This window comes from Apium graveolens, chromosome 4 (assembly GCF_009905375.1).
Source record: "Apium graveolens cultivar Ventura chromosome 4, ASM990537v1, whole genome shotgun sequence".
In the NCBI taxonomy this organism is placed as follows: Eukaryota; Viridiplantae; Streptophyta; class Magnoliopsida; order Apiales; family Apiaceae; genus Apium; species Apium graveolens.
In genome coordinates, this window is record NC_133650.1 from 194,340,780 (window position 1) to 194,412,868 (window position 72,089).

Sequence of the window (72,089 nt, forward strand, 5' to 3'; positions counted from 1 at the left end):
ATAAAATTTATAAAAAAATTAGTTAGTACGCGGGCAAGGTCCCTAGTGTTTGAGAACAGATACTCATTCATAAGAGTATAACTAAAAAATTATTGATAATTTAACTTTTGGTATATTCATGCAGATGTCATCTGAAAAATGAAATTCATTTGTTACCCAGTTTCGTATATGAAACAGTCAATTATAGTTAATTTTATTTAAAAATACTTATTTTTACCATTTTTCATCAGGGAGTTGAAATTTGAGGGTGCAGGAAAAATCTAAATACAGGATGTAATCGTGGTTCTAAAATTACCTAATTTTATCGATTAACCCAAGTCATTAATTTGATTTTCAAAATTTGATTCATTTATATATATCCTAAATTATTAGATATAAAATATTATTTTAATTAAAGTTGAATAACTGTAAATTATATAATATGATAAATATATATTAACTTATAAATTATTAATAAAATATAAATATTAAAATAATATATATTTTAAAATATTAAAATGCATTCGATCTTTTCTCCAATTTTTTGATTAATCCGAGATCGATACATTTACCAATTTCTTCCAATTACTAATTTTTATAACAATGAATATAATATAAATTGTATCCTCCATTAATTCATAAAAGTTTTTGAAATAAAAGAGCTGAAAACCCATGTACAACTTAGTTTATTTTTTACATAAAATTAACATTTAAAACTATTTTCTTTTTATCAAATTTGACACTTTAACTTTGGGTATACCCATTGTCAGTGTAGAATATGAAAAGTGAAATCCATTAGTTACCCAATTTTGTAAATAAAATATCCAATTCATTATTAGTGAAATATCGTATATAAATTGAGAAATTTTATAAATGCAATAATCAAATAATTATTATTGAAGTATCATATACAAATTAAGATATTAAATTATTAATGGAGTATTTAAACAATTAAAATTTGTTACTTTTTTAAAATTATTATATTTGTTATTTTTATTTAAAAATAGTGTTTTATCATTTTTTTTGTCAGGTAGTTAAGTCCTTCATCTGATTTTCGAAATCTGATTCATTCATACATATCCTAAATTATAAGATATAAAATATGTATTATTCCGTAACAATACAACAAGAATTACAGAAGGGGGTTGAATGTAATTCTGGTTTCTTTTCAAGATTTAAAAATAGTTCCAACTTAATAGATATAACAGTGTTTGATTTGCTTTAGTTCGGAATAGAAAGATAATTGAAATCAAAATACTAAGTAATAAAATAAAAGCTTTAAAACTTTCTGGTGGATTTGAATGTATCCACCAGATATATATATATATATATATATATATATATATATATATATATATAAGTTTGAGAACTCTATGAAGCTTTGAATAGCTCACAGCTGCTTTACAAGTTGAACAAATAAACTACAGAGAAATACTTACAGAATACAGCTTGATATATTTCTCTGAGAAAATGTATTTGCTTAGTTAATTGTTCTACTTGTTACACTTGGTTTATATATCACCAAGTTTACATGAAAATAAGACAAGATAATAAAATAAAACATATCTAGTCTAACTCCATGCTGCTTCACTACTCTATTCCAGCATCTTTGAATATCTTTACATTTGCATGGAAATGGTAATGCTTCTTTGTTCTCAAAATCCTGCTTAACAGGCTGCCACATTTCTTTTGCAAATACCCAACGCATGTGATTATTTTGTCACTGTCAACAGTTCTTTTGAATTTGATCATCCGTCAGGACTATGTTTATCATCCGTCGGGAGTCTTAATGATTATCCGTAGGGAGCTTTGTTGATCATCTGTCGGGAGTCTTGTAGATCATCCGTTGGGAGTCTATCTGCCACTTGACTCTATTTCACTTATACCGAATTACAAGACATCTCATATTTATGATTAATCAACCTATTCTGCATATCAATCTAGACTTAGAGAACCCTACATAATCTATTAGACCAAAACATGTTGTTTGCAGAAATGTGCTACAATACTTATTTGTTACATAAGCTACATTCTCAATGGATGCCAAATTGTCATCCGTCGGGATTATAAAGTTCATACGTCGGGACTATATTAGATCATCCGTCGAGAGCTACAAATTTCACTAAGTTAAATCTACTAAGGTGTTTTGTTTAACTTATCATCAAGTTCACAACATATTCCTAACAATCTCCCCCAATTTATGTCTACTGGAATTGTAGCCATAAATTAAGAGGAACTTGATAATAACAAAATACCCTAAAAATACAGATTAAAAAGTAGTAGATAAAACTAATAAGTGCTACAATATTCATTAAAAATTGAACAAAGCAAAGTGTTCAAAGAGTTCTCACAATCATTATCAAGGTGCTCCTCTAATCTGAGCAGATGATTTTATTTCCTTGATTGTTTGGATTTCTTCCCAAGCTTCTTGTTATTTTCTTCTATTTGATTCTGGAGTTATCAGTGGAATTCAAGTTCATTAGCTTCAGATAGATCCAGCTTTTCTTGCATTTCCAATAGAGTCTCATTGCTAGATATACTCAATTGGTCATCCAATCTGAAGAATCTTCTAACTCCCTTATCATCCATGAATTCCATCATCCAGAAGGGCCTCAAATGCACTCTTTTTCCTGTGAAGGGAATTGATAGAGTTTTTGGTAGTGCATCTTTGGCTTTATTACTCCTTAGCTCTTCAATCTTCTTTAAAACTAATCTCCTTGCAGTCACATTAAATCTAAAGTTCTTCTTGAAGGATGTGTAGATCTTTATTAGAACAGAACAACTTTCTTCAAGAATCCTGTGAAGAGGCCATGTGATTTCTCTCCCTCCCTTGTACTTGGTGCCTTTCAGGAAGATGTTTATGAGCATCAATCCCTCTTAATTCTTCCAATTCATCCAAGTAGAGGTTTATTTCTGAAAACTCCTTGATGTCACAGATGTATAAGAGATCTCCCTTGTTGACTGAAGATTAAGATTTGGTTAGGGTCTTGGACCTGAAAGTCACAGGCTTCACTTTCTTGGTTGCTTTGATCTTGGTCTTCTTTGGCTTTTTGAAGATAGACAAATTGAGTTTAGAAATTGGCAAGCTTTCCCAGTCTATTGGCTCATCCTTAGGAATTATAGGTTCACCATGAAAGTTCTTTTTTGGATCTACCTTGAATTCGTCATGTACCACTGAGGGCTGGGATGTTTGAGTTGAAGTTGTAGACTGTTTGAGAATGTAGTCCTCCATTTCCTCATCACTAAAGTCCAATTTTCTTTTGGAGTGAAGCTTGTATCTGAATTTTCTTTTCTGTAGAGGTTTATTTTACATTTGTTGATCTTGAGCTTCAGTAATCACATGTGGTTTTTCAGAAATCTCAATTATAGATTTGACAGCTTGAAGTTTGGCCAAGATAGAAGCTTGCTCTTTCTTTTGTTTGAGCTTCTTAGCATCTAAAGTAGCCTGCTTTTTTTCTTGCTTGATCCTTTCCTTTTCTTCCTTCTTAGCTTCTACAAAAAGAGGGTGTCCAGCCACCACACAGATCTCCTTACCATTCCTGTAAATTTTGGCAATTCTCTTCTTTTAAACTGAATTAAATGGATCTTTGTAAAATGCAATTGACCTTGCCAACAGTTTTTTTTTCATCTGGCCTAGGTGTCTCAAACATAAGATCCACAGGGTTTTTGTCTGAGAATTTGAATAGTTTCTTTTAGGATTCAGAATTAGATTGGCTTTTGGAGATTTGATGCATGAAGTTTGGCCTTTTTCCAAGCTACCTATACTCATTTAATTCACTGAGATTTGTTTGACTTGTGAGTGGTGATGAAAAGTCTTGTCTGGTTTCTGTATCTGACCAAATTTCTTTGAATATCTGCATCAATCTTCTTCCATTTATCATCTAGCTCCTTCTCAGCTGCTGCTACATCAATCTTTGTCAGTTTGTCATTTGATTCCAGTTTTTCTGCTGCTAGATTGATGAGATCAATGCTATCCATAGCTGGTGGCTTAGTGAAAGCAATTGCTGGCACAATCACTTTGCTAACTTGAATTTTGAGTATTTTCTCCCCCTCACTCGATGAGCTTATCTCCCCCTTTTTGTTAGCATCAAGTTGTTGAGAAGAAGGGAGTTTTGCATCCACCAATTGTTGGAGCAGAGCAGTCTGAGCTTCCTGATTTGCAAGTATGTTGGCCACTGACTTCTCCACATTAGACAACCTAGAGTCTATGGCCTCAACCTTACTATTTAAATCAGCTTCTTTCCTCAATTTCTGAGCTATCTCAGTCATGGTGGTTCTAGGAAGTCTAGCATCCAACCTTGCTACAAAATCAGCTTCTTTCCTCAATTTCTGAGCTATTAGAAATTTCTTGCTTCATTTCATCCACACTTTGACTGTGTTGGAGAGCTTGAATCTTGTGCAGTTGTAGAGCTTCAAGATGTGCTGTAAGTAACCTTTTAGTGCTGGCACTTGTGGATGCTTGAATGGTTGTTTGGGTGTCATGAATAATCTTGAATAATATGGATTGGAGATGTGAATATGAACAATCTTTGGTTAACATCCAGGAAGGGATGTTTGCATCTCCCCCTTTGCTCATGCTTTCATCCTCATCATCCCCACCATCATCCCCAAAAGAGTCTTCAGCCAGTTCAAACTCACTGCCAGTTGTAGATGGCATAGCAGTGATTACATCCTTTGCCCTTTGTAATAAAGCAATTGTATGTACCAAGTTAAGCATCTTTTCAGCCTCCTCATTGCCCTGTCCAGCTAGAGTTTGATAAGCTGGAACAGGATGAGTAAATGTCTCAGCATCCAGGGAGATAGAATCTATGACAACTTGATATTCTTGCTGAAATAGTCTCTCCCTTTCTGCATCACTGAAATTCATTGACTCACTAGCAATAGTTTCCACCCTTATAACTCCTATACCTGCATTTCTCTCATGATCTCTCTTTTGTTGCATCAAGGGCTCCCCTTGGCTCACCACCCTCACACCCTCACCTTCACCTTCTAAGGTGGAACTCCTCTCACTTTTTTTTCCAGGCTGGAAGAAATAGCCTGTATTTGGCCACTTTTTTCCTCTCCTTTTGCCTGGGAGCAACCCAGCCTCTCACTCATTTCACTCCCTTCCCTCAGTCCTAAGAGTGATTGCACAACTACTAACTCATCTACACTTGTAACAATAGTTGAAATTTCAGTGTGTGTAGAGAGTACTGATAGATGAGGAACATCCATCGGGATAGTAGTTAGGCTAGCCGACGGATGACTGCTGTTAGGAAAATCCGTCGGGATACAATCACTAGCCGACGGATGAAAAATATCCACCGGAATAGAAGAAATGAATGAGTTTGGAGTGGAGACTATTGTAGACTCTGTGCAGATTGATGAAAATTTGGGCACAGATGTCTCAATAGATCTTGAAATAATTGGCAAGTGAGCCAACAAATCATCTAAAAGATGATGCTCACTTGCACTAGATTTTGGCTTCCCCAACAGAGTTAAAGAAGGGGAATCAGGAATTGATGTGTTTATCATATCCACATCCAGAGAAATTGTGGGAGAGTTTGGTGTTTGAGGTGCTTCTATCACTTAAGATTTTGACTGTGACTCCACATTTATTGGAGTCACATCAAGCTGAATTTGAGATGGTGTAATGACTGAGTCTTTTGCTCCAGTTTGCACTATGTGTGTTCCATGTGCCTCCCCAAGGGTTTTAGATCTCTTCTTTCTGGCATAGGTTTGAGGTGAACTTGTGTCCCTTACCCTCTTGGCTTGTGCTCCTAGTTGGGAGCTTGTTTCAATAGCAACATCCTTTTGGGAGGATGAAGCTAGAATTGTGCTAATTTCCTTAAAAACTACCACAATTTGTTGGGAAACTATGGTGTGGCTAGGCTTGGGTACACTTTCCTCACCAACCTTATCCTTAGGGTTTCTTTGATTTTCACCCTGTCCCTCACCCAACTCACTACCCTGTACACTCCCCTCTTTAGGTTTGGTAGATTTTGTAACTGGTTTCTTTTGAGAGAAACCAGAGGGGGCTTTCTTTGTTTTGGATTTTAAAGTTTTTGTTTTGGTAGCTTGGGTAGGCATCTGTTGGGTCATTGACACAGATGCCATAGCTACACTTAAAGGCAAAGAAATTTGTGAGTTTGGATAGTGGAGACGGTGGTGCTTACTTCACTTACCTGAGGGCCCTCCATGATTTGAAAGTAGAAGAGGGGCACCTCTTTGTGGTGACTTGCTCTGTTGAGATTTGCAATGATTCTCCTTTCTTGAACCCAACAATTCAGTTTGTTGGTTGGGTTCTCAATAACAATATTCTCAATAAGATGGTTAGCAAGCATCATAAAGAATCTAGCATAATAGACACTTTTACCTCTCTTATTAACTTCCCCTAACTTATAACCTAACTCAAACATGATCATGTCACTGAAATTAAATTACTTATTAGTAACTAGAATATAAAGCATGGCAGTATTAACATAATCAAAATTACTCACTTTACCAGAAAATACTTTGGTAACTACATCACACAAATAACTCCACTCTTTTCTAAGACCTAGCCTCCTAATCTCACTTAACTTAGAGGTAGGGAGATCATAGCCAATATAATTAAGCATGGTAACTAAATTAGCATCTGTGTGTGGAACAGTAGTAGTGTTTTCAAGAATTTTAAAGCATGCTTGAGTTGTATCACTGTTAATGCAGAACTGCTTACCTTTAAGAGTGAAAGTTATGGTCTTGTTAGTAGACTGGTACACAGCTGTTGTCCATATCTCCTCCACAACTTCATAGTAGATTGTGGGTGATTCCAGCATAGCATAACTGAGTTTGCATCCCTTCATAAAGTTCATCATTTTGTGAAAATCTTCAGATTGTGGAATCTCCTTGTTCACAAGAGCTACGAAGTTGTTCTTTTAATAGATGAATCCAGACTGAGACATGATTTTGACTACTGGTGGCATTGTTAAAGTAAGGAAATTTGCAGAGAGAGTATTTACTTTGAAGAAGAAGAGAGTTAGAGCAATTGATTTGAGAATGATAAAAGAATAGAATAAGAATGAATTTTGCTTTCATACTATCTTAGAAATAAAATGTCAAAAGTAATAAAATGAAATAAAGTAACCAATCAAAATAACCCAAAATAGCAGTTTAAAATAAATAAACTTTCAAAATTCTGTCAATTATCCGTCGTGATATACTTACAGACTATAAGTATAACCGATGGATAATGTTTAGAGTTCCAACGGCTAAGATTTAGACAATTCGATGGATGAGAATAAAGCGATTATCCGTCGGGTATAAAATAATCCAGAAAAGTAATTGATTTTTATTAAGATATTCTATTCTGATGGATGATCAAACTCGATGGTTAATGAGCATCTGTCGGGATGTAAATTTTGACTTAGCCAAAATTTTATCTAAAACATATAAATCAATTAAGTTTCTGGCTGCATTACAACTTGCAAAAATATCTGAAATGATTTAAGAATAATTAAGCATACCTAACTCACTTACCAACCTAGAAAAGGTGGATTCATCAAGTGGCTTAGTAAAGATTTCTGTAAGCTACTTTTCACTTGGAACAAAATGAAGTTCCACAGTACCATTCATCACATGTTCCCTAATGAAGTGGTACTTGATGTCTATGTGCTTTGTTCTTGAATGTTGTACTAGATTTTTAGTGATAGCAATTGCACTTGTGTTATCACAGGACCATAGTCCAGTAATTGGTTCTTCATCCATAAAATCTGTGCACAACAACTACCGGCAACAATATATTCAGCTTCAGCTGTAGAAGTAGAAAATGAATTTTACTTTTTACTGAACCAGGACACAAGCTTGTTCCCTAGAAATTGACAGGGTCCTGTTATTCTTTTCCTATCTATTTTATAGCCTGCATAATATGCATATGAATAACCAGTTAGATTATAACCAGAATCTCTAGGGTACCAAATGCCAAGTTTTGGTGTTCCCTTGAGATATCCGAAAATTCTCTTAATAGCTACTAAGTGAGATTCTCTAGGATTAGCCTGAAATCTAGAACAAAGAAAAGTAGAAAACATTATATCTGGTCTACTAGTTGTCAAGTACAAAAGTGAGGTAACCATGCCCCTATAGCTTGAAATATCCACAGACTTTTCAGTAGTGTTTAATTGAAGTTTAGTTGCAGTGGCCATTGGAGTTTTTGCAGATGTGCAATCCATTAGATCAAACTTCTTTAAAAGATCAAAAATATATTTGGTTTGACTAATGAATATTCCATCACTAACTTGTTTAACTTGTAAACCAAGAAAGTAAGTTAGCTCTCCCATCATGCTCATTTCATACTTACTTTGCATCAATTTGGCAAACTTTTTGCAAAGTTTTTCATTTGTAGAGCCAAATATAATATCATCTACATAAATTTTAACAAGTATGCTAGAGCCACTAACATTTATGAAGAACAGAGTTTTATCAACAATACCTCTTATGAAGTGATTTTCCAAAAGAAACTTTGATAAAGTGTCATACCATGCTCTAGGTGCTTGCTTCAATCCATAAAGTGCTTTCAAAAGATAGTAGACATATTCTGGAAAATTTGGATCTTCAAAACCAGGAGGTTGAATGACATAGACTTCCTCCTCCAAATCTCCACATCCATTTGATAGACCTTGAAATTGGCATGGGCTGCATAGGCTAAGAAAATTCTGATGGCTTCAAGTCTTGCAACAGGAGAAAAAGTTTCATCAAAATATATTCCTTCTTGTTGATAGTATCCTTTAGCAACCAATCTAGCTTTGTTCTTGACCACTATGCCATTTTCATCCATCTTGTTTCTGAATACCCACTTGGTGTCAATTGGATTCTTTCGTTTAGGTTTGGGTACCAGTTTCCATACCTTGTTTCTTTCAAATTGGTTTAGCTCCTCCTGCATAGTTAAGACCCAATCAGGATCCAACAAAGCTTCTTCTACCTTATTTGGTTCTTCCTTGGAAAGAAAGCTACTATATAGACATTCTTCTTGAGTTACTTTCCTTGTTTGAACTCTAGAAGATGCATCACCAATGATGAGCTCAAAAGGGTGATCTCTAGTCCATTTTCTTTGTTGAGGAAGATTAGCTCTAGATGAAAAGGCCTCATTGTTGTCTTGATGTGTGATTGAGTTTTGATTGTGAGAAACTCACCCTGAGTTTATGGATCTTTGACTTAAGGATGGAGTTCTTTCTGTAAGTGATCTGCCTTGACTTTCAGCTTCTCTCATTATTCTGACGGATGATGCACTTTGTATCTCGACGGATGAGGCTGATTGTCTACCGATGGATGAAGCATTCTGTAACTCGACAGATGTTGAGTTATGTGCTTCATTAGTAGTAGCTTTTTCTATATTATCCTTAGCCATTGTTTCTTGATCACTTTCATCATCACTGTCATCACTAACCATCTCAACATTATCAAATTTGAGGCTTCAATGAAAATCTTCATCTTACAGTTCTTTAATCTTTTTATCATCAAACACAACATGTACCGATTCCATTACAATGTTGGTTCTTAGGTTGTAGAATCTAAATGCCTTTCCAACAGCATATCCAACAAAAATTCCTTCATCTGCTTTGGCATCAAACTTCCCATGTTGATCAGTTTGGTTCCTTAAGATATAACATTTGCAGCCAAAGACATGAAGAAAATTTAGGGTTGACTTCCTATTCTTGAACAATTGGTAGGGTCTCATGCATTTTGCTTGATTAACCAAAGAGATATTCTGAGTGTAGCAAGCAGTATTCACAGCTTCAGCCCAAAAATATGTTGGCAACTTTGATTCTTCAAGCATTGTTCTTGCAGCTTCAATAAGAGATATGTTCTTCCTTTCCACTACTCCATTTTGTTGTGGGGTTCTTGCTGCAGAAAACTCATGCATAATCCCACTTTCTTCATAATATGATCTCATCACATAATTCTTAAACTCAGTTCCATTGTCACTCCTGATTCTTCTTACTTTGAAGTCAGGATGATTGTTGACTTCCTTATGTGATTGATGATGATTTCACTAGCTTCATCTTTGGATTTTATAAAATATGTCCAAGAGAACTTTGAGAAATCATCTACAATTACTAGGCAATATCTTTTTCTTGAGATGGACAACACATTGACTGGTCCAAATAAATCCATGTGCAATAGTTGTAAAGGTTCTTCAATTGTTGAGTCAAGCTTCTTTCTGAATGATTCTTTGATCTGCTTTCCTTTCTGGAAGGAATCATACAATCCATCCTTAGTAAACTCCACTTGAGGAATACCTCTAACCAATTCTTTCTTGACAAGCTTATTCATGGTTTTGAAGTTTAGATGAGACAGCTTATTGTGCCATAACCAACTTTCATCTTGACTTGCTTTACTGAGAAGGCAAATGACTAATTCAGCATTAGATGAGTTGAAGTCAGCCAAGTACACATTTCCTCTTCTCACTCCAGTGAGAACCACTTTGTTGCTCTTTTTGTTTGTCACAACACAGGCTTCTGAATTGAAGGTAACTAAGTTGCCCTTATCACAAAGCTGGCTGATACTCAACAAATTGTGCTTGAGACCATCCACTAGGGAAACCTCTTGAATGATGACATTGTCCTTTAAAATTAAGCCATATCCCACAGTATAACCCTTGCTGTCATCTCCAAAAGTAATACTAGGGCCAGCTCTTTCCTTGAACTCAGTGAGCAGGGTAGAATCTCCAGTCATGTGCCTTGAGCAACCACTATCCAGATACCAAAGATTCTTTCTGTTTCCATGCACACATCAAAATCAAATCAAGTTGATTTTGGTACCCAAGTTTCCTTGGGTCCTGCCTTGTTAGCTTTCTTCTTTGGTTTCTTAGATTTAACCTCATTTGACTTGGGGATTTCTGATTCATCCTTAGTCATTTGAGTTGGACCCTTAAAACCAGTCATTAAAACAAAATTATCATGCACATTTTGATTAAAAAAAGGCATGTTGTTTGCAAACATGTTATTCCAGTAAGGCATGCTAAATGGCATTTGAGGCATACTAAATGCAGCATAATAAGGATTAGGTGCAAATGGCATATTAGCAAATTGTGCATTCATATTCTGAGTAGACATAGCATTCATAGGCATGGCAGTCATGTTGGGAAAAGAAAAAGGTGCAGACATGGGAGTGGGTATGGCAAGCTTGCAATTAACAGAAAAATGATTAACACTACCATACTTTACACAGATTTTTCTTGGTGCATACTTATCAGGTGTATAGTTGTTATGTTTGTTAATTCCTACTTTCTCATTTGTATTGTTTTTATTTTTAGCTTCTGTTTTAACTTCAATCTTTTTTAATTTGTCATTCAATTGCTTCATAGATATATGACCAACATTAACTTTCTTTTCTTTTCTGGCTTGACTTGATTCCCCTGGAATAAAGTTCTTAGAAACTGATCCATATTTCTCATTCAACTTAGCTAGCTTAGCTCTGCTAACTGGTTTACTCACAGCCGATGGATGTGGCTCCTTGTCACTCGACGGATAATCTTTTATCCGTCGAGTCCCCATCTATCAACAATCCTTCAACCAAATTGGACTCAAGCTTCTCTTTACTCTTTTTCTAGGCTGCATCACAAAAGGACTCAATACCTTGAACTTTAGTGATTTGAGCATGAACATCTCTAGATGATTTCCATGCCTTAATCACTTCCTGTTCTCATTCAAGCTGCTTCTTTAAAATCTCTTCTTTCTTCAAGGACTCAGTTAATTTATCCTTAGCAATCTTACACTCAATTCTCAATTTCTCAAATTCAATAAACTGAGACTCTAGCACATTATTCATATCACTTATAAATAAATTGTTTTCTTTAATTTTAGCATTTTCCTTAGTGAGGGACTTAAGTACAACACGCAGGTGATATAATTCGGTAGACATGTCATTTATTGCATCATTACACTCATCTATAGATAAATATGCTAGGTTAGTGGTGATTACCTGATTGCTTGAAGAACTTGTTTCTATTTCATCAGATTTGTCCATTAGGGATAGATTGACATAGCTTATTTCTTCATCTTCATCCAATCCATCTGCAGCCCAGTCATTCTCCTATGTGATGAAAGCCCTTTCCTTTTGTTTGAGTAACTCAAAGTATTTTTGTTTATAATCAACAAGCTCAAACTTCATTTTGCTAGAATCAGACTTTCTATATTCACTGGCAAAATGACCCGCCAAGCCACATTTGAAACACTTGAACTTTGACTTATCAACCATGTTTCTGTTTGGCTTGGCTGTTCCAAAATTCTTCTTAAATTTGAGCTTGGAAAATCTTATGGATAAGAATTCTAAATGTTCATCAATATCATCTATGCATCTTGGCTCAACTAATCTTCATTCTCAGCTACCAGCCCTTTTCCCTTGTTCTCACAGACCTTTGATGTAGACTCAACAACTTTCACCTTTATCTTTTTCTCCTTCTCTAACTCAGCAACCAGTGCTATGGACCCTCCTTTCTTCCTTCCTTTCTCCATCCTTTCATCTTGCTCTATTTCAAGCTCATAGGTTTTTAGGATGCCATACAGTCTCTCCAAGGTGAACTCCTTATAATCCTATGAATTTCTCAATGAGACTGTCATTGGCTTCCACTCCTTTGGGAGAGATCTAAGAAACTTGAGGTTGGAGTCTTTTATTTAATAGACTCTTCCATGCAGCTTTAGAGCATTTAGTAGCTTTTAAAATCTACTAAATATATCAGTGAGTGACTCACTATCTTCACAATGGAAATGCTCATATTGCTGAATTAGGAGCTGCATCTTATTCTCTCTCACTTGCTCAGTACCATCACAAATAATCTGGATTGTGTCCCAAAACTCTTTCACTATTTTATAGTTAATGATATTATCAAATATATCACCATCAACTCCATTGAAGAATATGTTCATGGCCTTCTTATCCTTCCTGCCTTGCTTAATGTCAGGATCTGACCATTCATGCCTAGGTTTTGGAACAGATGTTTCATTTCCAGTTGCAGCTCTCATTGGTACATGAGGACCTCTCTCTATGCAGTCCACATAGGTCTCATCTTGAGAAAGAAGATGTAGGTGCATCTTCACCTTCCAGTGGTGATAGTTGTCTTTGTCCAGAAATGGAATTTTGACTCCAACATCCTTTTTGTTCATCTTGTTATTTGTTGTGATCTTTAAACTCTTTGTACTTCAAGAGCTGGCTCTGATACCAATTGTTATTCCCTAACAATACAACAAGAATTACAGAAAGGGGTTGAATATAATTCTGGCTTCTTTTCAAGATTTAAAAATAGTTCTAACTTAATATATATAACAGTGTTTGATTTGCTTTAGTGCGGAATAGAAAGATAATTGAAATCAAAACACTAAGTAATAAAACACAAGTTTTAAAACTTTCTGGTGGATTTGAATGTATCCACCAGATATATATATATATAAGTTTGAGAACTATGTGAAGCTTTGAATAGCTCACAGCTGCTTTACAAGTTGAACAAATAAACTACAGAGAAATACTTACACAATACAGCTTGATATGTTTCTCTGAGAAAATGTATTTGCTTATTTAATTGTTCTACTTGTTACACTTGGTTTATATATAACCAAGTTTACATGATAATAAGACAAGATAATAAAATAAAACATATCTAGTCTAACTCCATGCTGCTTCACTACTCTATTCCAGCATCTTTGAATATCTTCACATTTGCATGGAAATGGTAATGCTTCTTTGTTCTCAAAATCCTGCTTAACAGACACTGTGTTGTCACTGTCAACAGCGCTTTTGAATTTGATCATCCGTCGGGACTCTTGATGATTATCCGTAGGGAGCTTTGTTGATCATTTGTCGGGAGTCTTGTAGATCATCCGTCGGGAGTCTATCTGCCACTTGACTCTATTTCACTTATACCGAATTACAAGACATCTCATATTTATGATTAATCAACCTATTCTGCATATCAATCTAGTAGTCAATATGACTTAGAGAACCCTACATAATCTACTAGACCAAAACATGTTGTTTGCAGAAATGTGCTACAATACTTATTTGTTACATAAGCTACATTCTCGATGGATGTCAAATTGTCATCCATCGAGATTATAAAGTTCATACGTCAGGACTATATTAGATCATCCATCGAGAGCTACAAATTTCACTAAGTTAAATCTACTAAGGTGTTTTGTTTAACTTATCATCAAGTTCACAACATATTCCTAACAATCTCCCCCAATTTATGTCTACTGGAATTGTAGCCATAAATTAAGAGGAACTTGATGATAACAAAATACCCTAAAAATACAGATTAAAAAGTAGTAGATAAAACTAATAAGTGCTACAATATTCATTGAAAATTGAACAAAGCAAAGTGTTCAAAGAGTTCTCACAATCATTATCAAGGTGCTCCTCTAATCTGAGCAGATGATTTTATTTCCTTGATTGTGTGGATTTCTTCCCAAGCTTCCTGTTGTTTTCTTCTATTTGATTCTGGAGTTGTTTGTGGAATTCAAGTTCATTAGCTTCAGATAGATCCAGCTTTTCTTGCATTTCCAATAGAGTCTCATTGCTAGAGATACTCAATTGGTCATCCAATCTGAAGAATCTTCTAACTCCCTTATCATCTATGAATTCCATCATCCAGAAGGGCCTCAAATGCACTCTTTTTCCTGTGAAGGGAATTGATAGAGTTTTTGGTAGTGCATCTTTGGCTTTATTACTCCTTAGCTCTTCAATCTTCTTTAAAACTAATCTTCTTGCAGTCACATTAAATCTAAAGTTCTTCTTGAAGGATGAGTAGATCTTTATTAGAACAGAACATCTTTCTTCAAGAATCCTGTGAAGAGGCCATGTGATTTCTCTCCCTCCCTTGTACTTGAGCACCAGCCTTTCAGGAAGATGTTTATGAGCATAAATCCCTCTTACTTCTTCCAATTCATCTAAGTAGAGGTTTATTTCTGAAAACTCCTTGATGTCACAGATGTATAATAGATCTCCCTTGTTGACTGAAGATTGAGATTCGGTTAGGGTCTTGGACCTGAAAGTCATAGGCTTCACTTTCTTGGTTGTTTTTCCTCCGATTAATTTTTAATTTTACGATTAATCATAAATCGGTACATTCACCTGATTACTGATATCTTTAACAATGAATGTAATATAAATTGCCCCATTCATTAATTCAAGAAAATTTCTGACAGACAAGAGCTGAAAAACCAGCTCATGATTCATTCATTCGAAATACCTTCTCGTAAGAGTCTAAGACGTACAAGTTCAAGAAAGTAAACTTGTCTTTTTAGATCAAAGAGGAAAATATAAATTTTGTAAATTATGACATACATACCCTAAAGAAGCATAAGATAAAGAAAAATGAAACTTACAAAAACCTAACATAAAATTCAAATTAAACCAGAATCTCACCATAAGGTATCATTCATAGATTTTCAATAGTTGCTCTTGCATCACATATTATAAAATATACATGTCACACAGAGTAACGAACCAAATAGTCGTAATTTTAATAGTCAAAGAACTCAAATCGGTAAGAAAACCTCATGAAAATTAGATTAAGTTATGAATATAGGATATTATATGTATGTACGAGTCTTATTCGGGTGAAATCATAAAATAACAATTTTTTAAATAATATTGACGAAAATGAGATTTTTCAAATAAATGGCAGAAAATACAGGATTCAATACGCATATAAAAATAGGGTATCACTTATCATGTATTTCTCAATGGGATATGTTAGATATTGAATGCTATAAAATGTAACACAGATGGGGGTGAATGTGTTTCTTGGATTTTTCTTGGTTTTAAGCTTTATGGATTATGTTTTGAACAAAGCAGTTAAGATATGTAGGTATTATGTTTAACATAATGAACACAAACACAATATATCAAAAACTCACTTAATTGTATTAATCAAGTTTGTCTTACTACAAATCTGCGTTCTTAAGAAAATAAGAACTCAGCTTATATCTTAATAGAACACAAGAAAATCTAGATCTGTTTGTTACTTGTAAACTAAGGACCTGCACATGCTTTTTAGAGTAGCAGCACGAGTTTACAAAACTTGCATTAAAATGTACTAAACCAAATTCTAAAACAACCTTGTCTATTTCCTTTTTTTGGTGTTAGCAAATCTGTGCAGAATCTTGCAGGTATTTGACTACCATTTGTCAAGTTAATCTTGGCCCTTAATCTTGTATTCTTCAAGCAGTTTTTGTAGACTTTCCAATTCAGTGAATGAATTGTTTGTTGACTGATAATCTTGAATCTTGAATCTTGAACTTGTCTCTATTCTAAATTTGAGAAGTATATTGAGATCTCTAATTATTCTATAAAGAAGTGACATATCGATAAGTATAATGACTTATCGATATCTCTGAGATCTTTATAGGTATATTTGACTTGTCGAGGTCTCCAGTTCTTTACATGTGAAATGACTTGTCGATACCTCTGAGATATCTACATGTAGAAGTAATTTTCTGATATCTATGAGATCTTTATATACTCCATTTGACTTATCGATATCTCTAAGATCTCTACATGAGAAGTTGACTTATCGATATCTCCAATTCTTCACATCTTCATTTGACTTGTCGATATCTCTGAGATCTCTACATGCAGAAATGACTTGTCGATGTCTCCAATTCTCTATATCTTTATTTGACTTGTTGATATCTCTGAGACTTCTTTATAAGCCATTTTGGACTTCTCTACAAGTAATTTTAGACTTATCGAATGACTTCCCGATATACCTTGATTTGTGACTTGTCGATATCTTGACTTAGAACATTGTTTCTAGAACAGCACTATTCAACTCCAATTTTCTACATCTTTTGCTTGAGGCATGATAATGACTTGATATTCTTCCAGAGTTTATTCCTTAGCTTGAAACTATTCACGGAAAAATCATCCAGTCTAATCTACTAAACACTTCTACAGACTCAAGGAATACAATTACATAATACAAATTTTGATTATCATACAACTTAAACTTAGGAATGTCAATATGACTTAGTCTTGTTATTATACAGGCATGTTTTGCACAACAATCTTCCCCTATTTGTGAGAAGACTGCTTATCACAAATTCATGCCTGATAGCAAGACTAAGTCCAAGCTAAAATCAAATACAATAAATTGATAGATTTAAATAAGAATTACACTATTTATACATTGATCAATTACATATATTTAACAATTACAAACATCGGGTGAATTTCTCAAAACCTAGTTCTTTCATAATGAGGTCTTTAAGATTTACTAGCACTTGAAGTTCTTCAATAATTTATGTCCCTCTTAAGGCTTCCACCAGTCTGAGACATTCTTCTAATGAGTAATTATTGACGTAATTAACTCTTAATCTTGAAAACATGCCAACATTAATGTTCAGAAAGTGTCCATCTTTTGAGATTCTACTCAAGCCCTTCACATTGAGCTCATTTGATCTTTGTTCAAACATTTCAATCTCCTTGGCATATTGCCTTTCTCTTTCTTCCCTCTCAACCTTAATCCTAGCATGCCTTAAATCCCATTCTCTCAACCTTTCACATCCTTGTGCTTGAATCTTTATCCTTCATCAAACTTATCACTCTTTTCAATTATATGGTTGAAAATATTTCAATTACTTCTCTACTAAGCACAATGAAAGAGCCATCCATGTTTTAGATTCTGACTTCTCCTAGAGAGATAACCCAAACTTTGACTATCTCCTCAGCTAACTATTGGTGATAGTCATCATCTATTATGCTCCCATTTATAGGTAAAAAATTAGCTTGATTGAAGCAGTTCCAGATAGCACCAGCATTAGCTTGAATTTTCTTAGGTTTTCTCCTAACAATTTTGAGGTGAGTTTTTATTGGAGTCTTGAATGTAGGTAGATTTGAGATTTTTTTAAGGAGATATGGCTGGTTGTGATTGGTATTTTGAGTAAGGAATTTGCAGTTTGTTTGTACATGTATTTAGGCTTTGAGGCTTGAGTTTGTTGAGTGTTTGATTTGGTAGGTTTGAGGGTTTGAGTTTGAGTGATTTGGATTTCTTGGACTTTCTATTGTTTTGTTCCTTTTTCTCCATCCTTTCTCCTCCTTTTGTAGTCGTTATTTTCCTTCTTCTCTTCTTTTTATTTCTTCTTCTCCGTCACCTTGCTACCAGCTGCTTTTCTAGATTGACTTGGATTTGAGCCAGAAGGTTTTTGATCATCTTTCTTCTGCTCATCATCATACAAGTCATTTCTAGTGTTGATTTGAGTTTTGGGTAGCATGGTTTCAGTATTTATCAAATATCTTCTCAGAATCTTGATAATTTTTTCATCTTCAACAGTCCTCATCTTCTTTGTCCTCAAGTCAGTCTCCAATGTCATGATCAATCTTAAGTTTCTTATAACACAATATTTAGGGATCATGAATTATTTACATTTTCTGGTTGTAGAACAGATGTAGGCCACCCCTTACTTAGTTGAAGATAGGCTTCAGGAAATGCAGCAATTTGTGCCCTTTTAAGCTCTCCAAGTAATTGAGTGTCCTCTGGAATCACCCTGTTGGCTTTCTCAATGATGACATCCAGCTCAGATGCTCTCTTGGATTGAAGATTTGAGAGAGACACATACAAACACATGTCTACTCCACAGTCATTGACATTGACTACAATTCTCTTTTCTCCGAAATTGCCATTTGTCACTAACACCACTCTTAGAAAGTTTATGTTTTTAACCAAAGCCCTTTTGTATGTGATGTAGTTGTTGTTAAGAGAAACTCTCAGTGCCATAAGCAATACATTGAACTCCTTTTCAATGCAACTTCCTTCTACAGCTATCTGAAGTCTGTCTTTATCAACATCACGAGTGGTTTGGCTTTGGCTTGTTGATTTTGGCTTGGTCACCATCTCCCCCTTAGTCTGGATAGCAGGCATACTGATTGAAGGTAGACGGATTTGGGATCTTACTGATGAAAGGAATATGTCCTAAGTCCAATCATGTATTAGGATTTAGGAATAACTTTTATGTAATCTGTTTTGATTTCATTGATATTAATAAAGACTTGTTTTGTTTTTATTACGGGCTTTATCTATTTAAGTGTTTAAATAAGATATACCATAGTTTAGAGTAAAACTTTTTATGGATTATGATGAGATCATAATAGTGAGACCTAAAGAGATGATAACTCTAAACTTAAATAGTTCCTGGTCATAGGATTACTAACTGGTAATTAATAATCCGCAAAGATCGGTATATATTATGCTTGCTTCATTATGAAGGATGTCTGTTCTCATAGACATTTGTGTGGTGACACTATAGCTAGTATGTAGGTGCTTATTATAGAATAAGTTCACTGAACATGACTCGCACAGCTGAACAACTGATGGAGTTCACTCACGTGTCAGCAGTTGTTCACATAGTGATAGTTGTACAAGTATCCTTAGACTTGAGGTCATCATTGTCATCTTGTGTACACTGAACTATACTTTGGTTTAGTTCTTAGTCTCCAGGGACAATTATTAGGGCTCTTCCGGGTATAGGAATTTGTACACGAAGATAGTGTATGATCAATAAAGGATCTACCCCTTCCAGTGAAGGAAGCGAATGTTCAAGGCTGATCCACTTATGCTAGTTCAGGAATCTCTGGCCAGAGTGAATGAAATTAGAAAGGAGTTTCTAATTTACATAGAACTACGCATAGTAAATGGTAAGCAAGTGATTGAATTAGATAGGCTTGACATGAGATCCATGCCTTGTATTTAATCGGGACATTGTTGGGTAGAAGGAGTTTATTGTACGGTAACTATTCACTGACAGGTTCTTGGTATTCTAAGCAGTGAATTCATATTATCCGGATAGTCGCGATATGTTGAGAAGCATCACTCACGATGTAGAATAAATGTGATTAATTAATTAATCATATTTAATAAATTAGAGAATTTATATAAATAATGATAAAATAGTTTTATTATTATTTATTTCTACTACCGGCTTAATATTGAACCTACAGGGTCACACCATAAAAAGAGAATGATTTAATGGTGGAGAAATTAATTAATAATGGCTAATAATTATTTATTTATGAAATAAATAATTAATTGGCAAATTTAATAATTGATTAAATGAGATTTAATTGATTATAAATTAATTAAGAAAAGTTCTTAATATTATTAATTAAAGGATTTAATTTTTGTAAATTAAATCAAGAGAGAGAATTATTTCTAAAGTGTTTAGAAAAAGGATTAATAATTAAAAGGTGTTTTAATTATTAATGAGATAATAAATGGGATAATAATAATATTATTTATGGGAAAATTTCAGCTAAAAATTTTGCCTATAAATACACTATTATAGACCCTATTTTATTCCAACCCACATCGAACCCGAAAACTCAAAAAGTTTGGAAAACCCAATTCTCTCCACCTCCTTCGTCCTCCTTAACATCGTTTTCTTGGTGGATACCGGTGGAGTGCTTCACACTTGAGGAGCAACTGCTAAGGATCTCTGATTGTTGTCTCCGAAGTATTTTAAAAGGTTAGATTCGATCCCTCGAATTTTTATTCATGATTTATATGCTTTAATTTGGATTTTGTATGTGTAAAAGTGTTTTACCATGACCCCGCTGCGTTAAAAATCCAACAGTGGTATCAGAGCATAGGTTGTATGCATATAGATCTGTGGTAAAAATTTCAGAATTTTATGTGCTTGTATGAATTAATTATGATTTTTACAAGTTATATTATGGATTAATTTTTTCTGATGAGAAATCGTTTCTCAGAATAATTTTGAATGTTGATCTGGATTCTACAAGTGTTGTAGATCGTCTGAGTATTTTTTTCATAATTTTATGATGTATAGATTTTTTATTATGAATTTTTGAAGTTCTAGCAATTAAATTCATAATTAAATAAGTAAATATATGTATATATAGTATATATATATTTTTGTATCATCTGTTGTTTGTATATGTGTGCTGCTGTTTGTCTGCTGTGTGAAGAAAGCAAAGCAAGGTACAAGTCTGTTGATGCACGCTGTTCGAGAGATGCTGTCGGCGGCTGCTGCAGAAAAGAAAAAAAATAGGGGTGTAACGCATTCCGGGAATGCGTTACACACCTGTGGCGCATTCACGGAATGCGTTACACCCTTTAATGGCTTAAAAGGGGTGTAACGCATCACCAGAATGCGTTACAGGGCTGGTAACGCGTTCCTGTAATGCGTTACAGCCCGTCTGTTGATTTTAAAATTGATTTTCTGGGAGTTTCGTAACTCCGTTTTGGGCGTGCAATATACCGTTGGATTCGTTTTTCCGAGACGGATCTAATAGAGTGATCAATTTTAGATTATATAAAAGTTTTGAATTGTTTATATTTCCATGAAGTGTTTTAAAGTTGTTTTTGACTGTTTTAATTGCTTTTAAATGCTTCATGTGATACATAGAGATGTATAATGCTTAGACTAATGTGCTAGATGATTTAACCTGCCTACCTTGATGTTTATTCATGTTGATATATGTGATATATGCTTAGTTTATCATGCGATGATAGATTTAGGTGAACTTAAATAAACATAAGGCGTTTGTTAGACAACCTAGTATAGTGAAATTGTTTCATAACCTTAATAATAATATTATGAATACAATCATGAGATTCATGTGTTTATGAAACACGTAATTGAATATGAATTGTCGATATGAGAGAAAGGATGATTCTGTCAACAACAGATTTCTATCTGTAAGAAAGGGTTATTAAGTGACGCCTCTTGACAATGCTCCACCCGATCTGGGAATCATCTGATTATTGATTATTGATTTGAAATATTTAATTTAAAAGGAATAATCTCTTTATAATATGATTATGATTGTAACGTAATATAATCCCTCTAAAATTAAATAATATCAAGTAGTAATTGGCCAATGATACAACGGGCTTGTGTCGGTCATAGCCTTCCAACATGGTAGAAAGTAGTTCTTATTTTTGAATCATTGTCGTTTCGTGCTACAGCCGAGGGCTTTGATTTCGAAATAAGAAATACTTGTCTATTACATAGAGATGTGTACATTGAATAAGAATCTAAAGGTCGTTACGTGCCACAGCCGTGGGCCTTTGGGGACTGATTCAATTGTACGGAATGTTGGGTTAGACTTGACTTAGAATATTGAATTTGTCGTGCCACAGCCATGACTCAATTATTCAAGAGGCTAAAGTTTGATTAGGGAATAACATTAGATGTAATTGACAAGAGTTGTCTGCCTATTGAACATTACATGGCGTTTTGTGCCACAGCCGGGGTTGTGTAATGGAATGTAGGATCCCTATTCCCACTAGCATTATGAATGCTTAATTTTTCATGTAGGGGGTTAAATAAATTAGGAAAACTAGTGGGAGCCACTTATGAATAAAGACCTGATTTATATAGTGTTTTGAAATGAAATCGAATATTTGCTAAGTGTTGTTATGTGTTTATCATTTACAGATTTATTTTGTACGTTATGTCTTCTGCACTATCACTCAGGAGCATACTAGATGCTCACAAATTGACTGATCCTAATTATGCTGACTGGCTTCGAAACTTGAGAATTGTTCTCAGGATTGAGAAGCTGGAATACGTGATTGACTCACCTAAGCCTACTGAACCTGCTAGTGATGCACATAATGATGAACATGTTGTGTATCATAAGTGGATAGATGATGCAAATGTTGCTCAATGCATCATGCTAGCTTCCATGAACATTGAGCTACAGAAGCAACATGAGCATATGGATGCTCACACTATCCTCATGCATCTACAAGAGTTGTATGATGTGGCAGGGAGGACAGCTCAATATGAGATATCGAAGGAGTTGTTCGGTTGTAGGATGTCTGAGGGATCATCTGTGAATGACCATGTACTTAAGATGATCAATTTGATTGAATGTCTTGGACAACTTGGTTTTGCCATGGATGGGGAGCTGAGCCAAGACTTGGTCTTGCAATCGCTTCCGAGTTCGTTCTCGTAGTTTGTTGTGAACTTTCACATGAATAAGTTGGATGTCAGCCTGCCTGAACTCCACAACATGTTGAAGACTGCGGAATCAAATTTTCTTCCTAAGAAGAGTTCTGTTCTTCTAATTGGTGAAGGTTCCAATCCTAAGAAAAGGAAGAGGAACTCTTCCAAGAAGAAGAAAGTAGGTGAGAAAATGCAGGTTCCACCAAAAGCTGAAGACCCCAAGAGCAAAGTTGTTTGCTTTCACTGTAACAAGGTGGGGCACTGGAAGAGGAACTGCAAGGTTTACCTTGCAGAATTGAAGAAGAAGGGTAGTGAGACTACCGCTTCTGATTCAGGTATGTTCATGATAGAAGTGAATATGTCATTTCTACTTGGGTATTAGATACCGCCTGTGGTTCTCATATCTGCAATTTGTTGCAGGGACCAAGGAGACGTAGGACTCTTGAGGAAGAGGAGGTGATTCTACTGATGGGAAATGGAGCAAGAGTTGCTGCTGTAGATGTAGAATCATTTCATTTACATAGGCCTACGGGCAAGACTATTGTTTGAAATAATTGTTATTTTGTTCCCTCAATTGTGAGGAATATTATTCCCATGTTAGACTTGGCTGGATTTTCATTTATTATTGAGAATAATGAATGTTCTATTCTTAGAGATAATATTCTTTATGGACGTGGTGCTTTAAATAATGGTCTGTATGTATGTGAAATAATTTAATTCAGATTGAACAAACTAATAAAAGAAAAGGGATGATGAAAATCTCACTTCATAGTGGTACTGCAGTCTCCATTTAGTGGACATGGAGAAAGGGCTGCAGATTTGCTAGGAATGGTACACACAGATGTATGTGGACCAATGTCTACGCAAGCCATGGGTGGATTTTCATACTTCATTACTTTCATAGATGATAGATCTGGATTCAGATATGTGTTTGATGAAACACAAGTCTGAGGCCTTTGAAAAGTTCAAAGAATATAAGTATGAAGTGGAGAAACAACCAAACATAGTATTATAACTCTTCGATCAGATCGAGGTGGTGAATACTTTAATGGAGTGTTTCTAGATTATCTCTAAGTAAATGGTATAGTCTCCCACTGGACTCCTCCAGATTGGTATCTGAAAGGAGAAATCGAACTTTGTTAGACATAGTTCGGTCCATGATGAGCTATGAGAATCTTCCAGTATTCCTATGGGGTTATGCATTGGAAACCTCAGCATATTAACTGAATAAGGTGCTTTCCAAAATCTGTTCCTCAAACTTCATATGAGATATGGAAAGAAAGGAAACCGAGTCTTAAACACGTTAAGATTTGGGGATGTCCAGCTTATGTCAAGAAAGTTGACCCAGATAAGCTGGAATATCGATCTGGAAAATGTAGTTTTGTGGGATATCCTAAAGAGACTTTAGGGTATTACTTTTGCACCGATCATCGGGTGTTTATCTCCAGACATGCTACCTTCTTGGAAAAGGAGTTTATCCTTGAAGGAAACAGTGGGAGCAAAATTGAACTTGATGAAGTTCAAGAAGCACAAACTACTACGGATCAAGTGGAAACACTTGTTCTGACTGAACAACCTTTTGTGGAACAACCCATTCATAGGTCAGGGAGAGTGTCTCGCCAACCTGAGAGGAAATATGGCCTTGTCATTGAGAATGACAATGAGTTGTCGATCATTGATGATGACGACCCTGTGACCTATAATGAGGCTATGAGTAGTGTTGACTCAGAGAAATGGCATAGGGCCATGAAATCCGGAATGAAATCTATGTATACGGGATACAAAAGATAGATTATAGCAGATGGCCAGGTGGAGACCTATAAGGCCATGCTTGTGGCAAAAGGATTCAAACAAAGGCAATGAATTGACTTTGATGAAACCTTTTACCTGTAGCCCTGTTAAAATCAGTTCGGATTTTGCTTGCGATTGCTGCTTACTACGACTATAAGATCTGGCAATTAGCCAGATGGTTTTCTTTCCAAGAGAAATGAAAACCTAGTGTGTAAGCTACTGCGAACCATAATTGGTTTAAAGCAAGCTTCTCGTAGATGGAACATATGTTTTGATGAGACAATCAAAGAGTTTGATTTTATCAAAAACGTAGATGAACCATGCATCTACAAAAGGGTTAGTGGGAGCACGGTAACATTTCTTATATTGTATTGAATTAGAGTTGACACACATAACAACATAGCAGACCCACTCACAAAGCTACTTTATGAAAGTCACTTTGATCGTCATAAAGACAAGACGGGTATTAGATACCAGAGTGATTGGCTTTAGTACAAGTGGGAGATTGAAAGGAATATGTCCTAAGTCCAATCATGTATTAGGATTTAGGAATAACTTTTATGTAATCTGTTTTGATTTCATTGATATTAATAAAGACTTGTTTTGTTTTTATTACGGGCTTTATCTATTTAAGTGTTTAAATAAGATATACCATAGTTTAGAGTAAAGCTTTTTATGGATTATGATGAGATCATAATAGTGAGACCTAAAAAGATGATAACTCTAAACTTAAATAGTTCTTGGTCATAGGATTACTAACTAGTAATTAATAATCCGCAAAGATCGGTACATACTATGCTTGCTTCATTATGAAGGATGTCTGTTCTCATAGACATTTGTGTGGTGACACTATAGCTAGTATGTAGGTGCTTATTATAGAATAAGTTCACTGAACATGACTCGCACAGCTGAACAACTGATGGAGTTCACTCACGTGTCAGCAGTTGTTCACATAGTGATAGTTGTACAAGTATCCCTAGACTTGAGGTCATCATAGTCATCTTGTGTACACTGAACTATGCTTTGGTTTAGTTTTTAGTCTCCAAGGACAATTATTAGGGCTCTTCTGGGTATAGGAATTTGTACACGAAGATAGTGTATGATCAATAAAGGATCTACCCCTTCCAGTGAAGGAAGCGAATGTTCAAGGCTGATCCACTTATGCTAGTTCAGGAATCTCTGGCCAGAGTGAATGAAATTAGAAAGGAGTTTCTAATTTACATAGAACTACACATAGTAAATGGTAAGCAAGTGATTGAATTAGATAGGCTTGACACGAGATCCATGCCTTGTATTTAATCGGGACATTGTTGGGTAGAAGGAGTTTATTGTACGGTAACTATTCACTGACAGGTTCTTGGTATTCTAAGCAGTGAATTCATATTATCCGGATAGTCGCGATATGTTGAGAAGCATCACTCACGATGTAGAATAAATGTGATTAATTAATTAATCATATTTAATAAATTAGAGAATTTTTATAAATAATGATAAAATAGTTTTATTATTATTTATTTCTACTACCGGCTTAATATTGAACCTACAGGGTCACACCATAAAAAGAGAATGATTTAATGGTGGAGAAATTAATTAATAATGGCTAATAATTATTTATTTATGAAATAAATAATTAATTGGCAAATTTAATAATTGATTAAATGAGATTTAATTGATTATAAATTAATTAAGAAAAGTTCTTAATATTTTTAATTAAAGGATTTAATTTTTGGAAATTAAATCAAGAGAGAATTATTTCTAAAGTGTTTAGAAAAAGGATTAATAATTAAAAGGTGTTTTAATTATTAATGAGAATAATAAATGGGATAATAATAATATTATTTATGGGAAAATTTTAGCTGAAAATTTTGCCTATAAATACACTATTATAGACCCTATTTTATTCCAACCCACATCGAACCCGAAAACTCAAAAAGTTTGGAAAACCCAATTCTCTCCACCTCCTTCCTCCTCCTTAACATCGTTTTCTTGGTTGATACCGGTGGAGTGCTTCACACTTGAGGAGCAACTGCTAAGGATCTCTGATCGTTGTCTCCGAATTATTTTAAAAGGTTAGATTCGATCCCTCGAATTTTTATTCACGATTTATATGCTTTTATTTGGATTTTGTATGTGTAAAAGTGTTTTACCATGACCCCGCTGCGTTAAAAATCCAACAACTGAGTGAGTTGTTTCCAACAGAGGCACATTTAAGGCTCCCATGATACCTCCCAAAGAAATTGAGTTTTGCATTTGAAGATGCTTATGGGAGTCTACCAAGGACTTAATGTCCTATTATTGAGATTGCACCAAAGTAGTGAGAGCACTGACTTGAGATGAAAGAGAATCATTTGAATCTTAAAAAGATGATACTTGAGCTTGTAGAGACTATATTTGCAGGTTGGTGGATGTGGATGGTATGGATTGTGAGCTGTGAGAGAGAGATGTGCCAAAGTTGGCATGAACTGAATTCTTGATTTCCTCCATCAATAAGGTTGAAAGTTCATATCTTGCTTGATAAAGTTGCTCCAACTTGACCTTTGTATCATTGTTCCTAGTGATTTGCTATTGGACAACCTCATGCAAGGCAATAAATGATTGCCTTAGATTCTTGATGTTGGTCCTAATACCAGTTAAATTAAAAGTTGCCATCTTTTTTGCATACTTGTTGAATTTATTCTTGATCTCAACTTGAGATGTCAGAAGTGCAACAATCTTGTCCATAAACATCTTCCTTATCTTTTCTTAATGTCTACCCAGTGTCTGTTCTAATGCTTTTCCAATAAAGTCGAAAGCCTTCAGTTGTGCCTTGTAGACCTCTATGATAACATCATACACCTCCTGTCGAGTGAGGACCTTGCTATTTCTCCTAAAAATAGGTATATATTCCACCCTGAATCTAGCCAAGGCCTGATCCATGGTAACATTAAAGTCCTTAGATAGCCAGGCATTAACATTCCCATCATGTTCAGCTTCATCGGTTATCTTGGTCTGTTGAGCTTCAACTTCTTCCTTGTATGACAGCAAGATGGCTTGATAATCCTGATTTGACATATCCGTTGTGAGTAGTTATTGGGTACTGTTGTCCAATCATGCTAACTGGTCTACTAGAAGACCATCCATTATTGTTGGTTGAGTTTCTGCATCATGTAGCCACTGGGAGATTAAGTGTGAGGTGGATGGTTGATTTGAAGTGTTTAGGTTTGGTGTTTGGTGAGATGTGTTTGAGGTAGAGGGTATGGAGTTAGGAATATTACCTGTGACAGAAGTCACAGTTGGAACTGTGGTTGTGACGGTATGTTGTTCATCAATAATGGGAACATCCATTTGAATTGGAGGGAATTTGACCAGGTTACCGTCATGTACCATGGTCTCGGATCCTTGTTCTTCTTGAAAAAAACTGGCACTTGAATGTGCTAAACTTGCCTCCCCAATAGTTGGATCATTGGAAATTTTACTCCCATCTTCAATTGACAGTGCAATTTCAGCTAGGGTTTTTAGGGGAGTTGTCCCTGCTAGAAGAACCTCCAATTAAATTGGAGAGGATTTAGATAGCTCCACCTCAGGAGTACTACCCTCAAACCTATCAATTTGGGAAGATTATTTGGCACATAAAGGTGCTAGAGTTTCTTGCACAGGGTCTTTAGTTTAAACTGATGAAACCCTTGTGTTTGTGTTTATGTCATCAAGGTCTACCCTAGCATGTAGCCTCTCACCAACTAAATGTATTGTCTGGGTGGTGATCATAGTTTCTTGAACCGTGACACTTGTTTTGGAAAAACTTGAGATGAGGATTCAAGTTTTTTAATTACAAGAAGAAGAAATTTATGAAATAAGATTTATGAGATCAAAATTGAGTTTTGGCAACTACCCCTGAGTAAATGAGGGAGTTTCAAATGATGTTCCATCTTTGTGTGTGCCAACCAAATTCCCTCTTTCACCAACTTGAGAGTGATCAATTTGGGGTGCGGACTCTGTATAGATTGTATTTGGGAGAATGTTTGATTCAATAGAGACACCCTATTGAGAAGATGCCTCTAGAGTCTGTTTATTTTCCTCTATTACAACTGTATCCTTCTATAAAGATATAGAGGTGGTTTCTTGAGTGGTCAACTCAACTGTCTTTTTCTTCTTTGGCTTTCTGACCAGGTTAGACTCTAGTTGTATTTGGTCCTCACCACTCTCATAAATTATAGTCACGGGTGCATTATTTCTTTTCTTTTTACTCACTCCACCCTATTGAGAGGATGAAGTGGTTGGTTCCCTAGCTTCTAATGGTAGAGAAGAAGTGGCCTCAGTTATGGAAGGCCCCTGTTGGTTATCATGTATTTGTACTTTCACAGGTACAGGAGCCATAATTGTACTAGGTATGGCTTTAGACCTCATGTCAGGCATAGGGTAGGGATAGGTTATAAATCTCTTCAACATAAAGTTGGTGAGATTTAGACCTACTTGCACCTTATTCTTTGTAATTAGTAAGCCAAATAAAATATTGGACACTTTTTTTTTTTTTATCGTAGGTAACCCACAGCCGCTACCCTTCGGGTGCACATTGGGTAAATCCTACGGGCTCACGCAATAGCCTGCAAATCACGTGAACCAAGGTAAACCGCATTTAACCGCATTTAACCAAGGTAAAATATTGGACACTTATTTACAGTTGCCTATTTTAGTTCTATCAATACCATCAAGTAAATGTATGTCTACAACTTTATAATTTAAAGTATACATAATAAACCTAGGAAAGAATATTTCCTTACCTCTGTTGGCCAATGGCACTGTGAGCCTAGTGCTGAGTTCTTCCAGGATTAATAGCCCCATATTAGGTGCTTGTTGTAAGTCATGGACAATACCAGCTTTTGGACCACACTGGATATATTGTCATACTCAGTCTTCCTGCAGGTGAAGGCTCTAACAATTAAGTCAAACAAAAAATACCATTCCCTTCTGAGATGCTTCTTGTTCAAGTTGGCAAGGTTGATCTTCTCTCTGTAGTTTATAAAATCCATAAACTCAGATAGCTCATGTTGAGTTGGCCCCTCCACCATGTTGTCTATAGGGATGCCTAATGCTTTGTTGACATCATTGGCATCAAATTCCACCTTCTTTCCTTGAATTGAGCAGTTTACCACCAGGGACACAACTTAATTCTCATGCACAATAGTGTTGACCACAGCTGAGTTCTAAAACTCATTGAGCACGTCCAGGTACAGAATAGGATTAGCATTCAAGGCACCTGTAATATAGGATTTGGACAAAAACTTAACAAAACTCTTGAAACTATTAGAAACTTGGTTAGCATCAGTAAAAGCAAGGTAGTGGGTACCCTCATTTGGATTAGCAGCTCTAACATTGTTTGTAGCCATTGTAAGTATATGGGTTTGAATGGGTAAGAAATTTGAGAGACAAAGAACTTGAAATGAGAGAGAATAGTGAAGATTAGCAAAACCAAGGTCAATTGAAATCTCAAAACCGTAAAGAGGGGTTATGTTAAGATGTTTGGGTATTTACAAAAAAAAAAGATAAGTGACTTATCAAGAAGTAGGAATAAATAGTTGATTTTTGCTTATCGAGAAGTCACGTGAATTACAAAACTCATGTCGAGATTGTTAGTGTTTGTGCCCTAGAGCCAACATTATAATGTTTTAGTTTAAGACATTTGGATTATTAATATTTATGTTCTATCGCATTCCCTTATAATTTATTAATTCTTGGATAAAATTATATATCTCTAAGTACGTGACTTAGAAATGAGATTATGAGAATAGTATCAATATTCCTAAAGGTCCCTAGTCGAGTATTATTATTAAGGGACAATAATAATGCATTAAGACTGGTGTGTTTGTTGATTGATGATCACATCTCATTGATCATAGGTATAATGATACTAAAGTAAAAAAATAAACATATGTAAATGTACATGGTGCTGGACAGACCCGATGTGAGATTCTACATGTCTGTTGTGTCATAAGTAATTCTCACAGTGATAATGATGTAATGGTTCTTAGACCTGAAGTCATTATATTTCATGATTCGCTCCGCCTTACAGCTATACGAGAATTAATATACATTGATTCCATTAAAAGTTATCCTTGACCAGGTAATGATAAAAGTGGACATTGGGTATATTATGAATCGTATGAGAAATATGAATGATCTAGATATGATTTAACCCTCCTATTTTACGAGTGATTTTATTGGCTTCTTGTGTGAGCTAGACTATGAAATGCGTGGTCACGCTCAAATGTTGATTTGATATGATAATCTACTCATTGATCAAGGAAACTTGGATTAAACTATGATGAGGATGACACATTACATGCCTCTGGTTAAATCTATAATATTTGGTTAAAGGGATTATATTACATTGTACATTATTCACGGAAGGTGTAATCGATCACCGATTCAATTATTGTTACTTGGATAACAATGATGTATTACTAGATGCCGCACATTGTTTACGATTTTATATTAGATTTAAAATTTGTTGGCAACGTAATAATAACCTATAAGGTCACACAAAAAGAATGCTTGAAGAATTATTTAATTTAAATAGGATTTAAATGAAATTAAAGTAGTTCGAATTATTAATAATATTAATTAAGTATGACTTAATTAATTAGATAAATAATGATACTCGAATTTACTAATATCAATCATGAAATTCAGTTGTTAAATAATTAAGTATGACTTAATTATTATACAAATATGAATTTTGAATTAATAATAACTCCTAATTAGTTAAGAATTATAATTCTTTTTCTACTCTCTATATAATATCTCTTGTGTGGTTGATTTTGTGGCAAGACTTTTACTAAAACCCTAGCCACCAAGAGAGAAGATGGAGAGATCAAGAAGAAACGAGTTTGTGCTAGTACACATCCAATCCTTGAGTTCAAGCATTCGTGTGGATACCGATAGAGCGTAGAGCGCGAGAGCGGGATGCATGGTGATTGAACAATCTTTGGATCTCCATTATTCAACCAATTTGTAAAGCTTCTTAAGGTAAACAATCTGATCTACGAATTAAATATCTGTTTTTCACATGGATCCTGCGGCGAGTTTCAAAAATTCTGGTTTTTCACGTTTTTAATTACTGTTTCCGTTGCGTTTATGTGCTCGAAACCCTTCAGAGATGTCACTATCCTTACTCTTATCGAGATCTAGATAATGACTTATCAAGATGTAGAATAAATACCCAGTTTGTCTTAATTGGACTGAGTTATTCCAATTTTTATTTGAATAAATTAAAATAAAACTAGAATGATTTTATATCAAAAGAATTTTACTAAAATAATTTATTGAATTAAATTATTTTAGCTCTAAGTTATCGAGAAGTCAAAAATTTGTACTTGTAGAGAACTCCATGTATAAAAATATGTCGAGATCTCTACAATACTTATCGAGAAATCATAATGAAGCTTGTTGAGAAATCTTTCGAGAAGACATGAAAAAGAATTATCGAGAACTCTATCGAGAAGTCTCAAAATGACTTGTCGGGAAGTCATTAAGACTTATTGAGAACTCAGTTTTCTACATACTTTTTTTCATTTCAATTATGTGTTATATTAATGTTAGATATATTTGATAATGTCATGTCTAATATGATTTATGTTTATGTTAGATATATTTGATAATGTCATGGCTAATATAATTTATGTTTAGATTTCAGATCTTACTTAACAGGACAAATCAGTACTTAACTGTTGATCAATACTTATACTGGAAGTCAGGACTTAAGGATATCAGTACTTATATTATCAGGAGATAATCATCAGAAGTTAGATATCAGAACTTAAGTGCTGAAGGACGATCAGATAAGGACATTAGCTGATTAAAGGAAAGAAGATCAAGATAAACATAAGAAGAGATATGCATGAAGAAGGAGTTCCGTGAAGAATGGAATACTTGGAAGAAAAGATATCTGATTGATATGTTTTAGGAAGCAGAATTATATTCCATATCAATTAGCGATTATCTTGTAACTGTGTAGTATATAAACACAGACATAGGGTTTACACTAAAAGTGTTATCATATTCGAGAAGATTATTCATTGTAACCCTAGCAGCTCTCGTGATATTTGTTCATCACTGAGAGGTAACAGTTCCATACTGTAACAGAGTTTATTGTTTCAATAAAGTTTGTTTTCTGTTACTTAATATATTAAATATCGATTTGATTGTATTATACACTGTATTCACCCCCCTCTACAGTGTGTGTGACCTAACAAGTGGTATCAGAGCCTATCTGTTAACACACATATAGTTAAAGATCTAAACACAATCATGTCGGACACAGAAACTCCAACTAAGCCTACCAAAACTGAGGAACCACCAAAGACACAAATTCAGAGTCGGTATGAGACCATCAGAGTTCCCATACTGAGACCATCTGAATATCCCATATGGAAGGTAAGGATGACCATGTTCCTGGAAGCAACAGATCCAGAATACCTTGATAGAATCAAGGAAGGGCCTCACAAACCAACCAAACTCGCTGTTGCAGTTGCAAGTGAAGCAGCAAAGACCGTACCAAAGGAGAAGAGTGATTATACTGCTGAAGATATAACATCAATTGCTAAGGATGCTAAGGTACGACACTTACTGCATAGTGCCATTGATAATGTAATGTCAAACAGGGTAATCAACTGCAAGACTGCTAAGGAGATATGGGATGCTCTAGAAACAAGGTGTCAGGGAACTGACACAATTAAGAAGAACAGGAAGACAATACTCACTCAAGAGTATGAACATTTTGACTCAAAGACTAATGAGTTATTGAATGATTTATATGATAGATTTGTCAAACTTTTGAATGATTTGTCATTGGTTGATAAAGAGTATGATCTTGAAGATTCAAACCTTAAATTCCTGTTAGCTCTTCCTGAATGCTGGGATTTGAAGGCAACGACAATAAGAGACAACTACAATCTTGATGAAACAACTCTTGATGAAATCTATGGAATGCTCAAGACTCATGAGCTTGAGATGGAACAAAGAAGCAAGAGGAAAGGAGGAAAGTTAAGGACAGTTGCTCTTAAGGCTGAAGAAGAATCCCCCAAAGCAGCTTCCTCAAGGAAAGACAAGGGTAAAGCTCTTGTCATAAAGTCTGAAACTGAGTCATCAAGTTCTGAAAGTGATGATGACTCAGATTCTGAAAGCTTGCCTGAGACTGATGCTGATGAGGAGATGATGAAGCTGTGTGCTCTTATGGTGAAAGGAATCACAAAGATTGCATATAGGAAGTTCAGGAAGGGAAAGAAGTTTTCCAGGAAAGGCATAAGTTCTGATAAGAAGAATTTCAGAAGATCTGAAGGCAGAGGAGGAAAGTCTGACATAGGAGATTATACCAATGTTAAATGCTATAACTGTGGTGAGAAAGGCCACATATCTCCTGATTGCAAGAAGGCAAAGGGTGACAAAGGCAAGGCTCTTGTCACAAGGCAGAAAAACTGGACAGACACCTCAGACTCTAAAAGTGAGGAGAACTATGCATTGATGGCAAATGCTGATAAAGAAAGTGTTGAGAGCAGTTCTGAAGCTGCTGAAACAAAGGTACCTCAGACTACTTATGCTTTTCATACTGATGATATTAATGAGTTGAGAAGATATCTTAAAACCATGTTTGTTAGTTATAGAGATCAAACTTTAACATGTGAAAGATTAACTTCTGAAAATTTTGCTTTTAAGAAAAGAAATGATTTCTTAGAAAAAGAGTTAGTCATGTTCCATCAAACTCAGAACGATAGAGATGATGCTTTTTATGTTAGGGATGAAGTGCTAAAAATGAATGAATCTCTAAAAACTGAGTTATAAAAGGAAAAAGAGATTATCAGGACTTGGACTAACTCTGGCAAAACAACTCAAAATTTGCTAAGTAGTGGAAACTGGAAAGAAGGCTTAGGTTATGGAGAAGATAAGAATGATAAAGGAACTGAAGAAATTAAGCCTGTTGTTAAGCAAAAGCCAAAGTTAAAACCTGTTAAGTTTGTAACTGTAAAGTCTGAAAATGAGAAATTAGAAGTTAAAAAGGAATCAACTTCTGACAAACTAAAACAGGAAAAGACAGCTGAAGTGAACATAGGCTTAATGACAAAGAAGCAGCTTAAGCATAAGCTGAAAGATGTTAAGAATGCAAACAAGGTAAAATCACCTAGGAAAAATAGGAATGGAAAGGAAGGTGTGAATAAAAGCAATGATTATAAACCTGTTCCTGATGCTCCTAGGAAAACATGTCATAACTGTGGAAGTTCTAACCATCTGGCTTCTTTTTGCAGGAAGAATAAGAATATTAACTCCTTACCTTCAAAATCAGGAGTTAAGAGTCAGTCTGTTAGATACAAACCACAAAATCCTTGTTTTCATTGTGGTAGTTTATGGCATTCCATTTATACTTGTAAGGAATATCATAGTTTGTACTATGATTATTATCAAATAAAACCTTCTTTGAAGAAAGTTTTCATTGTTCCTTCTAGTATAAATTCTGATTCAAAGTCTGATAGTGTAAGTTATGATAAGAAAAATGTTAACATAAACTCTGATGCTAAATCCGCTGCAAATGTTAACAAACTTAATAAGGCCAAATGATCCAAGCAAGTCTGGGTCCTTAAAACTAATAATTAGTGGTCTTTGTGATTGCAGGGCAACAGGAAAAATATTCTAGTTCTGGACAGTGGATGTTCAGGACATATGACTGGAAATAAGGCCCTGCTATCAGACTTTGTGGAGAAAGCTTGCCCAAGTGTTTTTTATAGAGATGGCAACATTGGAAAAACATTGGGATATGGCAATATCAATCTTGGAAATGTCATAATTAAAGAAGTAGCTCTGGTCTCAAGACTTAAACACAATCTACTGAGTATAAGTCAAATCTGTGACAGAGGTTATCATGTTGATTTCTTTGAAGAACACTGTGAAATTGTGAGTAAATCTAAAGGCAAAGTTGTTCTGAAAGGATACAGACGTGGTAACATTTATGAAGCTAAGCTTTCAACAAGTACTGATGGTTCTGCAATTTGTCTAATGAGTAGAGCATCAATTGAAGAAAGCTGAAATTGGCACAAGAAACTCTCTCATTTAAATTTCAACAATATAAATGAACTGGTCAAGAAAAATCTTGTGAGAGGACTGCCAAAGTCAGTATTTGCTCCTGATGGCCTTTGTGATTCCTGTCAGAAATCCAAACAAAGAAAATCTTCTTTTAAGAGCAAGACTGAATCATCAATTCTTGATCCTTATCATCTATTACATGTTGATCTATTTGGTCCAGTGAATGTCATGTCTATTGCAAAGAAGAAATATGCGTTGGTCATAGTGGATGAGTTCACCAGATACACATGGGTGTATTTCTTGCACACAAAAAGTGAAACTGCATCTATCTTGATTGATCATGTCAAACATTTGGATAAATTGGTCAAAGATTCTGTGAAAATTTTAAGGAGTGATAATGGCACTGAGTTCAAGAATTTGATAATGGAAGAGTTCTGCAAAAACCATGGAATAAAGCCGGAATTTTCTGCTCCTGGAACTCCACAGCAAAATGGAGTTGTTGAAAGGAAGAATAGAACTCTCATTGAAGTTGCACGTACAATGCTTGAAGAAGCAAAGCTTCCAACCTATTTCTGGGCTGAAGCTGTGCAGACTGCTTATTTTACTCAAAATGCAACTCTCATTAACAAGCATGGAAAAACACCATATGAGATGGTGAAGAAAAAGAAGCCAAATCTGAAATACTTTCATGTATTTGGATGCAAGTGTTTTGTTCTCAAGACTCATCCTGAACAGCTATCCAAGTTTGATTTAAAAGCTGATGAAGGAATCTTTGTTGGATATCCACTTTCCACAAAAGCCTTCAGAGTCTATAATTTGAGAACAAAAGTGGTCATGGAATCTTTCAATGTCTCTTTTGATGACAAGAAGATTACTGGTCTTGAAGATTTCATTGACCATGATCAGCTGAGATTTGAAAATGAAGACTCAAATTCTGATACTGAAAATCCTGGCAGTCTAAATCCTAATACTGTAAATTCTGATGGATTAAACTCTGATGTTATTGAAACTGTGGTGACTACGTCAAAGGAAGATGCATCTATGCAGGGGGAGCATACTCAAGATCCTACCACATCTCAAGAAACATCAGAACATACATCTGGCTCTTCAAGTTCTTATTCATCAAGTTCTGATAAGCCAAGTTCTGATAGTGCTGAAAATCTAAATACTGAAGAATCCAACTCAGAGAGCATAGTTTCAGGGGGAGCATCAGATAATGAAAATGAAGACAGCATGGATCGTGGGGGAGCATCCAGTTCTAGAGAAAACCTTCCATCTGCAAGGAAGTGGACAAAATCACATACACCTGATTTGATAATTGGAAATCCTGATGCAGGTGTCAGAACTAGAACAGGTACTTCAAATGAATGTCTCTACAACTCTTTTCTCTCTCAGACCGAGCCAAAGAAAGTGGAAGAAGCTCTTCAAGATGCTGATTGGGTGCAAGCAATGCAGGAAGAGTTAAATAAATTTGAAAGAAACAAAGTCTGGACCCTAGTGCCAATACCAAAGAATAGATCTGTTGTTGGTACAAAGTGGGTATTCAGAAACAAAACTGACAGTGATGGCATAATTACAAGGAATAAGGCAAGGCTGGTTGCAAAAGGATATTCTCAACAGGAGGGAATTGATTATGATAAAACATTTGCACCAGTTGCTAGGTTAGAAGCCATAAGGATATTTTTGGCTTATGCTGCTCACAAAAAGTTTACTGTCTTTCAAATGGATGTGAAAAGTGCTTTTCTCAATGGAGAATTGGAGGAGGAGGTATATATTGAACAACCTCCAGGCTTTGTAGATTCCAAACATCCAGATTATGTCTACAGGCTTGATAAAGCACTTTATGGACTTAAGCAAGCTCCTAGGGCATGGTATGAGACTTTAGCTCAGTTTCTTCTGGAAAGTGGATTCAACAGAGGAACAATAGACAAAACACTGTTCTACCTCAACCATGGAAAGGACTTACTTCTGGTCCAGATTTATGTTGATGATATCATTTTTGGGTCTACAAATGACAGACTTTGCAAGAAGTTTGCCAAACTAATGCAGTCAAGATATCAGATGAGTATGATGGGGGAACTTAGCTATTTTCTGGGCCTTCAAGTCAAGCAGAATGAAGAAGGCACTTTTATTTGTCAAACTAAGTACACCAGAAACTTGCTGAAGAAATTTGGAATGCAAGATTGTTCAAGTGCATCCACTCTCATGGCCACTGCAACAAAACTGGATAAGGATACTGGTAAATCAGTAGATATTACTGACTACAGAGGTATGATTGGCTCTCTACTCTATCTAACTGCAAGTAGACCTGATATCATGTATGCTACCTGTCTTTGTGCAAGATTTCAAGCAGATCCAAGAAAACCTCACTTAACAGCTGTGAAAAGAATCTTTAAGTATCTTAAAGGAACAGCTGATCTGGGATTGTGGTATCCTAGAGAATCATATTTTAAACTAATAGGTTACTGAGATGCAGATTTTGCAGGTTGCAAAATTGACAGGAAAAGCACAAGTGGAAGCTGCCAATTTCTTGGAGGCAGATTGGTTTCTTGGTTCAGCAAGAAACAAAAGTCAATTTCCACATCAACTGCAGAAGCAGAGTATATTGCTGCAGGAAGCTGTTGTGCACAGATTCTTTGGATGAAGAATCAGTTACTGGATTATGGGTTAACATATTTCAAAATCCCTATTTACTGTGATAATCAAAGTGCTATTGCTATGACATGTAATCCAGTTCAACACTCTATGACAAAGCACATCAGCATCAGGTACCACTTCATAAGGCAACATGTGGATGAAGGTACAGTGGAATTGCACTTTGTTCCAACAGATCAACAACTAGCAGATATCTTCACAAAACCACTGTGTGAAGCCACTTTAACAAGATTGGTAAATGAACTTGGAATGATTTCAGGTTCTTTCTCTAAATCTGCTTAGTTTTGTTCTGTATTATCAGACTTTATGATCAGTACTTACTGAATTTAATCTCTTTCTGTGATTAATTGCTAAATGTTTTTAAGTACTGACTGTTGTCTGATATATGTTTCTAAACTCTGATAAGTGATTTGTCTGTCTAAGTAACAATTCAATCCTATGAGGATAACTGTGCTAGATACTGACCTAGTAGTCTTTAATAAACAAATGATCCCATGTAAGAAGTAATTATTTCTGTGGAAATTTTATGACACAAGCAAATTCTGATAATTGAGCTTAGTTGAGTTTACTTTGTTTATCTTATTACTAAGTCACAAATTAGAATAATGCTACTCATTTGTTAAGTTCTGATACTAGTAAAACTGCTGAATGTACTAAGTGCTGATAAACCTCACCTACAAAAAGAAAAAGGATCAAAGAATAAAAATCAGGTACTCCTTTGAGATCTAGAGTAAAAATGTGGAAGGGAAGATCCAAGTGCATTGCTGATATTAAGTAAATATGCATTAGAAAAGCAAAATATTTTCTTGGTGACTTTTCACACTCTATGATTACTGGAGAAATACTCTGATAATAGCATAAATTCTGATAAGCAGTCGTGACTCACTTACACTGAGAAGCCACTGTAAAATAAAATTTAAAAAGATGCATAAAATTAGCACAAAACAGTTGAGGTGGACTCAAGCATGAACTCATTCATCAGTAGGTTTCGGGATAATGACAGCTCTTTAGCAAAATTTTAGTTATGTCTTATTTCTAAGATATACTGAAGTGAATCAAACTTTACTCCTTGTCTGAAATTTAGCTTACTGCACACACTAATCACTCCATGTGAATGATGAAAATTACTGTGGTGGTCTATGTTGTTTTAGATAAACAGTTATTGTGTCACCTTGCACTAATTCTGAGGACAAGTTCTGATTACATATTCTGAAGATTAAGTTCTGAAGAGTATAACTCAGAACTTGTATGCGGATTTACTCAGATAAGTATTTTTCTTTCAAGTTAAGAAATTATGTCCTGATGACTGTTAAGTTCTGAAATAGGTCTAAGTTCTGATATTACATTTTAAATTCTTTACTTGACTTATCTGTGAATGAAATTTGCTAACAGTCTCGGTACAAACTAGAACATGTGAAGTGGAAGATTAATAGTCACTATGGTTAGGATTAATGGTACTCGTACTTGAACAATCAACTTTTACTTGTGACTTGTGCGCATTCAACCATGTTTTCTCCTTCCAATGAATGTTATTCTTTTTCCAAGTCTGGGGAAACGAGGTAGAATTAATTCTACCTGTCAGCATTAAATACTTTTACGTCTCCTGGCATTCTCATGCCTATATAAGCAGCCACTTCACATCAGCCTTTCCATCACACTCTTTCTCACAAACTTATCTTCATATTTCTTTTCTTTCAAAACCACAATGGTCAGATACAACATGTTTTTGAACTACCAAAACTTTAATATGGAGCTAAGCTGTGCTGACTAGCAGCAGGAATGGCACGTCACGGCCATTCCTGAGGAGATATGGGACTCTGTCCCACAGGAGGTACTGACCCAACTCCTGTTCTTCTATATGGACTACCATCGCCATCTAGAGCGATTGGAGGAGGAAAGGCTGGAAGCTCTCCGCCAGCAAGAGCGTATCATCCGACTCGCCATTTTATTTGTCGAGAGTAGGAAGAAGAAGAAATGATTTAATCTTGTCTTTTTCCTGTTTTTCTTCATCATCAGCCTTGCCCTGCTTCTTGAGCTAGGACTAAGGCTGTTGATGTTAGGTTTAGTAGCTTAGGGAAATCTTGTATAAGTACTGATGTAATTTCCATTTCATGAATGTATTCTCTTGATATATTAATGAAATCTGTCTTTATTTCAAGATTTTGTCTCTAAGTTATTTTATAATGCATTGATAAATCCTGATTGATATTCTGATGACCATATAAATTCTGTTTTAATTTAAGTTCTGACTTTCCTTTATCAGTACTTACTCATATGATTTATCTTGGTCATTTTCACTTGATTTCTTTTCAGAATATTAATGATGCAGTGAAAAATAATTAAATCAGTGGGAACGGTTTCAATTTTGAATTAAAACCGTTTCACCTTGATTAATGGAATATCTGGGTAAATGGAACGGTTTTTCCTTGAAAACAGGCAAGTGGGCAAGTAATGATTACTGTTTTCTCGCGCCCAGTAACTATCCGTTATTACTGCATGTCTAACGGGTGTCCAACGGTAACATTTTTTTTAGTATAAGTACGACAGAAAAAGGATTACTTTAATCTTTTATTTCCTTCATATTTTTTCTCTCTACTTGCTTTTACTCTCTCTTTCTCTCACGTTGGTTTTTCATACAGACATTTTATCAAACACCTAACAGGCACTTTTAAATCTCAAATTTTCACATGGCACCTAAGGATTTAATTATTGATGGAGCTAAGTTTGTTCCTAACAACTATGCTGCTATTCTTGATCATGCTGAAGTTCCATCTGAATTATATTTTGTGCAAGATCTTCTTGCACACAGTGAGATTGGGTATGCATTAACACAGCCTTCAGTCTTTTCGAGTCAACAAGTTCTGACATTTTGGCGGACTGGGCACTATGATGATGGTGGTAAACATGGAACTCCCAGTATTGTTTTCGAAGTGGGTGATTCTTCTTATGCAGTCACTCCTGGTACAATACGCAAAGCTCTACATCTCCCAGAAGATTATACTTTTTCAATTCCAGAAGAATCAGCTCTTCAGGAGTTAATGGCAAATTTGGGGTATGAACGGAGTTTGGCAAAACTTGGGCAGTTGAAACGGGCTCATATCAGAAGAGAATGGAGCTTCTTCTTCGACTGCATCACCAAAGCTTTTGGGAACAAATGTTCGAATTTTGATGCTATCCCAATTCTGAGTCAGCATATCGGGTATGCTATTATCAATCAAACTCATTTTGATTTTGCAACTGGTATAATTGGTTTTATTGGGGATAGGATGACAGAGGATAGGAATGTTGTCTATTTTGCTAGATTCTGTCAACTTATTTATACTTTTTGTACTGATGAACCTCAATTAGTCAGTTCCTCAACCCCACCTTTTAAAGTTGCAAAACGATACTTTCATGACCTGGTAAATGCTGACACTAAGAAATTAGTGGTTAGACCATTACAGATTCCTCAGTCTGTAAAACAGATTTTAGTAAATGCTGATCCTGATACTTATAGATCTGTTTACTCTGATGTCCAACCAACAACAAACACCCAAAAACCATCATCCTCAGCACCTACCACTCATTCTACTCAACCTACCCTCAGGAAATATCTCAAATCCTATCTCTCCACTTCACAGACTGATCATCCCTCAGCCTCAGCACCTACTGTGAAGCCTTCATCCTCCAAGCCAAAGAGGACAAAAACTGTTCCTCAAACACCTCAAAAGAGAAGGAGGATTGCCTTGAAAGATGAATCTGATACTAAGGAACAGGTACCTTCTTCAGAACCTGTTGTAGGTGAAGCTGAGAAAAAGACTTCTCAGAAAGATTCTGGAATTGGGGGATCTAGGCTTCTCAAAAGGCTTAGAAGAATGACAGTTCCTGAAACTCCCAAGGAATCCAAATCAACAAAGAGATACCAGAAACAGAGGGCAAAAAGGCCAGTTTCAGATGATGAAGAGGAAGCAGCTAAGGAAGGGGATCAGGAATCTCTGATCTCACAAGACAAGGAATTTGCTCTAGTCAGTTCTTCTCCATCAACTCCATCTAAGGAAGCTACTACTGAAAAAGCCAACACATCATCTGTGTCTCCTTTTCAAAAGTTTGTCTCTCCTGTTGATCCAGGCCTAAGTGCTGAAATTGATATTCAGAACTTGGTTGTGCCTGAAATACTTTTCTTAGAAGCTCCACCAGCACATATGTTCCAAAGTACAGAGATCACAATGGTGATATTGTTGATATGAAGCCTAATACTGCACAGATCAGAACATATCTTGGTATTAAGGGACTTGAATTCAATCTGGAGTCTGACAAAGCCTATGTCATAAGACTAGATCAGGAGTTGAGAAAAGCAAAGATCAATGATCTCAGAGCTGCGATCTTTCAAACTGGTGAAGATACTGCAGAGCTTAAAGATGCCAAAAGGAGAATGATTGATGAACTCAGATATGCTGAGAAATGTTTGTTGAAGAACTATCTCAGAACAACTCCTGACATCAGAGAGATCAGATGATGAAGCCAAGTTGAAGATCTACAACTGCTTAAGTTCTGATATTTGTACAGACTGAAGTTGTTATCATAAGTTAAATATTGGTAAAGCTTTAAGGACTGTAAGTTGTAGTTATCTAGTCTAATTCTCATGCATTTGTACTTAATGTTTTTGACATCATCAAATATCTGTTAAACTTGTATATTATGCTAATTTACAAGTTGGGGGAGATTGTTAGATATATTTGATAATGTCATGGCTAATATAATTTATGTTTAGATTTCAGATCTTTCTTAATAGGACAAATCAGTACTTAACTGTTGATCAGTACTTATACTGGAAGTCAGGACTTAAGGATATCAGTACTTATATTATCAGGAGATAATCATCAGAAGTTAGATATCAAAACTTAAGTGCTGAAGGACGATCAGATAAGGACAGTAGCTGATTAAAGGAAAGAAGATCAAGATAAACATAAGAAGAGATATGCATGAAGAAGGAGTTCCGTGAAGAATGGAATACTTGGAAGAAAAGATATCTGATTGATATGTTTTAGGAAGCAGAATTATATTCCATATCAATTAGCGATTATCTTGTAACTGTGTAGTATATAAACACAGACATAGGGTTTACACAAAAAGTGTTATCATATTCGAGAAGATTATTCATTGTAACCCTAGCAGCTCTCGTGATATTTGTTCATCACTGAGAGGTAACAGTTCCATACTGTAACAGAGTTTATTGTTTCAATAAAGTTTGTTTTCTGTTACTTAATATATTAAATATCGATTTGATTGTATTATACACTGTATTCACCCCCCTCTACAGTGTGTGTGACCTAACATTTTATTTTTCAGATCTTACTTAAATAGGACAAATTAGTACTTAACTGAAATCAGCACTTATACTGAAGTCAGAACTTAAGTCGTCAGTACTTAAGGTTCAGGAGATATTTATCAGAAGATAATATCAGTACTTAAAGGAAACTTTCAGATAAGGAAGGCAGCTGATTTACAGGAAGAGAAGATCGAGACAAACATAAGAAGAGATATGCATGAAGAAGAAATTCAATGAAGAATAAAATACTTGGAAGAAAAGATATCTGATCGATATATTTTAGGAAGCAGAATTATATTCCATATCAATTAGCGATTATCTTGTAACTGTGTAGTATATAAACACAGATATAGGGTTTACACTATAAGTGTTATTATTATCGAGAAGATTATTCATTGTAACCCTAGCAGCTCTCGTGATATTTGTTCATCACTGAGAGAGGACAGTTCCATACTGTAACAAAGTTTTTTGTTTTGAATAAAGTTCATTTTCTGTTACTTGAGTTATTAAAGTTCGATTTGATTGTGCTATACACTGTATTCACCCCCCTCTACAGTGTGTGTGACCTAACAAGTGGTATCAGAGCCTATCTATTAACACACAAACAGTTTAAGATCCAAAAACAATCATGTCGGAAGTAGAAACTCTAACTAAGCCCACCAAAACTAAAGAACCTCCAAAGACACAAATCCAAAGCCGATATGAGACGATTAAAGTTCCCATATTAAGACCATCTAAATATCCCATATGGAAGGTGAGGATGACCATGTTTCTGGAAGCTACAGATGCAGAATATCTCGATAGAATTAAGGAACGACCTCACAAACCAACCAAGCTCGCTGTTGCAGTTGCAGGTGAAGCAGCAAAGTCTGTACCAAAGGAGAAGAGTGATTACACTGCTGAAGATATCATATCAATTGCTAAGAATGCTAAGGTACGACACTTACTGCATAGTGCCATTGATAATGTAATGTCAAACAGGGTAATAAACTGCAAGACTGCAAAGGAGATATGGGATGCCTTGGAAACAAGATGTCAGGGAACTGATACGATTAAGAAGAACAGGAAGACAATACTTACTCAAGAGTATGAACACTTCGACTCAAAGGCTAATGAGTCATTGACTGATTTATATGATAGATTTGTCAAACTCTTGAATGATTTGTCACTGGTTGATAAGGAGTATGATCTTGAAGACTCAAACCTTAAATTCCTGTTGGCTCTTCCTGAAAGCTGGGATTTGAAGGCACAACAATAAGAGACAACTATTATCTTGATGAAACGACTCTTGATGAAATTTATGGGATGCTCAAGACTCATGAACTTGAGATGGAACAAAGAAGCAAGAGTAAAGGAGGAAAGTCAAGAACAGTTGCTCTTAAGGCTGAAGAAGAATCCCCCAAGGCAGCTACCTCAAGGAAAGGCAAGGGTAAAGCTCTCTTCACAAAGTCTGATACTGAGTCATCAAGTTCTGATAGTGATGATGACTCAGAATCTGAAAGCTTGCCTGAGATGGATGCTGATGAAGAGATGATGAAGCTGTGTGCTCTTATGGTGAAAGGAATCACGAAGATTGCATACATAAAGTTCAGGAAGGGAAAGAAGTTTTCCAGGAAAGGTGCAAGTTCCGATAAGAAGAATTACAAAAAATTTGAGGGTAAAGGAGGAAAGTCTGGTAGGGGAGATTATACAAATGTCAAATGCTATAACTGTGGTGAGAAAGGCCACATATCTCCTGATTGCAAGAAAGTGAAGAGTGACAAAGGCAAGGCTCTTGTCACAAAGAACAAAAGCTAGACAGACACCTCAGATTCTGAAAGTGAGGAAAATTATGCCTTGATGGCAAATGCTGATATGGCAAGTGCTGAAAGCAGTTCTGAAGCTGCTGAGTTAAAGGTACCTCAAACTACTTATGTCTTTCATACTGATGATATTAATGAGTTGAGAAGATATCTTAAAACCATGTTCATTAGCTATAGAGATCAAAATTTAACATGTGAATGATTAACTTCTGAAAATCTTGTTTGCAAAAAGAGGAATGATTATTTAGAAAAAGAGTTAGTCATGTTGCATCAAACTCAGAAAGATAGAGATGATGATTTCTATGTTAGAGATGAAGTGCTTAAAATGAATAAATCTCTAAAAGCTGAGTTAGAAAAGGAAAGAGAGATTATCAGGACTTGGACTAAATCTGGCAGAACAACTCAGAATTTGTTAAGTAGTGAAAACTGGAAAGAGGGCTTAGGTTATGGAGAGGATATGAGTGATAAAAGAACTGTAGATATTAAGCCTATAGTTGTTAAACAAAAGCCAAAGTTAAAACCTGTTAAGTTTGTAGCTGTAAAGTCTAATACTGAGAAATCAGAAGTTAAAAAGGAATTAACTTTTGACAAACTAGAACAGGAAAAGAAAAATGAAGTAAACGTAGGCTTAATGACAAAGAAGCAGCTTAAGCATAAGCTGAAAGATGTTAAGAATGCAAACAAGGTAAAATCACCTAGGAAAAATAGGAATAGAAAGGAAGGTGTGAATAAAAGCAATGATTATAAGCCTATTCCTGATGCTCCTAGAAAAACATGCCATAACTGTGGAAGTTCTAACCATCTGGCTTCTTTTTGCAGGAATAATAAGAACATAAACTCCTTACTTTCAAAATCAGGAGTTAAGAGTTAGTCTGTTAGATATAAGCCACAAAATCCTTGTTTTCATTGTGGTAGTTTATGGCATTCCATTTATACTTGTAAGGAATATCATAGTCTGTACTATGATTATTATCAAATAAAACCTTCTTTAAAGAAAGTTAGCATTGTTCCTTCTAGTGTAAGTTCTGATTCAAAGTCTGATAGTGTAAATTCTGATAAGAAAAATGTTAACATAAACTTTGATGCTAAATCCGCTGCAAATGTTAACAAACTTAATAAGGCCAAAGGATCCAAGCAAGTTTGGGTCCTTAAAACTAATCATTAGTGGTCTTTGGACAGTGGATGTTCAGGACATATGACTGGAAATAAAGCCCTGTTATCAGACTTTGTGGAGAAGGTTGGCCCAAGTGTGTCTTATGGAGATGGCAATATTGGAAAAACATTGGGATATGGCAATATTAATCTTGGGAATGTCATCATTAAAGAAGTAGCTCTGGTCTCAGGAATTAAACACAATCTGCTGAGTGTCAGTCAAATCTGTGACAGAGGTTATCATGTGGATTTCTTTGAAGAACACTGTGAAGTTGTAAGTAAATCTACAGGCAAAGTTGTTCTAAAAGGATACAGGCGTGGTAACATTTATGAAGCCAAGCTTTCAACAAGTACTGATGGTTCTGCAATCTGTCTGATGAGTAGATCAATTGAAGAAAGCTGGAATTGGCACAAGAAACTCTCTCATTTAAATTTCAACAATATAAATGAACTAGTCAAGAAAGATCTTGTGAGAGGATGACCAAAGTCAGTATTTGTGTAAGGCATATGTCATAGCCTATTTGTATATTCGAGGATTTAACTCAACTCAAATAAGAATGTAATAAGTAAATAGTGGATCTACCGTCAAAGAAATCTCGCAAAGTAACATCTGTCAAAGGATTCAGAAACAAGGTTCATCTACAGACTTGAGGAGTTAATTCACTGGAAGAAGTTCAAGAAATTGATCAAGCCTCAGTGATATAAATCAAGGTTGTGGATTTAATCAAGTGACAGAGATCTCGTCAGGGTATCAAAGAATTACAAGGATTTAATCTGAAGAAAAGCAATTATCAAAGTCAAGACATGAAGAAACGTCATGGAAGTTAGTCACTCATGAACCAGACAGTACATCGAGTGTCAACATTGAAGTGGTGGAATTGATTCATAATTCTCAGTGATTTTCAGAAGATTTTCAAAAGAATGGTTGATGCTCAAGGTTAGTATTAATTCTCTATTAATTAATTAAGTCATATAATTTAATTAAGAAAATAAATGATATCTGCAAAGATTAATTTATTGATTAATTAAATTAATTGATTAATTAATTCAGAATTAATATTAAGAATTTTTAGAAGTTTAATTGGATTAAAAACAGTCTTAAATCAGCAAGACAATTGAAAATGAACTAGCATGACAATCTGGATTGTCATACCGATTGTCATGCCAAGTCATTTCAATAGTCATACCGAAAGTTCTACTGGGAAGGAGATTGTCTTGCTAGTTCAACTGATTGTCATACCGAAAGTCATTGTAGTTCAATCAGATTGTCTTGCTAGTACAATCAATAGGCCTACCGATTGTCTTGCTGAGCTCAGGATTGTCTTGCCAGTTCAATGAGAGTCTGTTGATTGATTTAAAAAGAAAAGAAGAAGCAGAAGACTATCATACACACAGAACACAAGTCAAAAAAAAAAGAACACAGCAGAAAAGAAAAAGAAGACAATATTTCATCCTTCATCTGTATACTTCAAGATCATAATTTCTAGTTTGTAAAGTTAAATCCAATCAACTAGAAATCATTCTCTTGTTCTTGTGTAACTATCTAGCGGATCAAAATCCCTAGAACTTAATCTCAAATTGCGTTTAGCATTTGAATCTTTTTATTGCAAAAATAGAAAAAGTTCATGTCGAATTTATTCTAGATTTGTGATAATTAATTTGAGATTAATTCCTTGTAATCGATAACGTTGTTGTAACACCCTTCAAGTTTAATAATATTCTTATTTAACTTGAATTTTGTTTCACATTTTTATTCCGCATTTAATTCGATTATTCGGTATCGTTTGTATTCAACCCCCCTTCTACAAACACATTGGGACCTAACAATTGGTATCAGAGCCTTATGATTAACGAACAAATCAAGATCCTAGACTTTTGTGATTTTTTCAACTCCGTGAATTTTTATTTATTCAAAAATTCATAATGACTTCACAAAAAGTTGGAACCGTTAAAATTCCACTATTTGATAAAGATAATTATATCATGTGGAAGAAGAAGATGCTATTATTTTTACAAGTTGCAAATCCCAAATATCTGAACTTGTTAAAGAAGGGTCTAAAAACTCCGATGGTTATTGAACCAAAGGTGATAGTAGATGATGTTGTGATTACCAAAGCTAGAACCTATCTAAAAGAGCCTGAAGATTTTACTCCTGCTGAAAAGGAAGAAGCCTCCTTGGATGCCAGCCTACAATTAATATTAATTGATTCCCTTGATCCCTTGATGAACAGACATGTGATGAACTGTAAAAATTCCAAACACATGTGGGAAACTATTGAGGTGATTAATGAAGGCACAGAGGAAGTTAGGGAGAACAAGTTGGAGATCCTAACCTCTGAGTATGAACACTTTAAATCCAATCCAGGAGAAGGAATTACTGAAGTGTTTGAGAGGTACAATGCGTTGATCAATAACCTGAACATAAATGGAAAATATTATTCAATCAAGGAGGTCAACAAAAAGTTCCTTTTAACACTGCTAACTCATCTTGAACATAGAATCACTGCCATTAGAGAAGCTAGAGATCTGAGAGAGATTTCCTTGGATAGACTCTATAGTGTGTTAAAAACCTATGAGTTGGAGCAGTCAGCAGAAGGAAGTCTACGAGAAAGATAGAATGGTCAGCACATATACTGCTCTTGTAGCTGAAGGTCAACAACAACAACAATCTCAACAGTCGGAAAGAATGGTACAGTATTCCAAGGCTGAGGAAAATGTATTAGTAGCAGAATATGATCCTCCTACTACAAATCAATTCAGTGATGATTTTTATTCCTTGGAAGAGCTGGAGCAATTGGAAGATGAGTCAATGGCCCAAATTGTCAAGAGATTCTCCAATGTCAGATTCAAGAGAAATTCTAAGTTCAAGTACAAGTCCAACTACAACAAATTCTAGAAAGGTGGATCTTCATCCTCTAACACCAGCAGTGGTGGATACAAAACAGGGATGGTTGATCGGAGCACCATCAGATGCTATAACTGCAATGAGTTGGGACACTTTGCCACGGAATGTAGGAAGCCAAAGCAAGTAAGGAAGAACTCTTATGATTCAAATCAGAAGAGTAACTCTGAAAGGCCTTATCTGGCAAAGGGTGAAAGGCATATGGCATAGCCTATTTGTATATTCGAGGATATAACTCAACTCAAATAAGAATGTAATAAGTAAATAGTGGATCTATCGTCAGAGAGATCTCACAAAGTAACATCTGTCAAAGGGTTAAGAAACATTATTCATCTACAGACTTGAAGACTTAATTCACTGGAAGAAGCTCAAGAAATTGATCAAGCCTCAGTGATATAAATCAAGATTGTGGATTTAATCAAGTGACAGAGATCTCGTTAGGGTATCAATTAATTACAAGGATTTAATCTGAAGAAAATCAAGAGTATCAAGGTCAAGGCTTGAAGAAACGTCACGGAAGTTAGTCACTCATGAACCAGACAGTACATCGAGTGTCAATATTGAAGTGGTGGAATTGATTCATAAATTGACAGTAATTTTCAGAAGATTTTCAGAAGAATGGTTGCTGCTCAAGATTAGTATTAATTCTCTATTAATTAATTAAGTCAAATAATTTAATTAAGAAAATAAATTATATCTGCAAAGATTAATTTATTGATTAATTGAATTAATTGATTAATTGAATTAATTGATTAATTAATTCAGAATTAATATTAAGGATTTTCAGAATTATTATTAGATTAAAATCTATTAATAATTCAGTAAGACAATGTGATTTGAACTACTATGACAATCGGTATGACAATTGATAGTCATACCGAAAGTCTTGCTAGTTCATTCTGATTGTCTTGCTAGCTATTGGGATTGTCTTGCTAGTTCAAGAGGATAGTCTCACCGAAAGTCCTACCAGTTCAAATGGATTGTCATACCAGTTCATTTGATTGTCTTGCCGAAAGTCTTGCTGAGTAAACTGGATTGTTCTGTTTATTTAAACAACAAAAACACAGCAGAAGACATTCATGCAATAATTCAACAGAAAACACAAGTCAAGAACACAGCAGAAAACAAAGGCACAACATTTTATTTTTCATCTGCTTTATTCAAGATCAAAATTCTAGATTGAAAAGTTAAATCCAATCCACTAGAATTATTTATCTTGTTCTTGTGTATCAATCTAGCGGATTAAAATCCCTAGAACTTAATCTCAAATTGCATTTAGCATTTGATCTTTTAATTGCAAAAATAGAAAAAGTTCATGTCGAATTTATTGTAGATTTGTAATAATTGATTTGAGATTAATCCCTTGTAACTGATACCGTAGTTGTAACACCTTTCAAGTTTAATAAAAGTTTTATTTAACTTGAATTTTGTTTCACATTTTTATTCCGCATTTTATTCGATTAAACGGTATTGTTTGCATTCAACCCCCCCTTCTACAAACAAATTGGGACCTAACAATTGGTATCAGAGCCTTCTGATTAACGTACAAATCTAGATCCCAGACTTTTGTGTTTCTTTCACTTCTTGAATTTTTTATTCACTCAAAAAATTCATAATGACTACACAAAAAGTTGGAACCGTTAAAATTCCACTTTTCGATAAAGAAAATTATGTTATGTGGAAGAAGAAGATGCTACTGTTTTTACAAGTTGCTAATCCCAAATATTTGCAAGTGTTAAAGAAGGGTCCAAAAATTCCTATGGTTATTGAACCAGAGGTAATAGAAAATGATGTGGTGATAACCAAAGCGAGAACTTATGTGAAAGATCCTGAGGATTTCTCTCCTGCTGAAATAGAAGAAGCCTCCCTGGATGCTAGCCTTCAATTAATTTTAGTAGATTCCCTTAATCCCGTGATGAATAGACATGTGATGAATTGTAAAGATTCCAAACATATCTGGGAAACTATTGAGATTATTAATGAAGGCACAGAGGAAGTTAGGGAGAACAAGCTAGAAATCCTAACCTATGAGTATGAATACTTTAAATCCAATCCAGGAGAAGGAATCACTGAAGTGTTTGAGAGGTACAATGCATTGATCAACAACCTGAACATTAATGGTAAATACTATTCCATCAGGGAGGTCAACAAAAAGTTCCTTTTAACACTGCCAACTCATCTCGAACATAAAATCACTGCCATAAGAGAAGCAAGAGATCTGAGTGAGATTTCTTTGGAAAGGCTCTATGGTGTGTTAAAGACTTATGAGTTGGAGCAGATTCAGCAGAAGGAAGTTTACGGGAAAGGAAGAGTGGTCAGCACGTCTACTGATCTAGTAGCTGATGAACAACAACAACCACAATATCAACAACAATCTCAACAGTCAGAAAGAATGGTACAGTCTTCCAAGGTTGAAGATAATGTGATAGTAGCAGAATTTGATCTTCCTACTACAAATCAATCAGGAGATGATTATTATTCCTTGGAAGAACTGGAGCAATTGGAAAATGAGTCAATGGCCCTAATTGTCAAGAGATTCTAAAATGTCAGATTCAAAAGGAATCCCAAGTTCAAGTACAAGTCCAACTACAACAGATTCCAGAAAGGTGGATCTTCATCCTCTAACACCAGCAGTGGTGGGTATAAAACAGGGATGGTTGATCGAAGCACCATTCGATGCTTCAACTGCAATGAGTTGGGACACTTTGCCACAGAATGCAGGAAGCCAAAACAAGCAAGGAAGAACTCTTACGATTCTAATCAAAAGAGTAAATCTGAAAGGGCTTACCTGGCAAAGGGAAGAAGCTGGGATGATACTAACAGTGAAGATGAAGAAGTTGGGAATCTTGCTCTCATGGCTAGTGATGCAAACACCTCATCGTCAAGAAAAGAGGTAAAATTTACTGATGCTGAATTAGTTTATCATCTAGGAGGTTCCTTAGATTGTGCTCGTCGTGATAATGAATTGTTAAATCAACAAATCAAAGACCTTGAGAAAGAGGTCAATGAATTAAGACTTGTGCACATTAATCAAGATAAATTAAAAGAACAAGTATCTTTTCTAGAGAATAGAGTTGACTGTTATAGACAACTTGAAACTATTCTCAAAGACAAGATCACCGGTCTTGAGGCTAAGGTTAAAGCTTACTTTAATTCTTGTTCGAAGTCCAAAGAGTTTTACAATAAGCAAGCTGTTAATCAAACATCTGGTATAGGTTATGATTACAATGCTGCTATTGGAAAATTAGGCATAAACTCCCCTCCTCATGTCTGTGCTAAAGGCAGGGAAGTACCACATGTGCTTAAGGGTGTTGATGAACCCCTCTATAAAGAATCAATTGCTGAACCATTTGATGAGACCTCTTTTATTATTCAAGAAGAAATATGTGCTGAAGATAATGCTAATGAGAAAGCTGTCTCCAAGTCAAGTGTGTCAAAAGTTCCAGTCAAGGTTGTGAAAGCAACTGAGACTAACTCAGACACACATGAGTTGGATAACACAAATGCCATGTCTACCATGCATAAGTTGCCTATTGTTAATCCCTCTCATAAAGCATGTGGTGTTCCTGATTGTATGTCTTGTGCTTTTAATCTGATGTTTGCTTATTTTAATGGTAAGCATATTTTTAATGATAAGACTACTCCTCGTCAGCATGTGAATAATAGAAAGCATGATAGGTCTAAGACTGCTAGTCCTCCTAAAGCTAGAAAGGAGACATTTGTGCCTAAGCCTAAACAGAAATTTGTCAAGGCTGTTCACAAGGTCAAATGTTCAGTCATTGAGAATGTTGAGAATATTAAAATTAAGAATGTTGTTTTGCCTGATAAAGGCCAATTTTACAAGTATGCTGGACCCAGCCAAGCTTGGGTTCCGAAGAAGGTCTAATCCATTTGTATTGCAAGGCATTAAACAGGTACAACCGGTAGTGTGGATTCTTGACAGCGGATCGTCAAGACATATGACCGGAGATAGAGCCCTGCTATCAAATGTGGTTGAGAAAGCTGGCCCAGTGGTTACCTTTGGAGATAACAACAAAGGTTTAATGGAGGGATATGGCTGTTTGCTAGCTGGAAATGTTATCATTGAAAATGTGTATGTTGTGCAAGGACTTGAACACAATCTGCTTAGCATTAGTCAGTTCTGTGACAACGGCTACAATGTTTTATTCGACATGATGAAGTGTCAGATTCTGCACAAGAAAAGTGAAAAACCCTCCTTAATGGGAATCCGGAAAGGAAATCTGTTGGTAGCTGACATGAACTCTGGAAGCAATCCTGAAGTCAATTGCTTCTATGCAAAGGCATCGTCAGATGAGAGTTGGCTATGGCACAAGAGACTTTCTCATCTCAATTTCAAAACAATGAATTCTCTAGTAAAAAGAGAATTGGTAAGAGGTCTGCCTCAGCTGGAATTCTCTCCAGAAGGACTATGTGAGGCTTGCCAGAAAGGAAAGTCAAAGAAAGCAAGTCACAGAGGCACTGACACATCTTCCATAACTGGTGTTCTGCAATTATTGCAAATCCAGTTAATGTCCTTTCGATGTCGAAGAAGTGTTACTGTCTTGTGATAGTTGATGACTATTCCAAGTATACGTGGGTTTTATTTCTTCACTCTAAGGATGAAACACCACAAGTTGTGATTGATCATATCAAGATGATTGAGTTAGATTCTAACGTCCCTATTAGAGCAATAAGGTCAGATAATGGAACAAAATTTAAGAATTCACTTCTCAATGGATTCTGTACAGAAAAAGAGATTACTAGACAATTTTCATCTCCTAGAACCCCTCAGCAAAATGGAGTGGTAGAAAGGAAAAATCGTACATTGATTGAAGTTGCAAGAACGATGTTAAGTGAATCGGGTCTTCCAATGTACTTTTGGGCTGAAGCTGTCAATACTGCATGTTATACTCAGAATCGAACTCTAATCAACAAAGACTTCATGAAAACTCCTTATGAGATTTTGAATGAACAGAAACCTTCTATCAAATACTTTCATGTATTTGGTGCCAGATGCTTCGTGCTCAAGGATGGAGATGAGCGTCGTGGTAAATTCGAGGCAAAGGCATATGAGGGTATTTTTGTTGGATATGGAAGAAGATCATACAGAGTGTATATTATTGATCAACACAAAGTAACTGAAAGTGTCAATGTTACATTTGATGACACTAAACTCCCTAGTATCCAAACTGAAGATCCTTCTGAGAAACAGAAGTTTGATGATATGTCAGATTCAGAATCAGAACATGGTCAAGAACCTGAGGTTGTTGCTGGTGAAGAACCTGTTAATCATGATGATACTCAAGGTAATAGTGATGGAAACTTTGGCAACGATGGAGATACCACTGCTACTGATGGAGAATCTTCAAGTCAACATGGCAACAACTCAGGGGGAGATGCTGAAGGATCATCTAGTAGGACACAACATCCAAATGAGTTTCAAGGCGAATCATCAAGATCAAATTTCCAAGACAGACTGTCTGGAATAAAGCTCATCCTTTTGAGTTGATTATTGGTGATCCAGATGTTGGAGTCAGAACTAGACGTGCTACTCAAAATGAGTGTCTGTTCTCAGGATTTCTTTCTGAGATGGAACCTAAGAAGATTGAAGAAGCACTAACTGATCCAGATTGGGTGATTGTTATGCAAGAGAACTCAATCAGTTTGAAAGTCAACAAGTCTGGAAACTTGTACCTAGACCTACACACAAGAAAGTTGTTGGTACTAGGTGGGTATTTTCATGATTATGCTGCGAATGCCAGAAATATCCTGATGGCCTCAAGTCTAGTCACTGGAGCATAGGTTTCATCATAATCAATGCCTTCAGCTTGAGAATACCCTTTTGCTACCAGTCTTCCATTTGATAAACTTTAAAGTTTATCAAATGGATGTCAAGAGCGCCTTTCTGAATGGAAAGTTGGATGAAGAGGTATATGTAGAGCAACCTCCTGGTTTTGAAGATCCAAATCATTTGGATTTTGTCTTCTTTCTTTTCAAGGCTATCTATGGGCTCAAACAGTCTCCAAGAAAATGGTATGACACTCTCTCTGAATTTCTTATTGAAAATAGCTTTATTAGAGGTGTCATAGACAAAACTCTCTTTTCTAAAAAACATAAGAATGATACTATATTAGTCCAAGTCTATGTGGATGATATAATATTTGGGTCTACTAATGATAATCTCTGTAAGAGATTTGCTGTAACACCCCCAAATCCGGGGTCGGGGATCTGGGTTGTCACGAGTTCCATTTCCCTTAATAACACCCAATCTTAATAAATAATCATCTACTCTGTACTGTGACCCCACAATAAACACACACACCAGAAGTTATAGTCTCAGAGATGAATATCCAAAAATAATCACAAGTCGTTTTATTCCACAATTATATGCCAATACACCTTAAACAGGTTTCTGAATAAATTTACATTTCTTTGCCATTATTATAATTCATAAATATACATAATCTGATACATCAAAAGTTGAAAGCCTAGCCTATTGGTAGTTCCTACCTCAGCTACAATGACATCAACGCCTATAGGAAACTGCGGAACGTTTCCTATCCGCTCGCGAATTGGGAGCTTGGTCCTGTTCATCTTGTCTATCTGATGTTGTGTGATGAAAGAAGAAAGCAAGGGTGAGCAACAAGCCCAGCAAAATAATATGTATAATGATTAACAATATATGAGCCTTCTCATAGTACTCATGAAAGTCTTGGTCAGAAGAAATGAACCAAGTTTGATATCTTAATGCGATGAAGTCGCAAAATATTCAGTATATATACATATATACTTTTCAAAATCTTGGAAGTCCTCTTCCATGCATAATATACACAGAGTTCCAGTTTATAACTGTATAAAAATATCGTTGCAAGGTGATCTCATATATCTACCCGTGTCTCAACGTTTTTCTGAAAATCTTTGATATGCATAAGATAATCACTAACTAGATATAAGTTGAAAATATGAAGTTACAAGATACCCCAATATACTTATATCTTTTCCAAATATTACTTGAACTACCACCGTTCAACTTATAATCAGTTCAAAAGTTCATCACATAGATGAGACTACAAGACAAGATTTGAATAGATTCAATCTTTGAATATCATTATAAATAATGAAGTTACGAGATACTTCATTAAATCCCGATATATATATACACCTATATATATACATTTCATACACTCCTTGAAAACCTCTGTTATGAAAATTATAAACAGAGTTGCAATATCCAATGAATTTGGAAAGGAGAAAACCTTGGCATAAACTTGATATCTTGCTGATCAGGCAAAGATACCAATAAGTAACCTTTTCTACTAGTAGATGGACGAATTCCCCACTGGTCATCACCCTGGCCGCAATAGGACCTTATGCTGGACTGCCACTCAGCCACTTACGCATTTGATGGACTCCCACAGAGCCACTTACACTTTTATGGACGCCCACTGAGCCCATGTTGCTTATGCCGACTCGATAGATGGACTTACTTCCCGAACGTTGGGTAAGTAATCAATTCATTTACCAAAACTACAACCTTGTTGCGAATATAAAATACACCATAGAGCCGGATCCCTCAGGTTTTGAGCGAGTATTTAAATCCCCTTTAAAAGGAAGATCTTCATTATAAAAATGAGTTTTGGGATCCGCTCTAACTTTTAAAAATCATTTTGAAGACTCGAAAACACTTTAAAGAGTGTTTGGAGTAATGCTGATTTAATGAAGTAAATCAGCCCCAATATATTAGAAAATATCTGAATATTATTATTTAAATAATATTCCCATAATGATAATCCTTATAAAAATAATTGAAGTAGAAGTTGTAAAACTTTATACTTGAAACGAGTATTAAATAACCAAAGATATACTTATTCGAAAGTACTATCTTTATTTGAATAATCAAAAATAAGTTTGATTATCGACACCTTATTCTTTAATAAAATAAAGAATATATCTCAGCAAATAATCGGAGTCATAGATCCTCAAATGAATATTCAAAATAATATTCAATAAATAAAATAAAAGGAGTCATAAGTCCTCGGATGAATATTCAAGTAATATTCATTAAATAGTATAAAGGAGTCATAAGTCCTCGAATGAATATTCAAGTAATATTCATTAAATAAAATAAAGTGAGTCATAAGTCCTAAAATGAATATTCAAGTAATATTCATTAAATAAAATAAAGTGAGTCATACATCCTCAATTGAATATTCAAATAATATTCATTAAATAATATAACTGAGTCATAAGCCCTCGAATGAATATTCAAAATAATATTCATTAAATAAATATTCATTAAATAGAATAAAGTTAAAGTTATCGAATAAACCTTATTCGATTAATAGTTTTGAAAACTATAACCATATATATATAAAAATATATATATATATATATATTATACTCGGGAACATCGACTCCCGATTTAGAAATATGTTCACCTTTTGATCCCCTATACTAAGGGTAAACTCGAATACCACTTATCTCTAGCATAGGTATTATGCAACTATAAGCATTTTAACCAACAGATATATAATTCAAGAATATGAAATAGGCATGCATATATACCATATCACATGCTACAATATATCGCAAGAATTTGCTAATAACAAATATGCATTTATCGCAAGATCATGCATATACTTATATACATCACAACAACAGTATAACGGGTAGAAAACTTGCCTGAGCGACTGGGGGTTACAATGGCTCGGGACGAGTCTGGTAACCTATAAACAACAAGTAAGTTGGAATTAAACCAAAGTCACTTGTAAATCTATACTTTAACCCAATTAGACTCTAACGCTCGTTTTGCGCTTACTGATTCTCTTAAGTCGCTCGAGTATCCTCGGCTCCACCATTTTTAATAAATTAACCATTACGAGTTTTAAGGCAATTATTTCGCGAGTGTTTTACCAAATACCTAATCCACTTATCATAAATGTTTCATACTCCAATTAGTCATTTAAGATCCTTTACCAAGGTTTCAAAGTAAGGCGAGGGGTAAGGGTTCGTTCGCGAAACGTCGTTACTTAAAACGGCCGTTTCTCCTAAACTGTTCATCGGAATCCAACGAACCACATATCAAAACGAAGCTCATAACATGAACTATCTAATAATGGCAATGGTCAAAACCTAGCAGTGAGTTCAAGGGTTCTGATGTTAAGAACAAAAGCAGTCTAAGGTAAATCGGGCATTACGACGGCTATGTTTACGCGATTACCAATATTTATACCACTCCAATTCCTTACCAATTCACTACAAACCAGCCAACCATCAACAATACATCAAACACAATTTAGATCAAGGCAAAGTCAGTCCATAATCTCAAGGTTTTCCAACTCATTCAACCACAAACATGATCTACTAACCATAACTTAAGATTCATTTACCATTAACCAAGATTCATATCCAAAATCACCACAAATCCAACCAAACTATTTAACATACATGGATCTTGCTATACATACATGGATATTTCTATATATACATTAATCCATCCATAAACTCATCAAAACTCAAAGTTCAAACTATAAGTTAAAGGTGAAAGTTGTTTATACCTCCTTGAAGCTTCCTAACACAACCCAAGAGCTTTGAATGCCTAAAAGAACCTTGATCCTTGCTTGTATAACCTTAACATTTCATAAAAATGAAGAAAACTAACATTAGTTCTTGAAAGTTACTATTCATCATCACTTTTGATGATTTTTTTGCCTAGGTTAAGAATGGAATTTGGCTTCCAAACTTCTACCATGCATTCACTAGTAGGTAAGGAAGCTATGGTAATTACCTTGTAATTTTAGAGCAAGAGAAGCTAATATTTGGTTTTTGAAGAAAACCAACCGAGAGTTTAGGTGGGGAGAAGAAGAAAGCTTGCTTGATTCTTGAATTCTAAAGTTTGTGAAATGATTTGCTTGGCTAGGATTAATCCTTGGTAAATATCTTCCTTTAACTTTAATAAAGTGATGACATCACCTCCATTACATCATCACAAGGACACTTGTCCAAACCTTATGGTTGGATGATGTCACAACCCATTAATCCCATCTGATTAGTGCTTAATTACTTGGCTAATGGTCGTTATCTATTTTACGGTTCACTTAGCTTTCGTTCTCGTTTATCGTTTGAGAGATCATACCCGGGATCTTATTACTTGGGTTCCCCTAAACCTTTCTCAATATTTTATATTCCTTTTATGATCCTCTCTTATAATCCTTGAATTTAAATCCTTTTAATCATGTTACCTTATACTCAATTATTTCGGTATCTGGTGGATTTTCGGGAAAAATCAAAGTGTTCGGATTTGGATTCTGACAATCTTTACATACACTTATATACCACATAGAGTACTAATAATATCTCAGAAGATCAATAAAAGAACCCCTACATAGTGTGGTATGAAAAGTTTTCTTATTCAGCATAATCAGCAAAATCACTATTCATAAGGGTTTAAAAAAATTCCAAAATTTGGGGTTATTACAGTCTCCCCTCCTTAAAAGGATTCCGTCCCGGAATCAGATAGAAAATGAATAGGGATACTCTCTTAACATTGCACTTTCTAACTCATCGAGTAAATTTTCCCACATTGTGGTTCTTCCATCAAACTCTGAATAGTTTGATAACCCTTCTCCTAAGCACTTATTCCTTTTCACTCTATAACCCTTCCTGGTTGCTCCATATAGGTTACGTCGGGTTGCATGTCTATGCGCTCATATGCCCTTATTTATCTGGCATCCGAATTACACTTCCTTAACATTGATACGTGGAACACGTTATGACTTGCTACATGTTCTGGGCTAAGGCTAGCTCATATGCTAACTTCCCAATACTTCTTAATATATCCAAGGGTCCAACAATTGGTGGACTTAGCTTTCCTTTCTTTCCGAATCTCATTAACCCCTTCCAAGGGAATACCTATAACAACACTAGGTCCCCTACTTCCCATTCCTTGTCCTTTCGTGTCAAATCAACATACTTTTTATGTCCATCTTGGGCTACTACCAGCCGTCCTCTGATTAGATCTATTATATCCTTGGTCCTTTGGACCACTACTGGTCTGAGCATCTTGCGCTCTACACTTCATCCTAACATAAGGGAGATCGACATTATCTTCCCTCAAGGATCTCATAAGGCGACATCTCGATAATGACATATGATCTATTGTCGTAAGAAACTCAATCCGTGTTAAGTGATCATTCCAATTTCTTTCAAGTCTATTGCACAGACTCTCATTATAGCTTTTAACATTAGAGCTTTTGCTTCTCAATACCCATTCTTTTCCAGTTCGTAATCGCTACTACCTTCCGTTCCTAATATTATACTGGTTATACTTTTGCTCTTTAGCGTTCTATAACCTTTTAATAACCTCTTCAACCTTAGTATCACGAATGTGTTTCCATTCCGAATACCACCACAACTTTACTACTTTTTTTTCAGCTGCTTCTATCTTCGAAAGCTTAGTCCTTCATATAGAAGTAAACGAATTTATTGAGAGATCACTATGATCATGAACACTTGTTATATCGCATAGTTAGTACAGAAGGTGGCCAGCCTTTAGTACTTAACAAGCAATTAAACAACATGTGGTATCCTACTAGGCTTCTATCACACAGATAGATAGTCATTCGGCAATACCTCCCCTTCTGGAAGGGTTGTTCTTCTCAACTTACATGAAATGAAAATGAGAGAAAAGAACAAATTGAAGAGAATTGTATATATAAAAAAAAATATACTGCCACAAGATATCTGGCTTGGAACCTACCTCTGAACTATAGAGGTTTGTCATAGGAGAACAAAACATATATGTATTTATATCAACATCAAGTATTACAGCATCGTATTTCACATGCCTAAATATTTTTGCTATTCCGTCCATCATTCTATGGACCCATTCTCTTCCTCGAGCTTATACACAATCACCTTTGAAACTCCCTCGATATCGAAAATCGAATCTGGGATCTCATTCTAGACATCATCATTACTAGAATTCTATGCTTGCACCGCAACCTTCCTCATATAGTAATACGACTCTCTTTTGATAAGGAGGAATAAATATTCAATAGGTAAATAATCTACTTAATTAGTCTATTCAATGATAACTTATACATCACCACGACCCGATTAGTGGTACTCAATCTCAACATTCATTACAATACAACTCTCACAGTTGTTATTGTCTCATTATTCATAGACTTATTGGAGCATTACTATGGTCCACCACTGACCTACTGTAATCATTCATTTTCCATGAAGTCTTAATAGCTAACCATACGGAGTCCATACATCTCGTATCTAATTCTTCTAAGGAGGTAACATGATCACCGTTCATGATTCATGAAGAACACTCCTGAACTTGACGTACTTACATGACATGAAGCAGATAAAATTGCAGAAGAGTTTCAATCAAAGCAACGATAGCAGGTTAATACCATTCTTACTCGTATGCCTTAAATAGAAGACTTAACTCAAGGGTTCGTCTAGTCCTTTTTGAAACATGGTCCTGGCTTATCTCAAGATAGTATCTTCTGAGATAGATAGCCCGCTCATGGCGATTACACGAATTAAACCTATACCAACTACTATTACGGTTGGGTATTGCACAGTCATCAGAAGGAATGTCAATCTTCCAAACCATAATACAACCTTCATAGCTTTAACCATCATCACTGTATTCCTTTGGCACAAGCGCCTATAATTATCCTCTTACCTTTAAAGTGTCGGCCACCTCTTTGGCCTTTCCTAATAGTAAAATTTCCTTACAGTCAATGTCATTTTAACCACCTCCAAATAAATTTTCTACCTCATTTCAATCACAGCTTATGTGAAGATGTTTTCCTTAAAATCTGATGAGTAAAAAAAAAATATCACCATTTTTCCATAAGTTATTGCCTCAGTCTTTAGAGGTTAATCACTGTCATGACTAACTCTCAATCATAATTAGAACATCTTTTATCTTAAGTCCTAATTGCCCTGAACAATTTCGACCATTACTGGTTTGATCCATACTTTCTCGTGGTTTAACACGTGCCCCACTTGGCATCATTATAATTACGTCATATTTCCTTTATTAACATTTTTATTCTTGAGAATTTCGAATATTTCCTTTCTTCTTGTAAAACCTCTAAGGTTATCCTTCAATCGTTCCTCATGTATTCCCTAGATACAGGGCATATCAAAATACCATTTACTAATACTAGAACCATTGTCTATATACTTCTGAAAATTTCTCTACTGATTCTTAAAGGTTGTTGTTACCTTAACCCTTTCCAAATCATACTGTCAAAACTCATACTGTCCCTATTAAGGGTGAAATGCCAACCTTTATGCATTCCCCCAAGATTCATTTTAAGTTACCTATGTTTTATCCTTAATTCCACCTTTAAAAGGTACATGCATCCTTTCATGGATAAATCAAGTCATATATCCCTGATAAGGGTGCCTTATTCAATCATTCCCACCTCGATAGTATATGCCTAGTTTCACAATAACATCTGTATTCAAAATGAGGTCAATCAATATGGCCTCCAAAAGATAACAACGGTTATCCGCTTTTCTTGCCTAGTTTGGTAACGATAATAAGGATGTTCTGGAAGATATTGGTCGTGTTCAACGTGAACCTCTTCTTAATAATTCCTTATTTACTTTTGTTGTTTATCTCAACAGTCACCTCAATGTTGGGATATCTTTCATACATGGCGTCTCCCTTTCTGGGTATCAAGCCACCGGTCTTACACTTCACATTCTTGAAGGTCACTTCCTTCATCCAATTTTTCCTAATTTCTTATTTTCTTGTCTCCTCAGTCTATCCGTGTCTCAATATTTATCCTTCGAACTATCTCAAGGTTTCCTCAAATCCTCCCAACTCCTTCTGTAACACCCCCAAATCCGGGGTCGGGGATCCGGGTTGTCACGAGTTCCATTTTCCTTAATAACACCCAATCTTAATAAATAATCATCTACTCTGTACTGTGACCCCACAATAAACACACACACCAGAAGTTATAGTCTCAGAGATGAATATCCAAAAATAATCACAAGTCGTTTTATTCCACAATTATATGCCAATACACCTTAAACAGGTTTCTGAATAAATTTACATTTCTCTGCCATTATTACAATTCATAAATATACATAATCTGATACATCAAAAGTTGAAAGCCTAGCCTATTGGTAGTTCCTACCTCAGCTACAACGACATCAACGCCTATAGGAAACTGTGGAACGTTTCCTATCCGCTCACGAATTGGGAGCTTGGTCCTGTTCATCTTGTCTATCTGATGTTGTGTGATGAAAGAAGAAAGCAAGGGTGAGCAGCAAGCCCACCAAAATAATATGTATAATGATTAACAATATATGAGCCTTCTCATAGTACTCATGAAAGTCTTGGTCAGAAGAAATGAACCAAGTTTGATATCTTAATGCGATGAAGTCACAAAATATTCAGTATATATACATATATACTTTTCAAAATCTTGGAAGTCCTCTTCCATGCATAATATACACAGAGTTCCAGTTTATAACTGTATAAAAATATCGTTGCAAGGTGATCTCATATATCTACCCTTGTCTCAACGTTTTTCTGAAAATCTTTGATATGCATAAGATAATCACTAACTAGATATAAGTTGAAAATATGAAGTTACAAGATACCCCAATATACTTATATCTTTTCCAAATATTACTTGAACTACCACCGTTCAAGTTATAATCAGTTCAAAAGTTCATCACATAGATGAGACTACAAGACAAGATTTGAATAGATTCAATCTTTGAATAGATTCAATCTTTGAATATCATTATAAATAATGAAGTTACGAGATACTTCATTAAATCCCGATATATATATACACCTATATATATACATTTCATACACTCCTTGAAAACCTCTGTTATGAAAATTATAAACAGAGTTGCAATATCCAATGAATTTGGAAAGGAGAAAACCTTGGCGTAAACCTGATATCTTGCTGATCAGGCAAAGATACCAATAAGTAACCTTTTCTACTAGTAGATGGACGAATTCCCCACTGGTCATCACCCTGGCCGCAATAGGACCTTATGCTGGACTGCCACTCAGCCACTTACGCATTTGATGGACTCCCACTGAGCCACTTAAACTTTCATGGACGCCCACTGAGCCCATGATGCTTATGCCGACTCGATAGATGGACTTACTTCCCGAACGTTGGGTAAGTAATCAATTCATTTACCAAAACTGCAACCTTGTTGCGAATATAAAATATACCATAGAGCCGGATCCCTCAGGTTTTGAGCGAGTATTTAAATCTCCTTTAAAAGGAAGATCTTAATTATAAAAATGAGTTTTGGGATCCGCTCTAACTTTTAAAAATCATTTTGAAGACTCGAAAACACTTTAAAGAGTGTTTGGAGTAATGCTGATTTAATGAAGTAAATCAGCCCCAATATATTAGAAAATATCTGAATATTATTATTTAAATAATATTCCCATAATGATAATCCTTATAAAAATAATTGAAGTAGAAGTTGTAAAACTTTATACTTGAAACGAGTATTAAATAACCAAAGATATACTTATTCGAAAGTACTATCTTTATTTGAATAATCAAAAATAAGTTTGATTATCGACACCTTATTCTTTAATAAAATAAAGAATATATCTCAGCAAATAATCGGAGTCATAGATCCTCAAATGAATATTCAAAATAATATTCAATAAATAAAATAAAAGGAGTCATAAGTCCTCGGATGAATATTCAAGTAATATTCATTAAATAGTATAAAGGAGTCATAAGTCCTCGAATGAATATTCAAGTAATATTCATTAAATAAAATAAAGTGAGTCATAAGTCCTCAAATGAATATTCAAGTAATATTCATTAAATAAAATAAAGTGAGTCATACATCCTCAATTGAATATTAAAATAATATTCATTAAATAATATAACTGAGTCATAAGCACTCGAATGAATATTCAAAATAATATTCATTAAATAAATATTCATTAAATAGAATAAAGTTAAAGTTATCGAATAAACCTTATTCGATTAATAGTTTTAAAAACTATAACCATATATATATATATATATATATATATATATTATACTCGGGAACATTGACTCCCGGTTTAGAAATATGTTCACCTTTTGATCCCTTATACTAAGGGTAAACTCGAATACCGCTTATCTCTAGCATATGTATTATGCAACTATAAGCATTTTAACCAATAGATATATAATTCAAGAATATGAAACAGGCATGCATATATACCATATCACATGCTACAATATATCGCAAGAATTTGCTAATAACAAATATGCATTTATCGCAAGATCATGCATATACATATATACATCACAACAACAGTATAACGGGTAGAAAACTTGCCTGAGCGACTGGGGGTTACAATGGCTCGGGACGAGTCTGGTAACCTATAAACAACAAGTAAGTTGGAATTAAACCAAAGTCACTTGTAAATCTATACTTTAACCGAATTAGACTCTAACGCTCGTTTTGCGCTTACTGATTCTCTTAAGTCGCTCGAGTACCCTCGGCTCCACCATTTTTAATAAATTAACCATTACGAGTTTTAAGGCGATTCTTTCGCGAGTGTCTTACCAAATACCTAATCCACTTATCATAAATGTTTCATACTCCAATTAGTCATTTAAGGTCCTTTACCAAGGTTTCAAAGTAAGGCGAGGGGTAAGGGTTCGTTCGCGAAACGTCGTTACTTAAAACGGCCGTTTCTCCTAAACCGTTCATCGGAATCCAACGAACCACATATCAAAACGAAGCTCGTAACATGAACTATATAATAATGGCAATGGTCAAAACCTATCAGTGTTATCAAGGGTTCTGATGTTATGAATAAAAGCATGATCTACTAATGGCAATGGTCAAAATCTCAAGGTTTTCCAACTCATTCAACCACAAACATGATCTACTAACCATAACTTAAGATTCATTAACCATTAACCAAGATTCATATCCAAAATCACCACAAATCCAACCAAACTATCTAACATACATGGATCTTGCTATACATACATGGATATTTCTATATATACATTAATCCATCCATAAACTCATCAAAACTCAAAGTTCAAACTATAAGTTAAAGGTGAAAGTTGTTTATACCTCCTTGAAGCTTCCTAACACAACCCAAGAGCTTTGAATGCCTAAAAGAACCTTGATCCTTGCTTGTATAACCTTAACATTTCATAAAAATGAAGAAAACTAACATTAGTTCTTGAAAGTTACTATTCATCATCACTTTTGATGATTTTTTTGCCTAGGTTAAGAATGGAATTTGGCTTCCAAACTTCTACCATGCATTCACTAGTAGGTAAGGAAGCTATGGTAATTACCTTGTGATTTTAGAGCAAGAGAAGCTAAGATTTGGTTTTTGAAGAAAACCAACTGAGAGTTTAGGTGGGGAGAAAAAGAAAGCTTGCTTGATTCTTGAATTCTAAAGTTTGTGAAATGATTTGCTTGGCTAGGATTAATCCTTGGTAAATATCTTCCTTTAACTTTAATAAAGTGATGACATCACCTCCATTACATCATCACAAGGACACTTGTCCAAACCTTATGGTTGGATGATGTCACAACCCACTAATCCCATCTGATTAGTGCTTAATTACTTTGCTAATGGTCGTTATCTGTTTTACGGTTTGCTTAGCTTTCGTTCTCGTTTATCGTTTGAGAGATCATACCCGGGATCTTATTACTTGGGTTCCCCTAAACCTTTCTCAATATTTTATATTCCTTTTATGATCCTCTCTTATAATCCTTGAATTTAAATCCTTTTAATCATGTTACCTTATACTCAATTATTTCGGTATCTGGTGGATTTTCGGGAAAAATCAAAGTGTTCGGATTTGGATTCTGACAATCTTTACATACACTTATATACCACATAGAGTACTAATAATATCTCAGAAGATCAATAAAAGAACCCCTACATAGTGTGGTATGAAAAGTTTTCTTATTCAACATAATCAGCAAAATCACTATTCATAAGGGTTTAAAAAAATTCCAAAATTTGGGGTTATTACATTTGCTAAGTTAATGCACAGCAAGTTTGAAATGAGCATGATGGGAGAGCTGAAGTTCTTTCTTGGATTACACGTAAATCAAAGGTTAGATGGAATATTTATTTGTCAATCCAAGTATCTCAAGGAACTCCTCAAAAAGTACAATCTAGAGGATTCTGCTTCAGCAAGGACTCCATCAACTACAGCTGTCAAGCTTGGACCATGTGAAAACTCCATTAAGGTAGATGTCACAAGCTACAGAGGTATGATTGGCTCGTTACTCTATCTTACTGCAAGTAGACCAGATATTATGTATGCTACATGCTTATGTGCAAGGTTCCAAGCGGATCCTAGAGATATTCATCTCGTTGCTGTTAAACGAATCTTAAGATATCTTAAGGGAACACCAAATCTAGGTATTTGGTACCCTAAAGAATCTGGTTTTAACCTTGTTGGATATACAGTTTATGATTACGCAGGAAGTGTTGTTGATAGGAAAAGCACCTCAGGGAGTTGTCAATTCCTAGGAAGCAGGCTAGTCTCATGGTACAGTAAGAAACAGCAAACAGTTTCCAACTCAACGGCCGAGGCTGAATATATTGCTGCTGGAAGCTGTTGTGCTCAGATCTTGTGGATTAGGAACCAGCTACGAGACTATGGCTCTGTATTTAATAAAATTCCTATTTTATGTGACAATACAAGTGCAATAGCCATCACCAACAACCCTGTGCAGCACTCGAGGACAAAGCACATTGACATCAGGTATCATTTTATTAGAGAGCACGTCATGAGTGGTACTGTTGAACTATTTTTTGTTCCAACAGAAGAACAAATAGCAGATATTTTCACTAAACCACTTGATGAATCCACATTTACCAGATTAGTTGGTAAATTGGGCATGTTGAATAGTTTTAGTGATTAATTTAGTTAATATCTGAGATCTGTTCTTGAATGAATTTACAAATGAATTTTTCATAAATGAAAAATTCATTTGCAAATTTATTTTATCATTTTATCATATGTCTTGCTTATTTCTATGGAATTTTTATTATCTTATCTTATTTATTTACTCAAATTGTTAATTTTAATGTCTCAGAATATTTTATTTTCTCTAAAAATATTTTTCTATGAATTTAATTTGTTAAAATTCAAAAGAAATCTATTTTTGGACTGAAAATATTATTATCTCAGAAATATTTTAATTATTTTAATTTTGTAAATATTTTCTGAATTTCTACTGTTTATATAAGACTTTATTTCAGTTTTCCATATTTTCTGTACATATTTGATTGTCTTTCTACTGAAATGACAATCGGCAAGACAATTAAAATTGTCTTGCTGAAAATCATTTCAGAACTTATATATATACACATATATACCTATTAATTCTGTTTGTAAACGTTTTGTTTCCAGAATGACAATCGGCAAGACAATTGAAATTGTCTTGCTGAAAGTCATTTCAGTATATAATTGTCATTTTAGTGTTTTTCAGTATAGTTTTATACTGGCAAGACAATCGGTATGACTATCAATTGTCTTGCCAGTTATAAACATTATATATATATATATTTTCTTTTATTTTATACTGGTATGACAATCGGTATGACTATCAGATTGTCATACCAGTTATATTTATTTAGTGTTTATTACTTTTATTACTTTTATTTTTTTTCTTTTTCTGTTTTTAAGCTGGTATGACAATCGGTATGACAATCCCGGATTGTCATACCAGTTATACTACTTAATCATTTTTGTGGCTGTTTTAATCTTCATCAGTTCATTTTCTTTCAAAATTTCAACAGTCTCCTTCTTTCTCTCTCTCTCTCTCTCTCTTCGAACAGCTACTCCCAATTCGCCATTTGATCTTCCTTGCTCGAGTTTTTACTCAGCATACAAAAATCATCACTCCTGTGATATATACATACAAGTATATACATACAGAAGTGCTGTTGGATTTTTGTTAAAAAAAATCAGTTTCTGTTTGTTGATTTTGGGTATTTTTTTATTATTTTATTTTATTTTTAATTTCTGATTTGTGTCTTTTGGCTTGTCAAATCTGCGTTTGTGAGTTAAGAATTTTAACGAGATACATTTCTGTCTAAATTTTTCGATTATAATTAATTTGATTCGAATTATTAAATTAATTTAATTAATTCGAATTTTCTTAATAGTATTCTTAAAATTCTGAAAGTGTTTGTCTTATTATTATTTTAAATGGCTCTCAATTTCCAAATTGTCGCGCATAATCAGGTTGGTTATTTTAATCCAGAAAAATGTGATGTAGAAAAATTTAAGCCGTGGATTAGATTTTTAAATGACCATTCGATTGTTAGCTCTGCTATTAAATCAAATGTGATTTTAAATGTCGATCTGCTTAGACTGATTTGCACAACCTCTACTGTGGCCGATGATTCAAAATCTTTTTCATTCACCGTGGCAAACACAGTATGTAGTTGATGAATCAGTCATCAATCAGGCGTTAAATTTTCCATTGGACAATTTCTGTAATTTACCCTCTGAAAATGATATCACAAACTTTTTCCATGCTATTCACTATCAGGGGGTGATCAATTTAACCAAACTTTCAAAATCCAATTTGGTGTCTGAATGGGATATTTTCTTCGATACACTTTCTAAAGTGTTTGCCAACTACACTAAATCCAACTTTCACAACATCACTTCCACTCTGCAGTATATTGGTCTTGCGGTTGTTTTCAATCAAAGGATCAATTTTGGTAAACTACTTTTTCCCATTCTCTTGAGACGTCTCACTACTGCTTTACGTGATCATTCTACAAATCGTAGGGTATCATGTTACTATGCTCGTTTTCTCATGCTTATAGCAGATCATCTTCTCACACCTGAACACAAAGCCCTTTTTGCTAACTCTGCAGTAACCGAACCCCCTCCAGTAAGCAAAAAGATTTACACCCGCCAAGACACAACCTTTAAATTTATGCAAGTTCCAGTACTTGTATCTGCTTTCATGGCCACTTATATTCCTTTACCTATTTTCAATCTTCCCGGTCATGAACAACAACCTCAACCTCCAGTGGTTCAAGCCACCCAGGCTCCTCCAACATCAGATGCTCTTCCTTTACAGGTAGTAATTCATCACTCTCACTCCATTCCTACTTCTGTTGAAAGACCCCCAGTGGTTGATAGGGCTGACCATGAAGTTGTAGAACCACAGCTTCAATCCCAGGTCATAGAGCCAAACACAGAGTCATATTCTATTTCAACCTCTCCCCCACTGTCTAAAATGTTACCCAGAAGGTTAATAGGAAGTAGTGCATTGTCAAATGTGAGTGAACCCTCAACTCTGCCTCCTCCAAAGAAAAGAAGAACTTATACTGAGGCATCTGAAAGCCCATCTTTGTCCTCCCAACAGGATATGGACTTTGAAATGGCCAATGAACAGTTACTAGAGACATTCTCTCAACAGGATGAATCTATTGAAATTCGCCATAGGGCCATGGCATCTTGTACTGAGTCAAGCACAATTCCATTACTCACAATGGAACCATACATACCCACAGATGATACTCAGGACACAGAGCGAGGAGTGCACATAGAGTCTGTTACAATGCCTGCCATAGTTACGGCAGAAGAGCAGTCACATGCTTCTGAGGGAAAATCTGACTCTCAGCCACCCTTAATAGAGTCATTTTCTCCCCTCCCAGATCAAACACCTCTGGCTCCCTCACGGGATTCTCCACTCACAGATTTATCTGGAGAAAGTGGAGGGCAACTCGGTCAATCTATCCCTGAAGCAATTCAGACATCTATTTCACATGAAATGATAGGTTTGACTGAGGATCGGGACTCGCGAATTCCCATTGCACCATCACTGACCTCTCTTGAAGAGGCTAGGGTGATTTTAACTGCAGGTACAGAAGAACAGCAACAGGAAGACTCCTCACGAGCAATTATATTGAGAGAAACACAAGCACGTGAGGTGAGTGAACCAAACACGAGTGAAATTTAGGTGAGAGCACACACAGACACTGATACTGTAAACCTTTTAGCTCAAATTGCTGCTCTAAAAGAAGAACTTGCTAAAAGCCAAGCTGAAGCTCAAGCATTCGAAGCACAAGTGGTTGAACGGTCTTGTTCTTCCACCTCTGTCAACAATCAGCTGGCACTCATAAGGAATGATATCTCAGATCTCAAGAACACTGCCACACCAAAGCTCAATTCCATTCAGGAAACTCCAACGTTATCAGCTGATGACATTTCTGACTTCTGCTCTCTACATACAACGATGACTTCTCTTGAAGATTTGGTTGAAATGAATCATTCACTGGATTCCTCTAGATTTCTGAAGATAGAGGCAGGCATGGAACATCTGAATGAAGGGATGAAGCACTTGTACTACATGATCAAAAATTCTCACTGTCCCAATGAAGAACAAAGGACTTACTTTGAAGGGTCGTCTGGTGGAGGCTCAGGCTCGGGAGGTGATGGAGGTCATGGAGGATCTAAGGGAAAGTCAGTAGAGGATCCCTCAACTAAGGG